The following is a 71,733-nucleotide window of genomic DNA, read 5'->3' on the forward strand; positions in this document are numbered from 1 at the left end:
GCTTCTGCCCAATACTCATGCCTAAGGTTTTGTGTATGAAGCATACTCCTTGCCATCTCCATAATGGTCCGATTTACTCTTTCAGCAACCCCATTTTATTGTAGAGTATAAGGAGTAGAGGTTTGTCTTGCAATACCTTGAATCTTTATAAATTCATCAAAATGCTTTGACATGTATTCACCTCCATTTTTCGTTCTCAACACTTTGATCTTGCACTCACATTATTTCTCTACAATCTGGTGAATGGTGGAAGGACCATTTCTTTACAATCATGATGAATTAATGCTATAATTGGTTTAGGGTACCAAAGCATATAGGTTTAATTGATCATGATTGTAAAGAAATAACCAATTATAGCATTAATTGATCATGATTGTAAAGAAAGAACCAATTAATGTTATAATTGGTTTTTTAAAATTTTTTTAATTTTACTAAATTTTTTATAATAGTCTTTGCAAAATTTTGAGAATAATGACTAGAGGCTTGAATTACATCTTCTTCTTTGTGAATTTGACTAATAAAATGTTTCCAAAATTTTCCATTTCATTCTCTTCATCTATACTATTCTTTATTACTTTTTCTCCTTGAGCATTTAATGTTAGAGTATCTCCTATAGATTGTCTTTTTTCCTTTACTTTATCAATAATAACTTCATAAAATTTACGCTTTGCAATCTCTAGAATTTCATCAATTATAAATTCAATCTTTTTATCTAAAATCTGTTCTTTTAATATCTTCTTCAAATCTGTAATAACTTTAATATCTGATTGTAATTTATAAGTATAAATCTTTATTTTTTCTTTGATAATTTTTCTTTCATTTGTATAAATATTCTTTTTTTTCTTCTTCATGCATAAGATTCTTTTATTGTTATGATTTCTCTCCTTTTGTAGTCTTTTTTAATGGCCCTCTATTATTTTCATCTTTTTTTTTGTTTTTTTCTATTAATGCTATATATTAATTTCTTGTAATATGAACATGAACTGATAATCCATCTACTAGATCATCCCACTTAGTAATTTGGCAAATGTTATATCTAATATATTTTAAATTATCTCTAATAATTTATTTATTTTTGGTATAATTAATTGTACTTGACTACAAAGAACTAAATTCTCTTAGAAATTCAAAATTTATGCTTAAATATTTGCTAAAATTTTCTTCCATTTAATATGTTGATACTTCATTTCTTGAAATTGTATATACTTTAAAAGCATCTTCTACAAGCACTTTCATTCTTACTTTATCAAAATTTGTCTCCAATTTATTTTTACCTTTTTTTTTAAATATATCATATTATCTTTGAAAAAAATAGCTTCTTTACATAATGTCTTTATAAAATATTCACATGTCGTTCATGAATGATCTATGCTATCACACCACATGTACCTATGCACTATACCTTCTATTGGTCTAGATTTTGGTGTTATTAATACTCTCGATGTTTGATCCTTCTACTTAAGTTTTATAGATTTGCAAATCTCTCATTTTCTATATAATTTCATCAATGCTCATTTTTTCTTTCTTTAATGTAGTTATTGAAGGTTGAACCATAGACTTAGGATAGTTAATAGGTATTTTTATCTTAGATGTTTGAAATGGTATTTGAATATTTAACCTTTTTTTTTCTTTTTGTAATTAATTCTATTGCCTCTTTTACTTCTTTCTAATTTTTTTCAATTATTTTTTGCTTTTTTATCTTCAAAAAATTTTTTCAACTTTTTTTTCAATCTTACATCAATTACTTGAAAAAAAAGCTCTAATTTACCTATATTTAGTAATTTCCTATCTTTCTTTGATAAATAAAAATATTTCCTTTCAAATTCTTTTAATAATTTCTTTGCTTGAAGATCCTTCTTAGGTCTTTCAATCTACTCAAAAAATGACTTTTTTATAATCCAATTATTATCTTCCAAGAAAAATTCATCTTTCAATGATTGAAAAAATTTCTCCCATAATCCTCCAAAATATTTCATAATGGATTTTACATGATTTTTTTATTTTTAGAATAAAAGCTAATTTAAATGATTGAATCAACTCTTCTTTATAAACATGCTTTAATTCCATTTTTTTAATATAATACCTTAATTACCTTGTAATATCTTTTCCTTCAAATTGATCAATTTTATCAATAATTGCTTATAAAGCCTTGTTTGTCATACCTTTTTTGTAATCTTTAATATGTTGCTATTACATGAATAAAGCATAAGCGTCAAATATGTTTGCAAACCTGAGATCAAAATACATACTTTATCTTCAACTTACAACTCAACTTTCAACTCCACTTAAAGCACCAATTGAAGTACTACCCAAAGCCCGTCCTTGTATTCTCTTGCCTTCTTTCTTCATAATTCAAATAAATCAAAAACATTCCAAACACCTTCTCTTTTAGGCTTTTCACATTGGATTCACCAAATTATATCATATTTTGTGAAGTTTGCTTGAGAATGCATCAGACACCTCACTATAGAAGATAAAATAGAACTTATAACAAGAAGATCTTAACAATTTTAATAGAATCCTAAATAGACTAGAATAAAATTATAACAATTTTAATCAATTTTTAATTAAATTTTAATAAAATCTTAAAGAACGTCCAAAGAAACATAAAGAAATCATAAATTAATCTTAAAGAAATATATATAGTAAAAAAATCCTAAAAACATATCAAAAAAATCTTTAAAAAATAATAAAAATAAAAATTAATTAAATCCTAATTAAATCTTAATATAATCTTCAATCAATCATAACCAAATTTTAAATAAATCCTAATAAAATCCTAAATTAATCCTAATTAAATCCTAAATAAATCCTAATCAAATTCTAAACTAATCTTAATCAAATCTTAATGAAATCCTAAATCAACTCTAATCAAATCCTAACCAAATCATAACCAAATTCCAATGAAATCCTAAATAAATCTTTATCAAATTCTAATCAAATCCTAAATCTTAACCAAATCTTAGATCAAATCCTAATAAAATCCTAATCAAATCTTAATCAAATTTTAATCAGATTTTGAACCAAATTCTAATAAAATCCTAAATTTAACCTTAATTAAATCCTAAATCAAACCATAAATCCTAAACCAAACCTAATCAAATCCTAAATCCTAAGCAGAGTCTTAATAAATCCTATATTAGATTGAAACTTCAACAAATAATGTTCAAAGCATTGATATCAACTTAAAAAATATATACTTCTCAAAAACTTAGTTTAGAATAAGCCCAAAAAAATGAAAATAATTGTACTTATCAATTAAAAGAAATGTAATATAATCCATTCAAGTATTGAATGGCATCCTTCTTCAACCTTAATGTTAAGCTTCTAAAGCCAATATCTCCTTTTTAAATCATTAAATTACCCTCAAAATTCACAAAAAATTTTGAAATCAAGTCTACTACCTATATAAATAATTTTCATTTCAATCCAATTGGTAGATTGCTAAAAATCTAAGAAACTTTCATTAACCTATAATTTCAATTTTTGAGACTTCAATTCACTTGAACTTTAATAACCTTTAACATAATTATTCAATTAAGCTTAAATTCATAATATTCATTTAATACAACTATACTCACAAATCTAAAAAATTTTACTTATAGATTTATTACAAAACTCACAAAATTATCTAAAATGTCAATCCTTTATTATTTGAAAAAATCATTGTCGCTCAAACAACCTTCACTTTGTAAAGCTCTTACAAAGTTATTACAAATTCAATCCCTCAAAATTAATGTTCAAAAAAGCTTAACTTGGTTTGCTCTTAAATTCCACTCTCTAATTTTCTAAAAGAATTCAAAAATAGCATAGATGCTTGATTTTGTACCTTGAAGTGTGATTTCAACATTGGTTGGCATCTAGTCCTCTCTGGATATCAATTCTTATTTTCTTGAGGTAATTTTTACTAAAATCAATTCTTAACTCCTTTCTACATATGTCTATATTTTTTATTTTTTTAATCTATCTTATTTTGTATTATTTATGGCCATACAAAGTAAAAAGAATCCATTTTCATAAAAAGCAATTCCTAATATTATAAGATTTTACTATGTGCCTATCTTTTATTTATATTTTTACTATGTCTTTTTAATTAGGCTCTTCTATAGTAAAATATTTTTTTCTTATATCTAATGGCCGTATTACTACATGACATTGTCATCACTTGACTTGTAGTTCTTCAATTAAATCTTTATTCTTCACATCTTTCAAAGAGCTGATTGTCACATATAATGGCTTAAGCAATAAATTATTTTAATAAAATTATTCTTAGAATCATCAACAATAAATCTTTGATATTGTCTTTTAAACCATATCAAAATTGATTTCTAAGTGTTAAGGACAAGAACTCAATGAAAGTAAATAAATAAGTGAAATTCTCTCAAAGAAATATGACAAAATAAAAATAGAGGAGTATGTTTATTTTAAAAAAAAATTAAAATGACTATTGCCAAAAGACAAAAAAAACTAGAGATTCTTAAAACTAGACACTCTTGAAACTAGAATAAAAACAAGAAAAGAATTGATAAGAGTGAAGAAGGCTTCACTCTTGCCTCTATATATATTATCTACCTAAGATCTATGTGGTGATGTTCTATAGGACCTCCAAAAATATGTTGACTTTGCATGATACATATTTTAACTTATAAGATAAGTTTTCTATATAAGCACAACATAATTAACTTGTTTTGCAAACTACCAATGCATGTGGCATGTGGTTAGTTTGTTGACTAAGTTTCTAACGTACCAATCAACTAAAAATATATGTAAAGTCAAAATAGCATCTAAAAAGATTTTAGAAAGCTTTTCTAAAAGATATTATAAAATTAATCTATTTTTATCTACTTTTATCTATTTATATTATCTAAATAAAAATTATAGTAGATATATATATTCATAACATTACCTTCTCTTCTAGGGACGAGTTCCACAAGGAACAATAATTACATATTGAAGAAGTCTAAGCTATGGTGAATTATATTTGTCATATACTTTGATTTTTATTCCCTTTGAAGGTAGTTGATAGGTCGTTTGAGCCATTGATAATGTCCCATTCCAAGGCAAGAAAACCACCCCATTATTTGATCATTGTTGAAATGTTTGTAAATTCTTTCAAAAAAAATATTTGTAACACCATCAAAAATTGTTCTTACCTCCAATAAAATCACCAAATATTGAGAGTCTCTTCCTAGCTTGTGATATCAAATGTGTTGTATCTTACCATCTATTCAAAGAAGAACATGTCATTCTTGAAGGTCTTCATCTCTATTATGTTATCTTAAAAGTTGTGATAATTGTAATGTTTTATGTGATAAATCAGCAAATAATGATTTTTGAGTTAAATTCCTTGGCTATTGGTTCTCCATTTCATTAATACTATAATTATACAAAATCTATAAACAAGAATAGAAGGTAGAATGCAATCTTTTCTAAATTTTGTTTCTTTTATAACTAAGGTTTTCTATCCTTCATTTTAGTTTTGGTAGATATTGTCAATAAAAAGCTTTGACCTTCTTTGCTACATTTATAAGATTTGTTTGCTAGTTTCCATATGTATGTGCTAATATTGTATCTACGCCAATAAATAAGATATTTCAACCTATGTTGATGCCACATTGAGTCTAAGACTTTTTTTACTTCGAATTTGTGATTATTACATACTTCTATAAGAGGTGGTGGTATTTGTCTTCTTCTCAAAAAAATTATTATCATATATAGTTCTAAAAGAGATATGTGAAATACGAGATAGATTTTCATAGTCTTTAGTAGATGTAATCAATTAGTAATTAGATTGACTTGTTCACAAATAGAAAATGGTCCAAATCTGTGATAATCCAATTGATCACAAGGAGAAATAGTTTTAATATTACGACAAAATAACCATGTTTTATCACCAACATGAAAATAAGATTGTTTCTTGCAATAAACATCTATATTGTTCTTTTGTTGTTCTTGAGTCTCTTTTAGTCGCACCTTCATTATTGTATGTAGCTCAGATAAATGATTTGCTAAATCTTCTACTATAAGATTATCAACTTTTGAAAAGTCAAAAGCATCAAGTCATAGATGATAATCATAATTAACAAAAAAAATTATTTGTTGCATAGAAAAATATACCATATTATTATAAGCAAATTTTGCCAATGACAAAAGAGTTGTCCAATCATCTTGTTGATAGTTGATGGTACACCTCAAATACTACTCCAAAACTTGATTTACACACTCTATTTGTCCTTCAGTTTGAAGTTGAAAAGCTAAAGTTATTTTTATGTCCTCTTTTAGAATCTTAGAAAGTATTTTTTAGAATCTTGATATAAACCAAGTTCTCATGTTTGATATAATATGCCTAAATAATATATGATAGTAATAAATATTGTTAAGAAAAAGCTTGGTTATTTCTTCACTTGTGATAGATTTTGTACATAGTACAAAATATGCCATCTTGGTGAAATAATCTACTATCACAAATATAGAGTTATAAAAACATAAGACTGGAAGATCTATAATAAAATCTATAGAAATAGAAGACCATGGTTGTTTTGAAATGGATAATGGTTTGAGAAGTCCATAGGATTGATGACAAGGAATTTTTGACCTTGAACAAATGTCACATCACTAGACAAAGTCTTTCACTACCTTCAATAATTGTGCTTCAATTCCTCTAGATGTACATCTTATATTTTGATTAAGACGTGAAGATACCTATGCTATGACCTTAACATACTACATAGAAATTTTGAACATCAAATCTTAAAAAAATCCTAGCTCTCAACATATGAATTAAATATACCTATGATAAAAACACAACCACTATTGCAAATTAATAACTTCATTGCTCTTATTTTACAATACAAGGATTAACAACCTAAAAAGCAATAGATAAAATATTCACACATTAATTCATTGAAGGATTAATAACATGAACTACACTATAATAAGCACAACTTGTAGCTAAACAAAGCAATGCAACAAAGATAACTCAATTACTTATACAAGATATAAAAAAATAAAAACAAGATAACAGAAAAATAAAATGGCAAATAACTTTCCAACAAAAAGTCTTTTAATATATAATTAAGCTACTTAATGGCATCAACTAGGACAAATTAAAAATGCACCATCAAAAATTAAATCATTAATGTAAATTTAGGAGAGGTATTAGCAAACTTTAACATGCATTGCTCAAAGAGGATGAATTCACTTCTTGCCACCTTCACATGATGCAACCATTTTCTTGTTTCACTTTGTACAATGTCATTACTTCATTGAGCTACCATCTTACCTTCACATCAAATTTCACATTGAATTATTATAGCTTGTTTACATTTGCTTCAATACCATTTCATTTCTTTGCATCATCATGACTTCTATATATCATTATCTATATTACCATGTCACCTCCTCGATATACTTAAGGTTAGGATAAATTATGATTATTGCGTAAAAATAGCTATAGTAATTCAAAATGTACATATGATCTTTTTTATATGAAACAAGATCAATTAAGTGATATTTTTGCAACAACTTTTAGCTATTCATATTATCTAAATAATTATTGGAATAAATATGTATGTCCATTATTCATTATCCTTTTATTCAATATTTTTCAAAATAACATTTTTTTTTTTGATAAGTTACAATCAATTTTTTTTTATTTGACTCCTAATTAAACTAAAATTTTATGTAAAAAAATTTTGGTGTTAAATTTCATAGTATCATCAATCTATTCAAAACATTATACATCTATGTGTGGTGTATCTATTTAAACTATATAGTTTCAAAAAAATAATTTAATATTTCAATAAATGACATAATATTGAGGCAAAACCAATCACACCGTATGATCCATTTCAATAAAAACAAAACATGTGAAACCAACTTAAACCACAAAAAACAAAAAACAAAAAATTAAACAAACCAAGCAAACAATTTTCCAACTTCAATAACAAATAGACACTACACAATGTATTGTGTTCAATAAATGGCACCTATATCTTATAGAATTCCTTGGTTCAAATTTGGAATCTAGTAACATGACCAAACAACAACCCACAAGCTTGACTTCTATTCACCCACAATATTACCCACTTTTGCACAAGTAGCAAAGGAAAAGGAAAGAAAAATAAATAAAAAAATAAAAAGAAAGTAGGCGCAAACTGCAGTGACGGAGCATGTGACACTCACTCGCTCATCATGCTACTGAGAAATTGAGCAAATGGGGGGATGGAGAGATTTGGAAGAGTGGAAAGAGAAGTGGGGACATGGCTCGGCAGTAAATGAGCGACAGTGTCCCCGCAATGAAGCCAATGTCACCATGGCCACGTCCCTGGCCAACTGCAACCACGAAGCAGATCGCACACACCACAGATTGTGCTAACGAGGAAAAGGAGGAGGAGGAAGAAGAAAAGGAAAGCTAACCAGAGTAAGAAATAAAGACAAAAGAATATTGAAATAAAAACCAGAGGCTTGTCCACTTGGCTTCCTCTCCAAAACTCACACCTTTAGCTGCTCTGCGTGATTGTGCCACATAGAAGCTCACGCCGATTCCAGAGCCCTTGTCTCTCTGATGGCACATGTCTCCGTGACACCCATAATTCTCTGTGCTTGGGTCCATTAGTGCACCCCAGTTCGAATCTGTGGAGGAGTTGTTGCGCTGGCGCTACGGTGGACGAACACACACTCCTCGGGCACGCTTCAGATATATGTTGTTGTCCTGGAAAAAGATGTCTGAAAGAGGGCTTCGATCGCTGTTTCCTGGATTCTCACACCGCATTTCGACCCTCTGCAGTTGGATTCGCCACTACCCAATTCGTTGAAAAGGTGCCCCAGTCATAAGTGCGCAGGAGTTTATACGTGTTCGGAGTCTGTGGAATTAACGTTGCTGTATTTGACCTTTCGCTTCTCGGTGCGAATGCTGTTAACCACAAATTCATTCCAGCAATCCTACGATTGACACTTGTCCTTGGCCTTGTCTCCCTGGAATCCATATAAATAGTGCACGGACCCGTAATGCTGTCCAAACAACACAAAGCCTTCACTGTTCGAAGAAATTCAGCAGATTATACATTTGAGATTGACAGTGTTGTAGAAGAATATAGTACTCATTCAATTCAAGTTTGGTTTGCAACCCAAATTAAAGCGCTTGAACGGGGGTGGAACAGGCAGCCATGGCGCCACCAAGCAACCAGGCCAAGTCTGACGGTGTGCATGAGGGCGTGAGTAAGCAGCAGCCGACGTACACCACCCTTGCCGGCCACCCAGTCTCCGACGACAACAACAGGTAATGCTTTCTGTTGATGCCAAACATGGAATTTTAAGTTGTTGTCACATTGGAATGCAGTATTCAGGCATCACTAGGTTGCTAGTTAGGTCTTTGAATGTGTGAAGATCAGAAGTTAAACTAGAATGCGGATCTATCAGGCAGAGTTCTGACATTCCTTGCGACATTTGGCAGTTTGACAATCGGCGAAAGCGGAAACACGCTCTTCGAAGACCTCCACCTGTTCGAGAAGAATGCTCATTTCAACAGGGAGCGCATCCCCGAGCGCGTGGTGCATGCCAAAGGCGCGGGTGCACACGGTTACTTTGAAGTCACTCAGTATGTTTTACCTCTCTTCCTGTCATTCAGTGCTTCTAACTCTCCACATTGGTAATGCCTGGGAGATCATGGCTTAAATAAAGCGTTGGTTTTCTCCACGCATCACAACACAACATACATCGTTTTTTTTTTTTTTTTTTTTTTTTGTTTTTGTTTTGACATTGGTTTTGTGTTCGCGCGCAGCGATGTCACTGACATCTGCAAAGCTGCATTCTTGAGCGAAGTAGGAAAAAGAACTCCAGTCCTCGGACGCTGGTCCACTGTAACAGGTGAGTCTGGATTCCCCGACACAGCGCGAGACCCCCGTGGGTTTTCAATCAAGTTCTACACGGAGGAAGGTAACTGGGACATGGTTGGGAACAATACACCTGTCTTCTTCGTTCGGGATGCAATCAAGTTTCCCGACCTGATCCACTCTCAGAAGCGGAACCCAGCGACGCATATGAAGGATCCAAATGCATTCTGGGATTTCCTCAGCCTGGTTCCAGAGTCACTGCACCAGGTGTTGATCACATTCTCCCCACGCGGTGTTCCTGACGGCCATCGCCACATGCACGGCTATGGCTCCCACACCTACAAGTGGGTCAACAAGGAAGGCAAAGCGCACTGGGTGAAGTTCCATTTCCTAAGCGACCAAGGCATCAAGAACCTGACGCACGAGCGCGCAGTTGAGCTTGCAGGTATCAATCCTGACTACTCCACCGAGGATTTGTTCCAAAACATCCAAAACGGCAATGGCCCTTCCTGGACATTCAAGGTGCAAGTCATGCCTCTCGAGGACGCTCCCCAGTACCGATTTGATCCTTTCGATTTGACGAAAGTGTGGTCACACAAGGATTACCCACTGCGCGAGGTCGGGAAGCTGAAATTTGACAGGAACCCCACAAATTACTTCGCCGAAGTGGAACAAGCGTCGTTCTCGCCCGGACATTTCGTACCCGGGATTGAAGCATCGCCAGACCGTGTGCTTCAAGCTCGTCTCTTCGCTTACGATGACGCCAGCCGATATCGTCTAGGCTCAAATTACTTGCAGGTCCTCGTGTGCCTTATTCTCCAAACATTATCCATCCCCCATTCCTGTCGTCCAATTCCTCATCAATCTGGTACAGTATCATTTCTACCAAAAATGTCGTCTAACTTTCATTCCACCATTCTCTGCAACAGATTCCTGTCAACCGGTGCCCCTTCGCTAAAGTCCAAACCTACGCTCGCGATGGATTCATGAACGTCAGTGACAACGGCGGCAGCAACCCAAACTATTACCCCAACTCCTTCGAGGATTTGCCTCGCCCCGACCCTTCTCAACCTGACGTGCACCCTTACAAGTGATTCAACTCACCCTCACACACACATACGCATATATCAACAATGTCTTAGACAACGGCTTCCACAATATTTCAAACGATGGGCGCATTCTTCATCTTCCTGGTTTTGTTACTAATGAGCCTTTACACCCTGTTCGATGAAACGCAGGCACGACGGCGGAGTGGTGAGTAGAACACCGCCCAGGAAGTGGACGGAGCAAGACGACTATGAGCAGCCAAGAGCTCTATGGCAAGCTATGTCGGCCCAGGATCGGGGGCAGACAGCGAAGAACATCGCGGGCCACATCATGGGCGCCAAGGAGATGATCATCCAGCGACAAATGGGTGTGTTCCGCAAGTGCGATGAGTCCCTGGCAAGCAAGGTCGAAGAGATGTTGGCTGTGAAGCGGATAGGCCAAGACCCTTACACCATGGTTGCTTAGATCATAACAACAACAATAGCACTCACTGCAAATCCCTTCGCGTCGTAGCGTGCATCCGGTGCATTTTGGCGGCTGTCGGCGCGCGACCATCACCGAAAACGCGGCGTAGATTACGAGGATTTGTGTTTTGTATTTTGTGTGTGTGTGTGTGTGTGTGTGTGTTTTTTTTATTTTTTGTTATTTTTTTTTATTTTTTTGTTGAAAATGATAATGTTGGTAGCGCCTTATGTCTGTTGTAGATCGAGCCAATTTGTGCATTCATTCTTTTCAACCCTGATGTCAATGTGTTTTTATCTGGGAATGTAGGAAACCCTAATGCCCAGCCCCCCCACCTCCCACTCAGTTTTGGAAGTTGGGAATCTTGTGGTGTAATTGTATAAATGAATATAAGGTTGTAATTGGTTTATGAAATTGTTGTGTCATGGAAATGTTTGTGGGGTTGTTTACATCTTTCCAATCCCTTGTATTTGTAGTTGTCTATGTGTATCTATGTACATGTGTGAAAATGTATATATATATATATATATATATATGTATATATAGTTTTAAGTTTGTTACAGTGTGGTATACATGTGATTCAAATTCATAATTGCAGCATGTTTGTAATATATTTACTTGTATTCTATCTAAAGGTTGTGCTTTTTTAGTTTCATTTAATCCCCACATCAATTTTTTGTATATTCTTCAATTCTACCCCAAGCATGAAGTAACAAAATAAGTTAATATCAACTGCAAAATTGTCAATCATAATTCTTTGATCAAAATATACATTTAATAAAGGATTCTTCTAACCATATTTTAAGTATTAACTCTATAAAAAATAAAAATAAAAAGTGTGTGCAGCTATCTTTGATAATACGGTAGTTCTTACAATCTGATATAACATTTGATGACCTCTTAAAATTGATGACGTGTTATTTTCATTTTTCTAATCAAAATTGCTTACACACATATTAATTTGATCACCAACTGTAACTTTGAAGTTACATTAGTTCATATATAGATAGTAAATTTGTGCATTCTTTTGACAAGTCACTTTGAGATTTCCACATCATGTCATTTTTTCATACAAATCTGAAATGTTTCCTTCTATACTTTTATGAGAAAATTAGTATAAAATCTTTTAGACAAATTGTGTGTGTACCTCCAAATCCCTGAAATATCATTTATTTAAGAATTTATATACATTTTTTTTTCAATTTTAAAAATACATCTTATTCCATAATCTTTACAAACTTGAATTGTTTAATAATTCCACAAAAAAGAATGAATGCTTAAAAGCAATGACAATGATATTATCAAAATTCTAAAACTCTGAAACTGTATTTAAACATGTAATATGGAAACATTTGTGATTATGAGATTTATTATTTGCAATTAACAAATAATTTACACTTACGGCATTTTTTTAAGTTTAATACAGAGTTACTTGTTAATTTGAAACTATTTTACTTAAAACTAAGTTCTCTCAACATAGTAATCAATTCTTTTTTTAAGATTTGAATTGTTGGATGAGTTTGTGTGATGTTTAAGCAATTTGTAGTTGTTGAAAGAAATAGCACAATTGATGGCCATTTTAAAGTATGTGTACAATCAAGAGAAATGCTCAAAATTAAATTTCGTAAACAAATATTCCAAAACTTACAAACAACTATTGAATACATTCATATTTACATAATATATACATCCATACATTTATATATATGTTTACTTTGATGAATTCTTATATGTATATTTATCTTGGTTATGGGATGTGTCACATCTACTATAAGAATTTGATTAGAATAAAAATACTGATGTTACACTATGTGTATCATTTAAAGTATATTAGATATATTTGATATTGACTTCTATATTCAAAAATATAGTTATTGATATCACAACTTTGTTAAATTGTAGATTCTTTGTAGCCTTAAATTTCAATCCAAAAAAATGTAGTGGTAGTAGTAGTCCTCTTTTCCTTTTCTTTTCTTTTCATTTCTTTTTCAAATGTGTATGATTATTTTTGAGATTTTAAAACATTAAAAAAAACATAGATCTAGAGGTGTATTTGTTTATAGTGGAAACCGCTGATGGTGTATTGTAACATTCATCTGATTTAAAATATCAAAATAATATGCTCTTGAATACCTTAATCTTATACAAGATTGCTTGATTGTTGTTTGACTTCAAGTAACTTGATTTTTACGCTTGATCTAGATATAATTGTTTCTTTTTCATCACACGAACAATTATTTTCTATTGTTCTTGTAAGGCTGTGACTTTCTAGAAAATAAAAACAGTGTAGGTATAACAGAAAAAAATAAAAAATAAAATAGTTTCTAAGATTTAATTGAATCACTAGTCGAAGTTCCAAAAGTATCATTATGTTTCAATCCGTATGGGTTAGTGCTCTAAGCAAAGAAAACCGAAAAAAGGAAAAACATTTTAATTCACAAAACCCTTCAAGTACAGTTCTAAAATTGTATCACTTTATTTCCTAAGTATTATTAATTTCACAATTTTCATGTGAAGAAAAAAAAAATATATAGATACATAATTTTATATCTATATAATTATATATCTATATATCTATATATTTATATATATATATATATATATATATATCTGTAATATCAACTATCTAAAACAGCTATACTATAAGAAGCATATGTGTATGAGTATATATATCTCACATGATGCTAATTTCTGTTTAATATTTGGCAATCTAAAATGCAGTGAATTATTAAAAATATTGTACATCACACACCTTGGTAAACAACATTCTCTCAATCACAAGACTAGCTCTCAACAATAATATTATCATCCAAATGAAAAAAAGAAAAAAGAAAAAAATTAAAAAAATAAAAATAAAGCTGATGTGTAGGACCATTATCAGCTATTTAGGATATCAGTTTAGATTAGGATAGCAATTCTCAATTATCCTTAATGCTATTAACCCACAGTAATAATAAGCCCACATTGATAAAAATCGCAATGGGAACGAAAGCAACGGGTCTACCCGGCGGAACGAAGGGCGAAGTGGGTAGAGAACTCGGGCTCGAAACCCTAACCCTAAACCCTAAATCGTGAGCTTGCCATCCAGCAGGCTCTCTTTCCGTTTCGAAGCGCGACTCCACCTCGCCGGAGCTCTTGCGAGCACACACCGCAACCATGGGTACCACGCCCTTCCCTTCCTTTGCTCTGCTCTGTGTCCTTGCTACTCGCATCGCAATTTGTTACCCGTGTTGAAGAAACTCTAAGTGCGAGTGTGTGAGTGACTTGCATGATTGTTACGCATGTGCAGGTATCTCTCGGGATTCGACTCACAAGAGACGGGCGACTGGAGGAAAGAAGAAATCATGGCGCAAGAAGCGCAAGTATGCCCTCGCTGCCGTTTCCGTCACGATGCTATGCGTACTCAGATCAGTTAGTTTTGGGGTGTTTTTAGAGGTCTTAGGGTTTGGTGTTGTCGCATCCGGCTTGGATTATGGGTTTTTAATTTTTGGGATGATATGCGAGGTTTTCTGACTACGTGGGCCGGCTTTGTAGGTACGAGTTGGGAAGGCAAGGTGCCATGACCAAGTTGTCTAGCAACAAGACTGTCAGGCGCATCCGTGTGCGTGGCGGTAACTCTAAGTTCCGGGCGTTGCGTTTGGACACAGGAAATTTCTCTTGGGGTTCCGAGGCTGTCACCCGGAAGACCAGAGTCCTGGATGTGGTCTACAATGCCTCCAACAATGAGCTGGTCCGTACCCAGACTTTGGTGAAGAATGCCATCATCCAAGTTGATGCTGCTCCTTTCCGCACCTGGTACAGCCAGCACTACGGTGTTGAAATTGGCAAGAAGAAGAAGGCGGCAGCCAAGAAGGATACTGAGGTGAGCTGCAGTGATTTTCAAGTGTGTTAATGATATACTCTCTTTAAATGAGTACTCTATTTTTTTACTTCAGGATTAGGTCTTAGGATGTGGGATTTTTCTGTTGTTACTTTGTAATGGTCTTCATGCAACACATTTTATTAACCGGTCTTCAAGCTAATTTCACATGCTTTTTTTGTTTCGCAGGACGCCGAAACCACAGAGGAAGAGAAGAAGAGCGCCCACGTGCAGAGGAAGCTGGCTAAGAGATTGGAGGGCCAGAAGCTGGACTCCCACTTGGAAGATCAGTTTGCCAGCGGCAGGCTGCTCGCCTGCATTGCCTCCCGCCCTGGCCAGTGCGGCCGTGCTGACGGGTACGCTCGCTTACCTTCTGAAGTAGATATCGAATTAATGTAGATCTTAATCTAGTGACAATCGTCCTATCGCACGAACACGACACGGATACAAATTTACACTCTGCAATTAATAACTTATTCTCAAATTTGACGCCCACAGTAGGCACTCGTCCTCTTTTTGCGCACATGTAGTGCGCCATATTCAAAATTAATATCTCCGTCACGCAACTTAAAGAAGTTTCGCTGAATTTGGATGTTCAAAGGTGTATTATCCAGGTATTCGCAGTATGACCGCACCTAGAGCGATACGGTTAACTTGCTTCTTTGATAGCAGTCGGCTGTATCATGGCCAAACGCTTCTTCGGTGACTCCTTGATGATATTACGACCCTTGTTCCCAGAGATGTAATTGATCAGACGAAATACGCATTTTAAATTTCTGGTATTAAGCCAATGAGAGTATGTTCAATCATTTTAATTACTAACGAGCTTTTCGTTTAGAAACAGTATGTCATTGTGATCAACGGAAGCTGTAGAGCCAGCGAAGTATTTTGGATGTTTTGATATGTGTGTTCTGGGATGAGTATGGAAAGGGTCATACTGGCAAATATCTCCGTTATCATGGCAGACAGGCATTACAAGTCATGGTGAAATTGAGACCTATTGCTCTACGTGGTAATCGTTACCAGCTTTCTCCGGACATTAATGTTTTTTTCTCTAATTCTTGCAGGTACATCTTGGAAGGTAAGGAGCTTGAGTTTTACCAGAAGAAGATCCAGAAGAAAAAGGGCAAGGGTGCCGCCGCCTAGGCTTTTGGTAGTCATTTGATAGGACTATTCTGGTGTGCCTTGTCGAGGCTATGCGAAACCTATTGATTCAGGTTTTTTCATAATGGAAAATTTCTCGCAATCAGAATCTGCATTGTGACATTACCTGAGGATCTTCAACACATTACGCCTTGTATGATTCTTAATCTCCCCAAAAGTTTCCCTACAACTCAATGTGTCGTTTCCTGACAATTGAAGTCATTCTCGCTGCGGCTGGATGTCACTTGCAGCTCGCACTTTGGATCCTAGAGTTCATTAATATTCCTTCCGGAACTTTAATTCGAACTTGGTTATTTGTCATGGATAATCAGGACGTAGTATTCGAAACGTCCCCTCGCTGCATTCCGTGGTTTCACTTTCTGCACGTCAAGATCTAATCCTGCCCCAGAATGCACTTCCGAGCACTTCGAACCATTAGCACAATCTGAAAACGATTTGAAGCATGTGCGATTTTGATGAACTGCATAAGGTCAGCGCTGGCTTCAACATACATTACATTGGTGGAATCCGAATGACGCGCATCATGCAAACGGGAAATTTCTTCAAAACTGCTGCACTAAGCGATAAATTTGAACCTCGCCCAAAACAGCGAGACCAGATTTCAACCACCTAGATTGTGAAATCGACACACACAATACACACCAATGAGCTGCTGGGATTCCTCTTCCATTGATAGTCTCCAACTACGCCAGTGTGTCTCTGCTGGTGCGAATTTTGATATACCTCCTGGCCACGTCAAAAGGTCCCTAAACTCCCCGGTATACAACCCACCAAATGCAGCCCTCCACGTCGTCCAAGGAAGGCGGATAGTGATAGCCTCATCCCTCAGGGGGCTGTTTGCTTTCCTCTGGGTCTCAATTTCTTAGAGCAGCTCATACGTGCTTTATGGGATACATTGTTCAAGCAATCCTCACTCCAGGGCCCTTACAGCTTATCTACGTTCATCACATTCATAGGTACTTCCAGGTTACAAAATCACACTGTCGTTCTCGTCGTTTGGGTTTGATGTTGTTGGGTTGTGTCGTCTTTCTTTGTCATTGGCATTCGTAGCGATTTAATTCCCGAGTCGCAACGATCGCTGTCGTTGATTGCTTCTCGACACAGCAAGCTTTGGAAGTTCGAGGTGCTCAGAACGGTTGCGTTTTTTTCCCTTGTCCAGTTGCGGAGGTTACATTTGTTCGGTCAGTTATAGTGGGCATTCTGTTTAACATTTTCGCATACATTCAATGCGCTTAGTTAGTGGGGAGCCCTGGTTTTCGTTGTGTTTTTGGGGTTTTAGAAGAAGTTCGCACCATGCTCCAGGTGATATGAAATTTCCCTTGCAAGCACAATGCATTTATTAAACTGGGTAACTGAGAATCAGTGTGAATCGAGTAATCCTGTCTGGTCTAATTGGATTGAGATCATTTTCATTTCTTCGCAAATCAGTGTCATTTATGAAAACTATTTGGAAAGAGCTTCATACTAATTTTATACTGGTGATGCATATAGTGGTCTCTTAATTGTTCAGACTTAGTGAAAAGGATTGCAGTTTTTATCAAAGATATTGCTAAGTCAGCGTTGCATTTCGACACACTATCAGAATTTCCATCGTTTGTTTTAAATACTATTTCTGTAATTTTACCATTAGATTTGAAACACGATCAAATGAGTTGCTTAGTTTGGAAGTAGAGGCTGCGGTGATGTCGAAGTTCGTCTAGTTAGGTCGTTTTTTCGGTAGAGCATGTATCTAGGTGCCCTTAAGGTCTGTGTGTACAATATCCAGTACTAAGGTTAGATATTGGGTATTTTATACAGGAACAGAAGCTTTTTAAACATAAGAGATGGCGATGAAAGTTTACCAGTCACAATGCCTTCGAGCATCAAATTACGTTACTTGTGCTAAGCAAAGATCTTCTTCACTGGAGATTGGGAGCAGGCCGGCTACAGTTAATTTTGTCCCTGTCGTACCAAGAAAGGTTTGTCTTCGTTTCTACCTCTCGTAGACACGCTGAGTTGTGGATGATCTCAACATATTGCGAACTGGTTGAATAAAAAAAATGCTTAATCCACTTTTGCAAGGAACAATTCAGCACAACTCTTAGCAATTCAAATGTTCACACTAGTTTTCACTCATTTTGTCAGTTTAAATTGCCCGCCATGGTATTAATCACATGATGCCCCTTGGTAGAGTTTCTGAAACATATGTACGAAGATTTCATTAGCTTAGCGTTGTGAAGTATGAGAGGGAAAAGAATTTCCCTGCTTCGCTTGTGAGTGACTATTACTGAGCCTGAAAGGTGGCAGGTGCAAGGTCTTAGTCAAAGAAGTACCGTTCGCCTGGTAATCTGCGCGGCCGAAGGGAGTGGCAGCTGCTGTGGTGGTAATGGTAACGGCAAACAAAGTTGCAGTAGCCATGAGTCGAAGTTGCCACCTCCTGGTATTGCGAATGTGGGTGCGGAGTTTGAAAACATGGTTTCTCGCGCAACAATGGAGGAGTTTGAGAAAGAATACGATACTGGGGAGGTGAGAACGCCATCAATTTGACCTCACCTGGTTTCTCAAATGTTTCTCACTAAAAGAAATGCCCATGGACTAGTATCTATCTGGTTGCTACTACCGAATTTTCCTTGTACACAAAGACTATATTTACGGATCAGTTTATGATGATTCTGATATAGCTTCTATGGGAATATTACAGATGCAAGGTACCATCACAAGAGATGTCGTTGCCGAGGTTATGAATGAAATGCCAGAGCTTCAAGTAAGTACAACGACCTTGTCAAACACATACCTGACTGCACAATTTTTTCAGGGTTTCTCTTTCTATGAACGTCTTGCACATGAATGAAAATGAATGCAAATGTATGCCTGGCTATAGGGGTTTTGATATGTTTAGCATGTGTGCCATTCCTATCTTCAGATAAACATAGTTTGACATCAATGATGGGTACAGCTTCCGAGCATCCTTGCACTCGGTTTGTATCCGTCAGTCATAGCTTTAGACCTGACCAGGTACTGGTGCACATGTAGAGCTCAACTAACGATGAAAAGTTCGTGGATGTGGACGCCGTATTGAACGAAGCGATGAGCCAAGCGAATGGAGACTTCGTCTTTGAAATCGAGACAGAGGGAACGATGGTTTAAGCTTAGTTCAGTAATGAGCCGGTGCACTCATCGGCCCTCCTCCAACACGCTCAAAGATACTTCTGGTCTCTCAATCTCGCATAAGACTCAGGTATGTAACATAACGAAGAAGCAAGACTAGGGGCAAATGAGGATCTGGCTGGTGTTCCCGTCAATTTTCATTTCCTCTTAAATTACTTGGGCATTAGGCATAACAACTGGTTGTGATACGAGTATCATGTCACATCAGAAGGCAGGGTATACCTGCACCTTGGAATGCTTACCTTTTTTGATATACTCACATGAACATAAAGTTCAAGGAGCTCTCACAATTTCAATTGTAAATGCTTGCTTCTGTATTGTCATTATTTGTGAGATCGAGTTGGCACCGTCCCCTGTTTCTTTTCTCATATTTGGATGGTTAAATTGGTGAGCAGTTGTGTATGACAGAACATGCTTCACTGCTTTCGGAAGAGTTATGAGCCACTCTTTCCATCCTTTGGCATTTTTATTTTATTTTATCGACATTGAATGTTTCATCTTTCTTTGTACCTAGAGCGTTGTGTATCTGCCTAAATTCTGCCAATCTGAAAGTTTGACTAATTGCCCTAATAATGTCAGCGGTTGAATCGGTCTTCAGTTACAGATCAGTCCAATCTCGATCTCGACAAAAAGCATCTAAAAAGTCCGATCGCATTTGGAGATATTTTTGCCCAGTTTATGCATAGATTACTGCTTTGAGTAGGCAGTAAACATCTGATTTGTTGTTTAACATATGGGCATCAACTTCCCTCCAACATTGAGCAACAGAGACAATTTCAAGATTCTACAGTCCTCACTCTTAAAAGATGTATGTTTTTATATTTCATTGTGTGTATTTTATCTGTTTATCTGTCCAAGCCATGTGGGTGGTCAAAGCTGCCACCTTTCCATGGATATTCCTGTGTACAGTTTTATAGAACGACAGAGTTCCTTTCGCATGAAAGAAAAATAGATCATGAAACGAATGGAAGGAGGGCAAGAAAGTAGACCTGGAAGAGTAATGGAAGATTATAATGAAACTAGTAGAAGAGCAAGAAAACACTAGAAACATGAAATTGTTTCTGGAAAAAAAAAATGTTATTTTAAATTCGATTTATTTACTAAATTAATTTGTGTATGGATAACAATTTCTGTTTTCATCTGAAAACTACTCCAAAAAAACCACTACAGTTAAATTAAGTTGTTTTGCAAAATTATTGCAAACCATATTGGTTTGAGCAAAATTCTCTCATCCATTCTTTACTTATTTACTTTTGGCCATTGTTCATATATATATATATATATATATATATATATACATAAAACTACTAGAACTCAAAAATATTTACTTGTAATTTTTTTTATGGTAAGTTACATGTCCTTGATAACATGTATATACAAAATGAAATTAAAAGTTATGTTAAAAGTTATGTAAGAGATGTTTTTACCATCATTTTTTTTTTCCAAGAAATAAAATTTCTCATATTAGATAAATTAATTTATCAACAGTGCTAAATATTCTTTTACATATAGCCATCAAGAATCAACCTCAAAACTAGGCACTAGAATAAATGAATGATTAAATTTAATATTCATCCAAGTAAAGAATTAAATACACTTACATATTAGAATGAAGTTAAGTTTAAAATCCAAAAGTGAAGAAAAGGGCCCAACAAAAACTGCAAGGTTTCACATAAATCTTGCACAATTCAACTAATCAATGCATTTTACTAATCCAAATTTTATCCATGAGAATGACAATCCATTCAAGCACATTCAACTGCAGGTTCCATCTGGGCTAATTAGTGAAACCAGTTAAACAAAGTGCACTTCAATTAAAATCTGATGTTCATTGACAAGAAATTCACTTCAATTAAAACCTGATGTTCATTGACTAGAAATTCATGTGATGCCACTATATTATTCATCTCCTCATCAAATGTTTTTTTTCTCTTTTCTAAGCCGAAGTCTTAGCTATTTCAGTCCAAAATACAAGCCTACTCTTGGTATACAAGGCAAAGAGTCGACTTTTCGGACTTCGATGAAGAAGTGAATGTCTTGTTCGACAAACGTGGGCCGCACACAAACGGCTTTGACCAACATTGTGCACGACTGGTCCACTTTATCCTTCAGGATTGTCGAGTCTGAATTCCTGAACGCTCTCTTGTTGAGTAATCGGAGCAGTGGATTCCGAAATCGAGCCCCCAGCGCACAACATGGACGTTTAAGTATTGAGCAACTAGCTGGATCTTGTGTCTCATCAGTAAACTTCTACAGACACTAGATGATGAATAACAACTAAATTCTCATGACGGGGGAATGATAATTCGCGACCACTCCAGGTTCAGGAGACACATCTCATGTCTTCGTGGAAGGGTGACACATTCATTTCGACTTGTGATTCTCACGCTAGTGCTCATCTTCAGCGAGCACCACGATTTCCATCTCTGCTTCTTCTACTGTTCTCGTGCAAGTCGATTTTGAATTCCACGTACTCTACACGTTCTCGTGTGCGCAAAGAGATTCACCCTCATTTCAAAACAATGCCGTGTAGATCTCGGTCAACGTTTTCGGCAAAATCCTCCAATCTAGTTTGTTACGGTACGCTTGGTGACTGGCCTCTGCCCGAGGTTCCCACTTCTGCCAACCATTTCCTGCGAACTACCTCTGCCGAACCATTCATATTCTACTAGTGTACAAAATGAGTGCAGGAGTTTCCATCCACCATTTAGTTTTGGGACCCAGTCACACATGAAACAAAGGGTAGTGTGTGACATGGTGCATGTCATACCTTACGGTTTGCCAGTGTGCAAGGAGTAAATTTACTCACAAACGTGGTTGACTTACAGGTACGTGGCGTATGTGCGGGGAATGCGATGAGGTACTGGGAAATACTCTGGACACATTCTCGACGCTGCTGTTCCATCTACGGGTGGGCCTCAGCATCTCAAATCATAGGATGACATCAAGCACCAATCTCACCCACCCACATCCAACTCAGTCACGCCGACTGTTACTGATTCTGTTTGACATTATAGCTTTCTGGGAGCACGGCAGAACGAATCGAATCAGCGGTATGCTGCCATCACTGTGATCTGCAGCAGGGGAATGCGTCAGAGCGGGGTCGCGATTGCGTCACAATGGAAGAAGTAGGAATGCATTCCATCTCCGAGTAAGTTCCTAGCTGGTTCGAACCAAGCTGGCATATATAGTCGGGCAGACCTGCTCTTCAATATGCAAGAACCACCCCTCAAAGCAAGTCAAGTGCATCCAGCAACGCTTCTCTTTCAGGTATGATGCATCCTCTTCCCCTTTCCTTTTTCCTTTGGGCACTTTTTGCTTCACTGTGGAGCTGAACCGTTGTCGAGTGCATGCGCGGGGATAAATTTTCATGAAGCATTGAGTGACGTGCCTCACATTGTAGCACTTGGAAATCAGATTTCGGAACATCCACATCCAAGTTCATAGAAGAGACACGAGGACTTTCAGGCGATGGCTCGGAAACAACACATGACGCTCTTGGCGTCCGTATGTTTGCTCTTGTCCCTACTGCACCCGATCGCAGCTCAGCGTTGCGGTAGGCAGGCCAGAGGCGCTCTCTGCGCCGGCGGCAAATGCTGCAGTCAATATGGTTATTGTGGAATATCACGGACTCACTGCGGGAGTGGCTGCCAAAGCCAGTGTCTTGGATCTACACCCTCCCCAACCACGCCCTCCCCAACGTCTGAGAGAACTGGGAACGCATCCTACTACACCCCGCCTTATGTTCGTAAGTTCTCTGCATTGCCAGGATATCGCATTCCTTCCCCGATTCCTCCAGCATCAGCAAGAGTCGGAGTTTCATTTGTTGTCCCTCATTTCACATGCTGAAACGCATCTAACATCACAGTCCGACATGGGTTCCGACGATTTTACATGTGTGGCATGTAAGCTGTGGTCTAAGTTTAATCGATGTTATGTGATCGACGCACTTGTGCAAAGTTCCAACGATTGATTTGTGGTGCGCTGCCTCTGTAGCCTCGGCGTGCTTCGGCTTCAATCAAGCTCAATTCCCTGCCAACCAGTACTTTGCAGCAGCCGGCGACAGCAGCAGCGCTAACCTCTGGAACGGTGGGAAAAACTGCGGCAAGAAGTTCAGAATCAGGTGCGTGGGCAAGGGATGCTGGGGCGGCCCCATCACAGTTAGAATTGTGGATCGTTGTCCCAATGGTTGCAGTAACGGACGGGCTTTCGACCTCTCGGCAAAAGCTTTTTGAAGACAGAAAACCGCGACCTTTGATGTTCTTGAACATGGATTTGTAGGGTTTCTGTTCATGCAATTTTGTTTATTATTATTATTATTATTATTATTTAATTTGATTATTGACAAGAATGGGGTAAAGCCGTTGCATTAATAAAATAAAATAAAAAGGCAGTTACAGACTTCTTAAACCTTGATACTTCTCTTGGGCTAACATCAGAAGAAAAAGGGTTAGTAATCGTTCACTTCATGTCTGTAGTATGATTGCATTTAGTGTGTGAACATCTAAATTTTTCTGTGGAATACTAGAATGCAGTCTAATCTTGTTTCTTTCTATCTAAGTTGTTATTGGCTATCAAAGAGTTATCTCATTTATTGCTGAAAATTGGTACCTCCTATGGATGTTTTATTTTATTTTTGTTTGTGTTTTCCTACATCAGCTATCTGTATGCCATTAGTCCTGTTTGTAGTTGTTGTTGTGTTTAAGTGTCATCACAAGTTTTCTCTTTGAAATCATTGCAATTCTTTCAATCTATATGTTCTGTAAGCTAATATTTCTTAGAAGTGACAAAAACAATTCTAAGTCTTTTAGTTTTTGCCAATGGTAGTAAATTGATTGTAAAAATATTTTTTCATTAAGAAAATATTCTCTCTAGTCTCCAATCCCATGGACTAGGGACTATTTTGTATGAAAATGATGTGGTCCAATTTTGTATCCTTTTAGTTTGGAAACATTTCTAAAATTATGTATAATAAATTGAAGTGATTGTTGTGTATACAAGAGATAATAATTAGATAAATTAGTGATGACTTTTTTTCTTTGTTTATGCATTGCTACTTCCCTTGTATAATATTAGCCATATTAACATACCTTCTTTAAGAATATTAAATTTGAATCACATGCTCTTTTAATCAAATTAAAATTTTGGTTTGAAATCCCACTCCATTTTGATTGAATTAGATTCCAACGTATTTTAGTGTCTTTTAGATCTTTCTTTCTAATTTTTTCAAGTAAGTCATTATTTCTTAGCCAAATTTTTATTCATAGTTAAAAGAATTAAAGATTAAATTTATTACATATCTTTAAAGAAAGTAGCTTTGTCATTATTATGAAAAGATTTATCTTAAGCTTAATTAGGCTAAAAACTTAGATAGATTTTACAAATCTTATTTGGTATATTAGTTTTTTTTATTAATATTTTTCTAGATTATATTCTTTTCAAGTCTTTTTTGTTTCAATAAAGAATTTAAGTTTTAATTCTTATACATTTTTTAATTTTTTTTTTATTTCTTTGGTATTTTAAATAAATGGTTTTTTTAAATGACTAAGATTGGATTATAAATTGAAACTCAAAATAAAGTATTAGATCTTCTAATAAAATATATAATCCAATATAATCTTTGTTTTGAGGATGTAGAATTCTATATTCTTAAAATAAAATGTTTAAAGATTAGAATTCTACATCCAAAAAGATTATTATATTTTAAGAATTTTATAAATTTTCTATAAAAATAATAAATATAAATTTGTAGTTTTGTGAATATAATTATGTTAGATGTATATTTTAAGTTTGAGCTTAATTGGACAATTAAATCGAAGGATATTAAAATCCAAGTAGATTTGAGTCTTGGATATTGGAATTTTAGAATCAATGAGAGTTTCTATTATTTTGAGTAATATGCTAGTTGGATTGAAGTTATTTTTTATAAGCTAATATTTGAATTTATATTAAATATTTTATAAATTTTTAGAATAAGTAAATCAAGAAAAAAACTATTAATAGTTGAAGATTAATATTAAGGTTGGAGAAGGAAGACAACTTATTGTCAAGAATATGAATCATAAAAAAATCCTAAAGAAATAATACAATCTTGTGATACTAAAAAAAAAGAAAGTAGACAAATCAAAGATAGAGATAATATAGAAGTTAAAATAGCTATTGCTAAATATAAAGAGACTAAAAATTCATTAGTTAAGACAAAAATACAAGAAAGGCATTGATAAAAGTGAGGAAGACCTCAATATTGCTTCCATATATACTATCTCACTAAGGAACTACATGAAAATATTTTATAGGTTATCCAATATGTATCTAACTTGCAAAATAAGTTTCCTACATATGCACCACATGGTCAAGTTGTACCACAAGTGGCCAACATAAACGCCATGTATCCAATTTATAAAATAAGTAGTCAAGATATGCAATACATGGCCAACTTGTTGGCAAAGTTGTCAACTGACCAATTATCTACAAACACTTGTAAAGTCAAATCCACATCTATAGCTTCTAAGAAGCTTCCTCAAAAGATATTAGCAAATTTGTTTAATTTTACTTCTACTTTATTTTTTTATCTTCCTAATTATTAATGTTCTTTGTGATTCCAATACTCAATTAGAAAGGTGTTTTTTCCACCAATAGGTAATTTTAATTCTTTTAAAATTTTGTGTACTTATTTTTAACTAAGAGATTTAAAATTTTTAAATACTTTGAATTAAGATTAAAGTTTTATTTAATAATTATTGAGATTTTAAATTTCTTATAGGATTTTATTAGAATTCAATAAATATTTACTTAAGATTGTTTTTAAAGGTTGTTAGAATTTTTTAAAGATTTTTTAAATTTTTCTTTTAAATTTCTTTATAATGTATTTAAGATTTTAAAAAAATATTTAAAATTAGTAAGTTTTTTTTGAGGATTTAAATAGTATTTTTAGAGATTATTTAAGATTTATCTGAAATTGATTAGAATATAATAAGATATGAATAGGAATTTTTAAAATTGAAAGGGTGTATTGAAGATAATTGGAAGTTTTTTTTTTTTTAAGTTCTTCAAAATTTCCCAAAAAATGGTTCTAAACATCTTATTCATTATTTGGGATTATAAATCTAACTTTAAAATAAGATCGAATCCTTCCATAACTAAATGCCTAGTAAATTTTTAAGCTAATTATTACATACAATAACAAAGTCACTTAGATTGATACATTTATTTAAATTCTTCTTTGTTTCTTCTAAGTAAAGTTGTTTTTTATTATGTAAGAATTGCATACCTTGAAAATTATTGTGTATAGATAAGAATTATTGTATATTATTTTATAGAAAAGAAAATAGAACATAGTAAAGTTGGAGATCTTTGTAAAGACCTTGACCAATAAGTTAAGTACATTAGAAATAAAAAACTTTAATACTATTGACAATGTGAAGACAAAAATCCAAGAAAATAAAGAAATTTCTTCCAATTAGTAGAAGTTGATTTTTTCTTATGAGCAATTCGAAGACAAAAAAAATCTTATAGATTAAACCATTCAAAAAGAGTTGACCTTACACCTTATTGCAAAGATCTTCACAAGAAAGACAATTATTTTAGAAGTGTATAGCTTCAACATTATAGTCAATATAAAGATAAAGTTTTAGGATAGGGAGGACATTTTATGCAAACATCAGAGATTTATTTTTGCAAATAAGCACCTCAAGGATGGTTGCAAATTAGCTAATTACAATATAAAAAAGAAATCCGCTCTCTATCTAGTGTTGTGACTGAAGAGATATGTACAAGTTTTTATAAAAACCTTGATTGGATAGATGATCATGTTGGAGGTGGAGAGCTCTAATACCAAAGATAAGGTAAAGATGAAGATTTAAGATAAGGAGGGCATTATGCTTATTTTTGTTGACAAGTTGTTGAAAGATAGCTGTACTTTGGCCAACAACAACATTCAAAAAGAATCAACTCTCCACTTAGTATTATGTTTATGGATGGCATATATATATATATATATATATATATATATAAATCTTAATTTTTTATTTCAATGGTGTAGTATTTTTTTATTTTTTTACATCTAATATTTTATTTTAAAGGTGAATAATAATTTGTTGATTTTGTTGTCTATGTTGACATGTGGCATAAATATTTTAGCAAATGAAAGAAATTATACGATCTTCTCCTTGTTGTAAAGAAATCAGATTGTTAATATGTGTTTTTAATGTTTTATATTTAATAAAAATATTGCTTACATCATAGATCTTAAGATTTGTAATGTAGATTTTTATTTGAAATTTTTTGTAAGACTTTGCAAACTTAAGTTATTCCTTAGATGTTTAGCAAGTTTGATTTACTACCTTTGCTACAACTCATACTTGTCATTGATTAAAGTTGGAATGTTTTTGTATGGTTAATCCTATTTATTTTATCATTATTATATCTGATTGCTTGATGTATATTATAATTACATTGACTAACAAAATAATCTTTTTTAGAAAGTGGTGGCATCAAAGTAAATTCTAGAATTCATATTAAGAAAAAAATTATATTGTGCATTTGCATACATAAATACCTAAATGGTTTAGTTAATTTTTTTTGTAATATAATAAAATACTAATAATAGAATATTTACTTTAGCCAATTATAATAGCTTTATTATTATTTCCAGACTAGAGGAATAATTAGAGTCAAATCAATCTTAATGAGTCTTCAACAAGTACTTCATGCTCTAATATTAAGCTTGTTTTTTAAGTATACTAAAGAATAAAGATGCTTTATAAAAGACAAGATTAATTTGTGATTAAAATAAAAAATACTTTCAAGTGTTTTCTTTAAAGAATACATTTTCCAAATTGTAATATTTCTTGAAAGTCTATTGGAGCATTTAAATGGTTAAAATCTCGTAATTTAATTAAAAATAAAAAATAAAAAAGAACTATGATCATGCTTATATCAATGCAAAATAAGACACTCTTAGCAATACTTTGTTCTAAAGTAGATTTATTTTTTTATTTTTTTTATGAGGAGTAATTAATGTTTCAAAACTTTTTGATGATGGCATATTATTTTTAAGAGTTTGAAATTTCTAATTTCTTACATATGACAAGAAGATTCTTTGTCAAGACCTTTATCTATGCTTTGACAATTGCATATATTTTCTTGATGTAAGATGTAATATTATCTAGATGAGAAAATTCCTCATGAAATTATTCACTTGTTTTTTAGATATTCTTATATAGTTGGTGCCACTAATACTTTAATAATGCCCCATATGGCTTTACATTTGTCTTTTATGTGGCTATAGAATAACTTTTGTCACATCTTTATGAACTTGTTAAACTTGTAATTTTCTATAATGATATGTATCACATTTGTAAGGTCATTCTTTTGAATATGCCAAATGCAAAGAAACTTTTTGGTATTTAGGAACACACTTTGGATGGCAATTATTAAGGCTCGTTTCTAATTTGTAAAAAAAATTAGCTAGTCCTAAAAAAGGTAGTACCAAAATACTCCTTAACTTGCTCTAAGATCCATCTATACTATAATTCCTCTTCACTACTCATATAATAATAAAATAATAAAAAATTGGTTAGTGGAAAAAAATCCTATTGTATGCAACAAGAGCATGTGATACTTATCTAGCATAAAAATAATTGGAAGTAAGTAAGAAGATGAGATAATGTACACAACATGATTTTTTGGAATCTTACTTGTTTGTCTTGTACATGCAATGAAGAAGATTGACAAAATTTGATAAATTTTCTTTGGAAATCTCGTTAGGAATTTTGATATAAAGAATAGTTGCATAAGCTTGCCATTTTTATTGATCTTCAAATCATATTTTATTTCTTTTTTGATGAGAATGTTTAACAAAGCTCAATTAATTGCTTTTTGGCAAGAGTTTCTACATTTCATTTTAAAATTTAATCCTTTAATTGTAGATGTTTCAACATACTACTAAGCAATTAATGAAGTGGATGATTTTTGCAACAACTTTAGAAGTAATAATAGCTTTTAATAACATGGTTTTCATTTTCTTTTGGTATGCATTCATTCTATTGGCTACAAAATAAGCTACAATATTTTCAACTAGGTTGTGGAAGCATCAAGTATTTACAATTTTAAAAATTACTAGTGCAATACCTAATTAGTATGTATTTATTAATAAATATTTTAAATTCATCATAAAATATCTATTTTATTTTATTTTATTTTTTATTTTTATAATCCATATTTATTTTAACCAATAACCAACAAGAATGTGTTTTTTCATTTTATTTTCATAAAAGTAATCTTCACTTAAAAAAATTACTTTGAGTTTTTATTCATAAAATCAGGACTTGTATTTGGGTTCTATTTAAAATGATGAAAAATGAGATAACCCCCCAAAATGCTCATATTCACAACACACAAAAGCTATTATATGTCAAACTTCACAAACATAAAAGCATGTCTCCTGATGTAATAATTTATTTAGTTCTCACCACATTGACACTAGTGAACCCAACAACACATAATTCATCTTCAGTGGTAATAAACACATTAAGCTTTTACTGTTTTCTCTTAACCTAGGTTTTGATATTTTGCATGTATGACTCATGTTCAAGTCTAGGCTGTGATTCATTGTTTATCTCACCCAGCAAATCGAAATGTAAACCAATCTCTTCGATTTCAAATAGATTTGAAGCACGTATTTTTGTCCAGAGCATCAACTTCGAACCCCATTTCGGAGGTATGACAGCAGTAACGAAACAAGGTGGATTCAAACACAAAATACTAGATAAACAACACTTAAAAAGCAAAGTCAGAGCAATATATTTATGTCATGTCCATTGCAGCGTAGCACGGCGCTTCACTGCATTGGAACAGAAGCGAAATCTGGTTCCTGGCTGCCGAACCACTCGTGAGTTCGGTGATTGTGCAGGGGTGATTCTGTTGGCACTCATCGCTAATCAGATTTGTTCTTACTGCCATCCTTTGATGGTAAGAGAGCCAATTCAATTGGCTTGAAACGAAAAAGGGACTAATTCATATGCCCGCAGCACTTCGTGTTGACATAGATTCTAATAAACAACTAGAAGGGAAGATAAAGCGGCCTTGACTGTACAAGAGGAAAAGCTCAGGTTATTTCTACAACGGCGCTGGGTCTCTCATGCAGAAGGTTTTAACTGGGTCGGAGGATCTACATGGACGAAGAAGCTGGCTCCCACGATGAAGTAACACAACACCAGCATTACACCTTTGAAGTAATTTGCAGATCCTTCCTGAAATCACACCACAGCAGTATGTCACCTTTCAGTTAGAAGCATCGTTCAAAACCAGGCTCATTTCTCACACTTCGGCACTGTTTGTAGAGTTAATAAGATGAGCGAAGTCCTGTTGAATGCTAGGGAAAAAAAGGATTTGATGGAATAGCAGGAGAGTGAAGTATACCAGACACATGAATGTCACCACGAGCACAGAGATGAAGAGCACTGCCGTCTCAAATAACTCGAAGTTTAGATCCAAGGTCACTCCCATGGGCCAGCCCAGGATCACACAGACAGGGATCTGCATCAAGTGCAAGAATATTGATTTCGAACGGTCTTTCAAATGGGTTCTCAAAGTGGATTTTCGAAGTTACACATATTCTACAAGTTTCGAACAAGGATATATTGTCTTACCACAAGCATGGAGATTTGGGTGGAGGAACCGATTGCCACAGCCAAGGAGAGGGCCTGGTCATGCGACACAAGCCACCGGTTAGTAGCTTTCAGTAGAAGGAAATCAACCTCAGTCATAAGGTGTCTAAAACTAGGAGCGTGTTTGGCAGAGGATCCAGACAGGAAGACTTTGTGATTCCTCTACACGAGCATTTTCCCACCGCGATAAGCTACAAAGCATCTCTGGAAGAGTCATAAAAATGTGTCAACGATGAAAGATAATCAACGATGCGTCGGAGACGCACCAGATTATCTTTCATTGCGAATATGATAGCGCTTGTGTGCTCCGCCGCATTCCCCACAACTGGCAGGATGATGACGCTTATGAAAGCGACGGGTATGTGCCAATCCACCGAAGCACCCTGTCAGCACGACTTAGCCAGGATCACATGTTACTAGACTTGATTCACTTGAGAGACTGGTATAGAATATGTTGTTTTTTCAAAACCAATTGTGATACTGGGCTGCAGAGGGGGTGACTTCATCACGGACGTACCTCAATGGCATCAACAATGTACTTCGAGAGAATAGATATGAAGACAGTGAGAAAGGCCAGCCAAAAAACTGCACTCCATGCATCGACTTCAAACTCTTCTGATTCTCCGTCCTCACCGGCTTCAACATCCTGTCGTCACAATCAGACTTAAGAATTCAGTAGATTCGTTGGGCAAGGTTTTGTTTGTTTCCTACTTGAACAATTTTAGAGATGCCATCTTAACATTCACAGCAGAGAATCATACATCCCTCACGAGCTGACTCTTTCCAGCATGCACTGACTGGTGAGCAGCCGAATCTTGAGTATAATCAGAAGATTTGACTTTGTTGTTACCTCTTCTAAAAGAGACAGAGGATTTCTGATTTGGAACCAGATGTATCCAGCGTACGCCACGAGCATGACACAGCTGGTGATCCTCGAAAGCGTGAGCTCCGACTGCCCCAGGTGAACCTCCGTCCCGGTGGCATGAAGAGCCGCAGGAAAGAGAACGCACATGACGGCCATCAACAACAAGCTCGAATTCAAATGCGCAGCCGACTGTGACCGCCACGAAAAGAACAACCATCAGCAGAAGTCACTAGAATGACGGTATGATTTGCGTAGAAGGAAAGTCCAGAACGGACCAACATGAAATTCGAAGGAAAAGAGATTTTGAGCTATTTTAGCAAAGAACCGAAACATCTGTCCGATGATCACCTTATCGAATGTTTGTTCTTTCTTCGAGGTTGCGAACCCTCCAAACAAGAAAGAGCACCCCAAAACCAGCAGCATGTTGGACAAAATGGATCCCAAGAGCGACAGCTGCACAACCCGGACCATGTTGTTTTGTAGCGCAAACACGCAGATGATCATCTCAGTGGCATTGCCGAAGGTAGCATTCAACAGGCCACCTACAGTGGGACCCGTGAAGTACGCCAACTGTCTGACATAATCCCACAATAGAATCAGTCAAAATTCAGACACAATTCCACGATTGCAAAGACTGTTGGCCTTGCCAGTCGATACTTTATCGCAAGCCGTGAAACAAATGGGAATCAGGAAGAAACGCGACCAGGTGAATAAGCTCACTCTGTAACAAATCCCAGTCGTTCCGCCAAGGGGATGATTCCTATCAAACTGAGGCCGAAAACCCACGACTGCAAAAACCACAACATTCGAACATTTTGTTAGCTTTAAGGATAGCCACATTATTCGTCACGTTAATCTAGTGGAAATAGATGTAAGAGTACAGATTACAGCTACCAGTATCGAATTTTCTGTTTGTTTAAGGTGACTCACATTTCCAATTCTGAGGTAATTGCTGAGAATCGCTAAGGGAACAGCCACAATCAGAACATTCAGAACCGTCCCGAACAGCACATTCTTCGCACTTCCCACAAATCTACGCTTCGCGCCCAGAAAGCTCAGTTTACGTGCGGCAAGGGACACATAAGCCGTCGACTTTGCATTGCTGCAGTCTCCGTTTTTCATCTCCGAAGTCTTAGAGCGACCAGCCGCTGAATTCCCCATGAGCTGCAAATCCAAATGCCGATTCACACATAGATGAGAAGATTCGTCGCGGCTAACACAACCACATCTGACAAGCTTGCAACTGCTCCAAACATACAAATGAAAAGAAGACATACTTGTGGGAAGGAAATCGCAAGCTCGGAAGTTCAAGTGCAAGTCAGGGCTCAAGACCAGGCGCTTGAAACTCGACAGTTGCAGATGCAGTCTGCGCTACCAGATCTCGTAGAAACTCCTTGATGATTCGATCGCAAGTTGAAACTCAAATGAGCTCGGCACACGGAGAGCCTGTGCATGGACAGCAATAATATACTCGCAAACCACTCCCTTCGGACAAAAACGTCCACAACATTGGCAGAGGTTCACTTAACCTGCACTAGCTAATCCGTATTTTCAAGCTTTTCCCCGAACCTTCAAATTTCGTACACTACCACCGGCAACGACAAGAGATAAAGAGTCCATGAGTTTTATTTCATATTTTTTGGTTTTTCCCCAATTCTAATATCCAACCTTTGCAGCATCCGGCAATCCACGGGAAACTTATTTTTACTCGCGCAGTATCATTCGCTCCTGCCCTACCATGGCCTAATTACAGCATCATCAGGATAATTGAGTCTACAGGTGGGATAACGCATCGAACAAGCCCATCTTTTGCCATCACTCTTCTGCGGTGTCGAATTAGTGTCAACGTCCACGGACCCAGAGCTGATCTTAAAAGCTCCTAGCACCTTCCTCTCTGCAGGTCATGTCGAGCACCCTTCCAACGCAGCTGACACCCACTGCGCTCTAATTCAATGTCCACATGCTCCGCCGGATCTGATCAATCCATTCTCATGGTAGGGCTCTCTTGTCACGTCGCCACCAGAGGACCCAATGCCGCACGTACCTGTACCTCTACTCTTGTACTTCGAGTACTATTCCGTCCGCTGGCACGAAATTTACGTTCCTCTCACTTAGCGCACCTCCAGATGAGACACATTAGCACACACACACCCGAAAACGGAATTTCAACCCAACAGCGCGGGCTAATTATAGGCTTCTGTCGCCATGGACTTCCTTAAATTCTGCGTTCCGTGGCATGAGAGCATCGGCCAAGATGGCGGTGAGATGTTTTATTGAAGTGGGAGCGGGACAGGCGTCGCCATGCTAGTGAGGGGGTTGAAGATTCGACTGCCGGTATGAAACTACGGATAGATCCACCCTGCTTTCGCGAAACCCAGCCGCAGAATACGTGACAGTTCCCCCCAGCTCGCTTTTGCCTTGTTCTACATCCATCACAAGTGCGGGATTGCTTTGGTGCCCAAACTTGCTCGAAATCTCTCCCCTAGCGCGCCTCCCCTACTTGGAAAGTTTTCGGTACTCGTCTCCGAGTTAACCTCAGTGTCGCGCCCTCCTGCATGGGGGCTCGCTCGCTGGCTGCGCGCTATCCGAGCCCTGCCGAACACCGACAGAGCCCGCGAATTATCAGCCATTTTCTCGTTCAATTGCTTCGATTAACTAGAGCGCGTGCGCGTCGCGACGGCGCCTCGTCGCACACTGGGAACTGCCTCGCATGCGAGCTTGAGCCACATTTGAAAATTCAACCCTTTTTCCCATTCTCTAAAGCTGCATAACTGTGGCCCATTACACTTAATTGTCTAATATGCCTTACTTCTTAATTGGGTTTGTGATTGCACTGGAACTGAAAGTAGAAATGATATGGAATAACTATCGAAGTGTTTGAATCTGAGAGTCAGTGTGTCAGTTGATGGTTGGCTGCTGTGATTAGCGATTTTTTTTTTTTTTTTTTTTTTTTGTGTGTGTGAGTTGTTTGTATATCTTGTGTGAAATTGCAAAGTTTTATGAATTCAATAAAATTTTGGAGTACGATTTTATTTTAATTCTCACCGTTTTAACAAAAAGGAAACAATCGATTGTGGTAGTACGGATTTTTGTGCTATTGGTGTTTGAAGTCACACAACATCATGAGATAATTTGGTGGTTTGGATGTTGTCGAAATTATGCAACGGTGACTACAACACTGAAAGTATGTCTTGATGAATAAAAATTGTAGAGTGGATATTGAAACATACTTGAAACTCACTTGTGGTTGAAGTTTGAATTAGAATCGATATTTAAAGTTCAAAAGCTGTTCAATTTACATTGTTGTAACAGAAAATACAGAACTAAAATGTGAATTCCACAATGATGCACACAGACATACATACATACATACACACACACATTTCATTGTACTTTATAGAACCTAAGTGTACTTAATTGCACACTTCAAAGCACTTTGAGATATAAATCCCTGAAGCAATAAAATTCAATAGGCCCCTCAACCACCATAAACACCTTCAAAAGTTAGTAATATAGCAATATCAAATAATAATAATAATAATAATAATCTTCTTATTTTCTTCAAATATATATCTTACAACCTTGCTGAGAGAAAAAGTGAGAATTCCTCAATGGTACAATGATCATTTAAATGATTAAAGTAAAACAACAAAGCAAAAAGTAAAAGTGCATGACTATATATATATATATATATTTATAGTGGCTATGACACAAAGAACAAATTCAAGTGGGAGAGTTGTGAAATCCTTGTCAGGCCACGTCAGCATGGATGTCAAGTCCTGTCGTGACAGGTGTCCCACTGTCCAAGCCAAGATAGGGAAGCTTCCGCCCAGTTTCTGCATGTGGGTCATTCTCCGCACTGACAGGTGTCCTTCCACGTCACCACAATGCAGGACTTCATGCCAGCAGTGCTGCCCCAACCCTCCTACGTCCCCAAATTTCAAGGTCCCAAGTCCCCAAAATCCAGGTCCTCACAAACTACGTTCCCAAAACTCTTTCCATTGTGTACATTAACCACCAACAAAATTTGTTAATTAAAAGACATGTCATTAGAGTGGCAAAAAGATGGAATTCAGCATTTTTTGAGTTTAATGTTCTATTTTTTTTTTTTTTTTTTTTTTTTTTTTTTTTAGTTAGAGTTGATTATTCAACGTATAGTTTCTTTTTCTATGAAAATTTTCCAATATTAATTTATTTCATCTAGGAATACCTTCAATTAGAATTGGAACTAGTTTGTACTCACCTGCAGAGCCAATCTACCATTTTCATTTTCAATTTAATTTAAGATTCTCTTTCATTTTTGGAGTAATATAAAATTTCGGAACCCAGCTATTATTTATTTATTTATTTATTTATTTATTTATTATCCATTCAAATAATAATAATTTATTCAATAATGAATGTTAAAATGGTAGCAAACAATAAACTCAATGTTAATTATTTCATTGTTAACCATTACGTTTACACAGTTATATATACATGATGATTGTGTATTTCTTGTGTTTGAAAGTTTATTTAAGAGGTGGTTTATGCAAAGTTCAATTATACATGTTGAATTTCGACAAAAATAAAAGATGTGAAAGTAAAATTTTAATTATTTTGTTAAGATAATCTTTAACTTATATTCATTTATTTATTAATATAGAAAAAAATTAGTATCTATCTGCTACATGACATCCAAGAGTTGTTGTATTCAAAGCTAAAACAACATCATCAAAATACACATTCTAGTTCATTTGAAACATAACCTATTAAATTTCTACTGAGTTTTTTTAAAAAATAACATCTTTTGAATGAAGAAGTTGTTCTTGCAATAAAAACCTGTAATACATGCCATGGATAATAAAAGAATGTTTTGTACGAGCTTATATTATACAAAAATGATCATAATAATAAGAATAATAACAACAATAAAAATTTGGAGGGAGAAAATTGAATTAAATTTACGTCACATCTCACACAATAATAGTATATTGAAGGATTAAAACTATAAAATTACTAGTTGAACCTGTGCCATTCTCACAAAAATATGTTGTTTTATAATTCAACTCTCTAAGTTACAAATCTCTTCAAACCACCCATCTCAATATTATCTTCCTTGTCAGTATGTGATTCTTGTAAACCCACCTTTTCTTATATAGTCTCATTCAATTCAATCTATTAATATTGTAAAGAACATTTACTTAATCTCATCTTCTTCTTCAACACATGCCATAGCAGTGAGGTCAACCTCAGAAAACAATTGTAAGAGGCTTTTATCAACATTTTCTAGGTCATTTGACATCACCATTGCTATAGATCAAGTACAACCAAATTGAGCTACTTTTTATTACACACTTATTGAGGCACAATACAAAGCTTTGCATGGTGAATACTCCAATAATAAAAGCGTGAAGTTGGAGAGAATATGACTCAAGACAATGCAACTGCACATCTCTATTATAAAACACATAAAAGACTTGTAGTTTCTAAAAGAAAATAGGAAATTAAATTGTCTAGGTTACAAAGGAAAGAGATCAAAAAAACTGAAATATCTATTATGTCACACACCTGGCAAAGCACCACGGCACCAAACGTTCAACACAAAAACTCTTTTTTGATTAAAGAAATGTAGATTTGACGTGGTAAAAGGGATTCTTGAAAATAGCTCTAATTCTCATGCATGTCAAAAATGATGTAGAAAGTGGAATTCTTAACAAAACAAAGAATGCAGATAAAAGAAACCTTCAAGTTCTAAAAGAGGTTGTAATCATCTTCTACGTAAGCTCTAAGATGTCACCTTAGTCTCAAATTGGTTCTATTAAGACCTTGTGAAAACAATGAAGATTAAGAAATCCAGTCAATTTGTCTCTCTGGTTTATCCCGTTGATTTATACTCCTTACGTGTTCTGTAATAGAGATATTGCTGAATCTTTTTTTTATTTTTATTTTTATTTTTATCTGGTGTGTGTTTCTAGGTCTGTATTGTTTGTCACTATGTCTTTCCTCATTGCAGGTGACGCGATGGAGTGGAAAGATTCCGCGGCCCCGTCGAACCTCCGCCATCGCCATTATTTCAATCGCTCGCCCTGCCTCGCTCTCTCTCTCTCAATCGTTCTCTCAATTGCTGCCGTTCGTGGTACGATCTGAGAAGCGAGCGCATGTTCGCGGCGCATTCCACGAGCATTCCAGGGAGAGACCCAGAAGAAGATAGGCACAAGCAAGCTAAGCATGCAGTTTCCCATTTGATTCCACCCTCGCTTTCTCCCGGGCTGCGTGACAGGGACCCCCTCCCCGGGTCCTTGCGCATGGCGGCCCTTGGAAACGATTCCCTTTCGGGCTGTGCTGTTCGGATCGCGCACCCACAGCAACTGTTTCTGGCGCTGCCGTAGCGGAGGTGGAAAACTGGCCGCAAGGGTCCGCGAGAGGGTGCATCCCGCAGCCCCATTCCACCGCGAGGATGTCGACAGGTCGCGCTAAAGCACAGCAGTGCCGCGACCGTGGTCCTCTCGGTACCACGGAAGCTCCCAAACCTCGACAACTACAGCTTGTCTCGCAGCGCACGAGGTTGCGGAGCAGGTTCGCTCCGAGGTTCCGTGCTGGGTCACGCCACGCGGATGCCACATTCGCCTGCATTCTTCCAGGAGGGACCTGAGTCTCCGATGCTGCACGTCCCCTCCTCCTGTGAACTGGGTCACGGAATCCATGCACTTCCTTCCCTGGAAGCTCGTCCTGGGAGTCCTCATAGCCATGGGCTCCCAGTCCCCTCGGCTCAGAATTGTCTCCACATTCCTGCCATGGATAAAATCACGACTCACTGATGCGCGCTGAGTGAATCTCCTCACACTGCATCTCCTCGTCGAGCTCGCGACAAAACGCCATGCGACCGCCTTCGCGGTAGAATCTTCGTGTCACTATGATCCCCGGAACTTCCCAGTTCGGAGCGGCACATCGACCAGGGAAACTAGGTGAAAACATGAAGAAACGATGCGCTGGTTCGATTGATCATAATAACATAGCGTTTGATCCCGTGCTTCGGGATGGAGACAGGGATTTGTATGCTAAACGGAAGACCAGAGGTGTAATTTTGTTTAAATATAACTTGAATTTTGTATATACTAGCCGAAACCAGTGATGTTGGGCACGGAAATACTCTAAAATGCAGGTTATGCAAAGCTTTTTGCTGATTAACAAGTTTGTTTAATTTTAATTAGAAGGCTCCTTTATGTCTTTAACTTATACCTAAACTGTTTTATTATATTGATAGATACTTTTGATGTCTTTGTCAGTGGGCAACTAAACTGATTATCTTGAATTGAAGCTTGAAATGAGCGGAGATGATACATCGCTTTGCTTGCTTTCACTTATGTTGGAAATCATGAGTATGTGCTAGTAAAGTAACTGTATCCATTGTTTGTATTTATTTTCATATGGTTTTTATGATAATTTTGAAGTTTAGTGGTGTTACGTAAATTTCTTTATCACAATATGACAGTCACCACATTTAGAATTTTAAGTATTTTTATTTTTATTTTTTTAATATTCAATTTAAGTTAGTTGAATTTTTATGACAAACTACTCTATAAGAATTTTACCATTGATAAAATGATCATCAATACTTTGGTTATGAATCTGTCAGTGCTTAATACAATTTTATTTATTTTTAATTTTCTGTTCTTCAAGATTCATCATAATCAGCATGTTGTGAAGAGATGATTTTCTTAATTATTTGTTTATTTTTAAAATTTTAAAGTTTGTTTTGTTCCTTAAAAAAGGAACACTTTTAAACTTCTTTTTAATCAAAAGTTCTATTTTACGTGGCATATTAAAGAATTTATTACAAATAAAAGGTGGATTTGCTACTCTTGAATTTTCCTCTATCTAAAGTTCTTCTCACTACTAGGGTTTTATTTATTGCACATGGGTGAATGTGGTTTTGTAAGAATAAAAGTACCTTGTTGTTAAATTCTATATTAAAAGATGGTTGTATTATCCAATCACAAAGTTATTATAATAATTTGATTTTAAATTTGTTCTAAAACTATATTATGATAAAATACAGTTACACAGTTGGCTTTTTATGCACATGTGGTAATTCATCAATTCAGAAGAACATGCATTAAAAGAAGAGGAATTATTTGGATCCAACATGGAGGAGTCTTGAGTTCAGGCAGGGGGCCATGAAAAAGATGAGGTAGTTGGGTAGGACATTGGGCATTGAACACATATATTTTTATGAAAAAATGAAAAATGTTATCATTTTTATGATTACTATTATTTTCTTAAAGTATAGAAACTTGGTTATGTTAAATTAGCTTAGTATTCATTTACCAGATCAAAATCATACATATGCATAATTTACCATATACACTTTTATCAATATCTTGATAAAATAATGACTGTGATTATTTATGTATAAATAGTGTTTTTTTTTTTTTTTTTTTTTTTTTTTTTCTGTTTTTTCTTTTTGTGTGTGTGAAAACTTCTTAAAAGGGTCTGATCAGGAACACACCCCCAAATTGCTCTGGACATGCCAGTTTAACAAAAAAGTGTCCACCCTGATTTTGCAATGACTTCTCCTATAAAAACTTGAATGCTTATATAAATGTTTATATATCCATAGAGTAATTAATTTTTTTTAAAGGAAATACAATTAAATATGATATAAAAAATATTTAACTAATTTTGAGAGAGTATGATAGCATCTTTTTAAATATATAGGAATTTAAGATTTGTATTTCTTTTGAGTGAAAGTTTTATGAATTTTCAAATTCTGGAAATATATTATCAAAGATAAATTACTTGATATTTATTTTAATTTTGATTTTGTGTATTATTGTGGATTAAAGTAAAAACTTGGAAGAAAATATGACCAATATTAAAATTTTGTTGCAGACAATTTATTGATTTGTAAGGTAGCTTATTTAATATTGTAATATTTTAAGTTTCAAAGAAAAAAAGTGATATTTAAAAAAAAAACTTATGTTGTCATTATATTTGCAAAAATGGCCACAAAATAAACCAAAGAAGTTATAAAATCATCACAAGGTGGAAACTTTAGCATGTATTATCAGACCACAGAATCAATTAGTGGTGTTCTGAAATATAATATTACGAGATATTCTAATCAACTATAACCAAGCTAGCTAATGTAATTAAAAAATTCAATATCTTAAAGTATTTTTAATGCTACAGAATGTAAATGTTGATTAGATTTTTAATTACATTCCCTATACATTTTTTTTTATTACATATGTTGAAATTGTAACAAATAATAAAAAAAAAAACTCTTATTTCAGCATCAACCATGTTTTCAATACATTTAATTATAAAATAAATTAGCAGAATTAGTGGTGGGTGTCATAAGAGGAGTCATTGCATAATGGGGGGGGGCTCCCTAAAGTGCCTCTTTTAAAAATATTGAGAGTTCATATATATATATATATATATATATATAAATAGAAGTCCATTTTAAAACCATTGTTCAAATGATATATGAGGATTCTGTGCTGAAGAAAGAGAAGCTGTTACATGGAGCTCTTGGCATTCAGATATATTTTAAATTAAGATGATGTTACAAAACAAATCACATTTTAAGAATTCTATTTCTAAATATATGAAAATCATATATTGATTTCAAAAATTAAATATAATATCAAAATATTGCATGTGTGACGTGTATAACATTAGTACACAAAGGCATATGACATTATATTGTATGTACTAATGTCATACATGTCACACATGTGACGTTATTGTTCTAACAATTTAAGTAACCCACAATAAAAATAAAAATAAAAATAAATAAATAAATTACATATACTCATATCAATGTGGAGTCATAATGTGCACCATGACATCCCCAAGACTGTGACAAACTCAAAATGGACCTGAAAATGCTTTGCTTAGATGTCTTTTTAACTGCAACTTTGATAAGACACATGAATGTGGCTTGAAACCTCCACAGAATCAAATATTTCACATCATTCATCGAATTTGGATGAAAGCTCACACGCAGCACTCCATTCATCCATCATGCAACACCCAATGTCGAAGGCCCACGTTGCAAAAGGAAACAGTCGCTTACCTAAGGTAATTGCGTATGAGGTGAAAGGTAACTTTCTATTTCCGTCGACAATTCCACGTGGAATTCGCTCTTGCGCCGGTCTTGCTCCAAGGCCTGGATCACGGGCGGGGTGAGTGGACCCGTTCGTTCCCAGGTGATTGACCGCGATATCGTCGGTTGAATTCTTTGAGGTGTCGGCCGAAGTAGCATAAGTAGCAGCAGTTCATTGACAAGTCAATGAATGATTCCTTCGGTGGAAGGCGATGAATGCGGTTTGCGTGAGCACAATGGACTAGACAAAAGAAATAACGGCAAGTTACGAGATTGAAGCTTGCGTAGTGGCACTCGTGTGATTGTTTTTCTGGCATTTGAGACAGAAACGCAGACATATGAGCTTTTTATGCATTTACGCGCAAGCATTCATTTTTGTGGTGTTCGTGATTCGCTCAGTCCCCTGTTGGGTTCAACAACACTGCAAGCTCTGGTTTGTTTGGCAGAAATGTACTGCAACTTCGTCGTTCCTAGAGAACAGTTGATATCTCCAGAGTTTCTCATCAAAAAAGACTACACATCTCATTAATTTCTTGGTGTAGCCCAGATGAGATGTGAATACTTCCACAGAGCAGGATTTCACTATTGAATGCTGTGAGGGTCACATTCCTTCCAAGAAACAGAGCGCCTGTATTGTAAAAACAGATTTGAAGGGGTCCGACTTTGGCTCCCGCTTCATAAGTGGAGATAGACAAATGCCAGTGCACTAAAACAAGTTGAATTAAGCATCATATTTAAATCCAAAGCTGCCTGCAAGTTTCGTTGACTAATCAATCCGATTCCCACTTCAAGCCTCAAATCAGGTTAACTACTAACGGTTTCGTTCTCGTGTTAATTTAATATTCTGATACAATCTGCAAGGAAATCGAAGACACCATCTGATTAGCTCAATTTGTGTCCATTACATACATGTACCTAATTGAATGTCTACGGTGGTGGTGGAAACTTGTCTCAATAGATTTGAATACAGAATGAACACAATGTCCAAACTTCAACAGCAACTTCTCAGGTCTCATGGCCACAGCAAAGATTGGTGCATTCTTTGGTTGTCACTCGTGTTCCTAGACGGATTATAGATATCAATAAAGATCAGCTCTGAAATCACTTCACTATGCACAAGAAGCCTTGTAGATTACTAAGCTTTTGCACCGAAGGTTTCTAAAGATTGGAGACCATCTTCAAGTTTTCAACCTAGGTAAATAATCATTTAGTATATGTATGCATGTGAGTGTGGACATATAAATATATATATATATATATATATATGTAAGCCAGATTCTTCGTATTTGACTTTCAGTCATGCGGAAACGCAGTAGAGAGCATACTAGGAATCCTAGTAATATTCATGACATGCCGTGCGCATGCAGAGTTTTCATGCAGTACGGAAACCTCAAGATCCTGTGCTAACACGTAATGGGGTGCACCTGAACGAGGGATGGAACAGGTGTTTCAGCACATTGTATTGTTGGTCCAGCACCAGGGAGAGTTTGGAGAGAATAACTGGAATCCCTGGTCTTTTAAACAAGGAAATATATTGTGATGCGTAAAATTTTTTTTTCTTAAACCCCTGGGGTCGAGAATCGTATCTTGTTCTTCACCGCAAAATGCAGCTTTTCAACAGGGTCATACTAATTAACCTTAGATTTCAAACTTGTAAATCGATAATGCAGACTACAGGATTTTGTGGAATTTGTCATGTATTATTGAACACGTATTTGCACAATTAATTCAACTCCTTTCTTTTCAGCAGAATACAGACCTTGACTGGGCTCGTCATGAAACCCGTGGCAAGACAATCAAGCACTAAAATCGTGACTTGCCAAAATTATATCAAGCGGCAAGGAACACGATGCATAGAGACGTGACAACATAAGTATTAGGGGCAAACGTGTGGAAAACCAACAGCATACCCTGCCGTCTCGTAATGACACAAGGTCATCAATCGACCACGCTATTTTGACCATTGTACGCTCAGTAACGTTGAGATGCTAAAGTGATATAAATGTCTCGCATTTAGTCTCGCATTTAGATGAATCACAGTCAAGTTTCGTGCCTTTCTGCTGTTGCAGATTCTTTTAAGAATTCTCGTCGTGGCAAGTTACGGCACTTATAAACAAGACGACCTTCGCAAATGTTACCAAACTGACGTGTACTAAAACCATATCTTTCAGCAGTTCAGAACTCTCCATTGCGGAAGAGACATCGGTGGAACCTTACCCACTTCTTACCAATTTCCAATCAAGATCATGCGACAGCTGCTGAAAACTTGGTATTGATGTTCAGTGAAGGCAGAGTCACGTCCTGCCCACCCACGCAGTCCTATTAATGATGCACAGGGGGCTCAACTATCTCCAAAAGAATTCCACATCAGTCTTGCAGAAAAATGAACTAATTCAACGACTTTGGCTGTGACTTTTTGCCATTCGTTGCATCGGTGATCTCCAGGAGAGGCTAACGACGTAGTTACTGAGGTAATCACCGAGCAGCTTCCTAAACAAAGGTGCTCAGGGGAAAAAGCAGCTGATTTTGGGGCAGGAAAGCCCACAGTGGAGGCAAAAATTTGTGGGGCATTAGCAGAATGCACGCCGTGATGCTGCCTCATAATCAGGTTGCGTGCCGCAGCGCCTCCGCCGTTGCCAATTACAGGCAGTTGATTAAAAAAACAAAGCTCAAAAGAACGCGTCATGCGCTTCATCAGATTGTTTAATCCGAGACATTCTTCTCTCAGTCTGTCAGAGTGTGCAGATTTCCTTGACATTGGAATCTGTTATGAAAACAGGATGGACATCATTTGTTGCAAAGGAAATGTGCTAGAAGCCAACTGAAGGTCACCTCCAATGTCTTAGTTAAGAGCTGGATAAATCACAGCTTTTAGTACATAAAATATGAGACATTCAACACTCCTCATCCAGAAGTGGGACTTACATCTCTTCTAAAACAAGATTTAACATATCCTTGAAAGTTAGAAATTTAATCTTAAGGAGAGATTTTTTGAAGATGAATATTGCCATCTGTTTTATGAAATGCTTTGTTTGACCATGGTATGCTAGATTCTTAGTAATAACAATAGCGTTTTGATTATCCTCATAAATAAGAATCCTTTTTGGTTCAAGAATGTCATAATTCCTAAATACTTTACAAAACCAAAAAGTCTTCTTTATTGCAACAACCAAAGCTACATACTCTACCTTTATTGGCAAAAAAAAAAACTAAAGATTGCTTCTTGTTTGACCAAGTAATAATTGCCTTGCCTAATGTAAGTTGAATGGCGTGTTTCTACACAACTTACTCCATATACATCATTGAAGCCTATTAGTCACAAATTGAAACTTCTAAACTTCCAAACTTTTTAAAATCTTCACATAAATGTCCTTTTCTTTAAATTCACTATTTAAATAAGCTAAAACAACATCAAGTTGCAATATATTCTAATTAAGGATAGTAGCAATTGCAACAAATATGTAAATTATTGTAAGGAACTCAACTAGTGTAAAAGTTTCTTGGTAATCAAGATCCTTCACTTGAATAAAATCCTTTGTAGTTAATCATGCTTTAAAACGTTTAATAGAGCCATCGCTAGCAAGCTTTTAGAAAAAAATCCATTTTGAATCGACAACCTTCCTACTATTGGATAAAAATGAAAATGCCCATATACCATGATCTTTCAAAGAATTGAATTCTTCCTTCATGGCATGACTCCACTCTTTGCAAAAAGGTGAATTCATAGCTTGCTCAAAAATCTTTGATTTTGAATATTCATCAACATGAATCACATCCACTATTTTAAACAATAAGTCATAATCTCATTCAATAATTTTTTTTTTTTTTTTTTTTTTTTTTTTTCAAAGCATGCAATACATCCTATTATCACTTATAATATTTGTTGGATCAGTGCCACCTACATAATAACATCTTCGTGGTAGAACTTGAGTGGTTGATAGAATTCTATTATTTCTATTGATATAGGATTTTCTTCTTCTTCAATCATTTTTCTATCCAATCCATCATGTACATGTAATCTTAAGCTTTGAAGTTGGAATATTTTTAATTCACTTGGATGTTGAAAATCTAGCAAATCAAGATTACATATGCACAAATATAACAATATGTCATATGCTATATTGAAATGTTAAAAATTTCAATATGACATATACTATATATAAGAGTAATCATGTGCCAAATGTCTTTAACTTTAAAGAGAGAACCAAGCTTCAAGAATTTACTAACTTGATCAATGAAAAAAGTATTTACCTTTCTTCTAATTCTTTATTATGTCTTTGTTTCTCAAATCTTATAAACAACATGTACTTAGTTCTTAGTTTGAAGAAATACAAGGTTGCAATAGCTAGAATATTCATCAAAACAGATAGTTAATGATTTGACACCACTCAAATCTAACTATATGAAAATTACCAAGGTTAGATACTATTACACCTAAAATACCATTAACATGCTTGTGCTTGTGTCAAAAAGGTTGTCTATGAACCTTGCCAACAATGCATAATTCACATTTAGGTATTTTATCCTTCTTCTTCTTGATCTTTAATCCTTTAATACAATTCATCTACTATGCCTCTTATATTATATATATTGAAGTATATACTAATGCTTGATATCATTTAATAAATATATGACGTCAAATAGATGAACTAGAAATTGTGGCAACTTCTTTAATTTTACAAGGCATAAGTAAGCTTTACTAGCTAGCATACCTCGTGTGAGTAAGTCACATGAAGGTAGAATGTAATTGATTCTATTGACATCTAAGTTAAATTTATAACTTTTCTTGTATTATATGTTCATGAATTCAATGGACATCCTTCATAACCACAAGAATATATTTTCATGTAGGATCTAAAATTATAAGATGCATGTAATCTAAGCCTCGTGATTAATTAATGCCACTATCATAGTCTTGGAATTGGATAGTCACATTTTCATTGAAATTGAGAAGCTTATTTCTATCTTCTTCAATGTGTACATCCGCTACACTATCAATGCATATATAATATTGTAATTGAGACAATGATGCAATCATTGTTTTTGAATTAAATGATGCCTCTTGAATTGAAAAAACAACAACAAGTCTAGTATTTACTATACTATTGCTATTTATTTTAGGACTTTTTGCATCACCTTGCTAATGCCCCTTCTATCCACAAGCGCTATAAATACTTCTAGACTTATCAATTGTAGGCTTATGTTTTTATTATGAATGGTGCTTCTCTAAGACTTACTTTTGTCTTACATGCACTCCTAAAATAGAAAATAAAAAATTAGTTTTTTCTTTTTTTTGTATCTCTTCATCAAGAAAAATAGATTACATTACTTCTTATATAATCTCTTCTCTTTTTTTTGATGCAATTGACTAAATAAGTAGATTTTAAGATTTTAAAAATATGATAAGTATAAGAAATATCATGCTTTATTTACTCATTTTACCATTGACTTCAATATATTAATTTTTAAGATAAATAATCTCTCAAGAAAATCTCTATAGATTCTCCATCCATATATCAAAGATTATGTAATTTCTTAATTAAAAATACCTTAATAATAATTTTTAAGAACTTATAGATCTTAGCTAATATGTCCCATATTTCCTTTGCAATATTGCATTTGCATATTTGAATTAATTATAAAGCCTCAACATTTAGTGCAATTAATCTTTGTGCTTTTATTTTGCTTAATTTCTATTTTAATTTTTCATCAATACTCATAGGACATTCTAATGTCCCATCTACATGCATATATAGCTTGCAAATGTACATTAAGTGTTTCATAATAAATGCCTATGTATTACAGCTTTTTTCATCTAATTCATCAATATAATGATCTATTGAAGAAGATATCATTACCAAATACAATTAATGCAATAGCAACAAATAACTATAAAGAAATAATTAACAAATGGTCTACAAAATATAATTTTTAGAAAGTATTAATAATACCAAGGTATATTGGAGAAAAAACAAAAAAAACAAAAAAAATTAAAAAAAATTATTTTTTTATTGCAAATAACAAATAGAATTTAATTAAATAAAAATAAACATCAATAGAATTAAATTCTAGCTGTAATAAAGCTCTAGTAGCTCCAATTCTAATAATTCCAATAGCTCTAACAAAGTTTTAACAACTCTAGCAGCTCTAGTTCTAACAATTCCATTAGCTCTAACAAAGTTTTAGCAACTCTAGCAGCTCCTAGGCTTTAATAGCACTTCAACAGTAATAGAGTTCTTGTAATAGGTAGATCATCCATAAATTTTTTATCTAAGCTTTCATCTATAAAAACATCTAATTTTTTCATCCAAATTTTGTTCAATAAATTTTATTCTAAATATTATTCATCCAACTTTGATATCATATTACAAAAATAAGATATGTTATGAAAATGAGATGGATATTATTTATTGGAAACAAAATGTGTCAAAAGCCAAAGAAAGGGCTCTTTTGATGTCTTAGTTAAGAACTTGATAAGTCATAGCTTTAACTACATAAAATATGGAATATTTAACAAAATCTCCATTGATTCTTTGATATTCTATGGTTTCAAGGCTTGGTTTAAAGCACAATAGTGACACTAAAGGAACCACAAGCAAGGTAAAGATTCTTCCATTGTTTATTGGAAATGTTCATTGGAAGCTCTTAAAAACCAAGAATTTAGGAGAAAAAATAAAAAATAATCTTTACCTTGCTTGTGGTTGGTAGAACTATTAATAATGCTTTGGGAAAAGTCAAGTTTACGAGAATTCCAATCTATTCGAGAATTATATTTTTCTAGCCAGGATAAACCTAAAATAACTGGATTGGACGGGGATTTAATTATGTTAAAAGCTATGTAGCTAACATGACCGTTTATTGTTACTTTTATAGGGCAAGTTTCATGAGTGACATCTCTAGAAGACAAAGGACGGCCATCAATGACTTCTACATGTACGGGTTTAGTTTTTTGTACAAAAGGTATTTTATGACTTTTAACAAATTATTCATCTAAAAAACACGCTGAGGCTCCCGAATCTAATAAAGCAAAGGCTTTGTAATTCTTAGGTCCTAAATATAATTCTATTATAAAATAAGAAGAGGGTTCTGAGGAGAGGATAAGACCTTCATTAGGAATTGTATAAGGTTCCAGCTGCACGGTCCCTGTTGTAGTTGGACAAATCCGTTTTCCGACATGTTGTCTTCTGTGACCACCGTACCCCTCATTTTATAGTTACGTTGTTTCTTTGGACAATGTTGAGCAATGTGCTTAGGTTCTCCGCAGTATAAACATAATCCTTCTTGATGACAACAAATCTTTTCTTGCTCAGTTAGGGGTTTAAAACGTACCGTGTCAATTTGCATGTCTTCTACTTTCGAATGTACGTTTGGCGAAGATGCTGATGTTGCCATTGAGTAATAACGTTGAGATTCCCGTGTACGACTCTCGGATCGAAATTCAAAAAGTCGATTGTCACATTTTACCGCAAAATGGATTGCTTGACTCAAAGTTTGAGGATCAGATAAGTTGAGCATCAATTTCTTTACTTCGTATTGCAATCCATAAAGAAATTGACTGATGAGTGCAGCATCATCCCACTTGATGTCAATTGCAAGTTGTCGAAATTGTGAAGCATACATTGTTACTGAGCGGTTTTCTTGTCGCAGAATTTGGATCTTGTTTGTTGCGACACGAGTTGCATCGTGTTCACCATACATAGATCGAAATTCCACCAAAAAAGCTTCCAAATTGTCCAATATTGGATTTCGTTGTTCAAGAAAAGACGAAAACCACGATAATATAGAACCAAAAAGTAGAGTGCCAATAAACCTGACTTGTGATCCTGGAGTTGGATAGCTTTGCGGTTGAAGTTCAATTACCAATTGTACTTGATTGATGAATCCTCGAAACTTTGATCTTGTACCATCAAATTTCTCGGATAAAGCAATTCTTGGTTCTCTAGTGCTTACAGGGTGTTGTACAATTGGAGAAGGAATGTGATTTGGTGCAGATGTTGAAGCAGCTCCGATCATCTCTATATCTCCACTTTCTACTATTCTTGTTCTTTCCTGTGTTGGTGAATTGAGTTGATGCATCGCAAGCATTAACTCCCTCAATTGTTCTTGCATTTGTCCCATTGCACTCTTCATTTCAACAAGCTCTGCCATAATGATACTAAGAAGAAAAATTTGTCTGATATTGCTCAAGACAAAAAAAAAAAAAAGACTTGATAACAAAGAAGATACTAAGAACAATATCAGTTTAGAAGTGGGTAATCCGCAAACTTCTAATACGCTTATGTCTTGTCAAGAGAAAGGGGTAATCTACTCTTACTCAAGAAAAAACAAAGCTTTGATATTGTAAGTGTACTCTTATCAATCTGTCAAGGACAAGAACTTGATGAAAAAATAATTCAGACAAGTGAGCCTTCACTCAAAGAGAGGTAACAAAATATATATAAACAAGTATATATATTGAAAGAGGAACTCGAATGGCTATTGCCAAAAGACAAGAAAACTAGAGACCCTTGAAACTAGACTAGAAGCAAGAAAGGAGTTGACAAGAGTGAAGAAGCCTTCACTCTTGTCTCTATATATACTATCTAACTAGGGGCTACGTGGCGACGTTCTATAGGACCTCCAATGTGTGTTGACTTTGTAGGACACATGCCTTGACTTACAAGGTAAGTTTTTCTACGTGTGGGCCACATAGTTAGCTTGATCTTCAAGCTAACAACATGTGTGGCACATGGCCAACTTGTTGACCACGTTTCTAATCCAAAAAGTCAATTAAAGACACCTATGAAGTCAAAGCAGTATCTAGGAAGTTTCTAGGAAGCTTCCATATTAAATATTATAGAATTAACTTACTTTTATCTACTTTTACTTACTTCTATCTATTTCTATATGTAATTATTAGCTTACATGATTATGGCCGTCACACCTTGCTCAATGTCTGGATCATAATCTTGTTCTTCTTGCTGGCCCTTCACACATTAGTTGCTTATTTAGAGCACTTGTTCCACTCTCTGCCTTGTTTGTTCTAAATACTTTATCCAGCCCAACTCCACCCTCTGCTTGCTCCCAGCTCCGTGCTGTGCCCCGAACTACCGTCGAATAGACGTCAAATTGCCATTGAACTGCTACCAAACAGACGCCAAACTGCTGCCAAATTCCCGCTAAATCCGTCGCTGACACTGTCGCTTGCCGCCATCGCTGCCTTAACGCTGCCGCCACTGTCCACTGTTGTCCGCCAGTGCCGCCCGCTGTTGCTTGCCACTGTTGTTCGCCATTGTCTGCCGCCGCCCGTCGTTGCCACCCTGCCACCTTACTACTGTTTGCTGCCGCCATCTTATTGTTGTTCTGCTTGTTTAATCTACAACTCTCTCTCTTTAGAAAAAAAAAAAAAAAAAAAAAAAAAAAAAAATTATATATTTTTGTTTTTTCAAGTTCAAGTTTATCATTTTATTTGACTTTATATTTTAAGGTACGTTTTACTCAACTTTTCTACTTGATCTTGTATTTTCTTTATAGATTTATTTATAATGAGTGCTTCAATATCTTCAACTACTTCTACTATGGTTCCAACTATTACCATTGCATCCCAACATTTTCAAGTTCTTTTATTTCCACCATTGACTGTAGATAGAAACAATTATCTATTATGGGCAAAAATGGCAAAAGCAAATTTATTTGCAGAACAACTCTTGGATGCCATTATGTTTGAAGAATCTTATACAATAAGTATTTCTATACCTCCTGCTATTCGTTGGAAAGCACTTCTTCTCTTTCGTCGTGATCTTGTACCTGCATTACAACATCAATATTTGGAAATAGAAGACCCTGCAGAACTTTGGAAGAATCTTAAATCTAGGTTTGATCATCAAAAAACCATTTTTCTTCCATGTACACGTCATAATTGGATACATTTACGTGTCTTGGATTTTTCAAATTTAAATGCTTTCAATAGTGAAATGTATAGTATTGTCTCACAATTACGATTATGTGGATAAAGCATTTTTGAAGAAGAAATGATTGAGAAAACTCTCTCTACATTTCCTTCTACATCTGTTGTGCTTGCACAACAATACTGGAACATGGAATTTCAAAGTCATTATGATCTCATGTCCTATCTACTTCTTGCGGAGAAGCAAAATGAGGTACTCTTATGAAATTTGGAAGCTCGTCCTATTGGAACTACAGTTCTAGAATCTCATGCACTTAATATTTCAAAGTCTAAGAAGAAATTATATAAACATGGAAAACGTGCTCATAAGTATCAGGGTAGTCATAGTCAAGATAATTTCTATCCATATGGAAAGAATGAATGTTCTACTATTAATTATAGTAGAAAACAAAAATCAAAGATGCGTTCTTGTCATAAGTGTGGAATGATTGGACATTTAGTACATGTGTGCCGTACTTCAAAATATTTTATTAAAATGTTCCAAAAAAATAAGAAATTACGAGTTGAGGCTCGTGAAGTTCATACCATGGATGCGTCCATAGATTCAATTGGTGTTGATGACTTAGAGGCTTATATGAATGATAAAACCTCTAATGATGAATCAAATGTTGCGCTCATTGATTCTGCAACAACACATACTATCTTGCGAGATAGATGATTTTTTATTAAAAAATCTTTAACTTGGCAAACTAAAAGTATGATGACCATGGCTGGAGCAAATGCGTTTTGTTTCCAAGAGGGCAGAACAATGGTAAAATTACTTGTGGATTCTATCATAAAATGTAAACATGTGATGTTTGCAACCTCAGCACCTCGGAGTTTGATTAGCTACCAAAATGTGCGTATTAATGGTTATCACCTCTCGACTGTCACTTTAAATATAAAAGAAGTTTTGGTTCTTGCGAAGCACCATAAAGTTGTTGAAAAAGCTTTTGCTACAGAAAATGGTTTATACCAAATTGTGATTCGGCCTCCTATTATATTTAATTTTGCATCATCTATCTCCGAGAGTCGTGTTTCTCTTTGGCATGGATGATTGGAACATCTAGGATCCACATTATTTAGAAAGATCATTCCATGTATAACTGGGTACAATTTAAAGCCTGCAGATGTAGACTCTATGGAATTATGTCATGCATGCGTATAAGGTAAAATGATTACTCGGCCTTCAATTTAGAATCTTCTACAGGAATTACCACCAAAGCTTGAAAGATTGCATGGTGATATTAGTGGTCCTATTAATCCAATATCATGACCATTTCGTTATTTTTTGGTTCTTGTTGATGCATCAGGTAAACAATCACATGTTTCATTATTATCAACTCGAAACATGGTATTTACCAATCTTATATCTATGCTTATTCGCTTTCGGGCACATTTTCCTGATTATCCTATAAAAACATTGCGTATGAATAATGCAAAAGAATTTGCATCAAAGTCTTTTGAAGACTATTGTACTACAACATGAATCGAGTTGACATATTGTATTCTATATGAACATGCTCAAAATGGACTTGTGGAGTCATTTATAAAGCCTATACAACTCATTACGCAGCCACTCCTCCTTCATGTAATTCTACCTGCATCTATGTGGGGTCATGTAGTTTTACATGCTGCAGCATTAATATGCCTCTGCCCTTCTTCTCTTGAAATTGTCTCACCACATGAGCTCATTTTGGGTTGTGTTTCAAATGTATCTCATTTACAAGTATTTGGTTGCCGTGCTTGGATTCGAGTACCAAAACCTCAATGGCATACCATTGGAGCTCATTGACAAGAAGGCATATATGTTGGTTTTGATTCACCAAGCATTATTCGTATTGTTGATCTATCAATTGGCACATTATTACGTGCACGTTTGTAAAATTACCATTTTGAAGAAACTGTATTTCCATCTCTTCAAAGAAGAGTATCCAATCAACAAAGAAATAAAGTACTCATATTTGAAGCACTAGAAATATTTACAATGAATCCCGATCCTAGGACATCTTTGGCAGAAATTGAAGTTGCTAAGATTTTGCATTTAAAACGGATCATGGATGAAACACTTGATGGCTTCAATGATGCACCTAGAATTACAAGAGTTCCTATTAATGAGGCTCAGAATGCTCCTGCTCAGATTGCAGTGCTATTGATTACAATACCTCAAGTTATAACAACAATTAAAAGAACTCGTGGACCAGATAAACAACCACGTAAGAAGAAAGTTATAAAATTAACTAATCCTGATATTATTTCTCAAGAAATTACTACTCATCTTATAGGACTACCAATTCATGATGATATATCCATGCATAATGTACCTTCAATTCCTATGAAAAACAATCTTGGAATTGGAAGGAATAAGAACAAGTTGAGTAAAGAATTATCTATTCTGTATTGTGCTACAAATGATATTAGGGACAGACCATCTATTACAGTAGATGAATCATTTGCATATATGATTATAGAAGCCCTTTCTTGCTAGGAAGACGATCCTGAACCTCAAACCACCGAAGAGGTGATGAGTCGCTCAGATTGATAAAAATGGAAAACTGCTATTGAGGAAGAGTATGCTTCTTTGCATAAGAGGAAAGTCTTTGGTCCAATTGTAGACACTCTTACATCTTGCCCTATGGGATATAAAATGGTATTAATATGCAAGTGAGATGCTTAAGGCCAAATAACCTGCTATAAAGCTCGTCTTGTTGCTCAAGGATTTAATCAACGATTTGGCATTGATTATGAATCCACATATTCTTCAGTCATGGATTCAATTACATTTCGATAAATTATTGGGATGATAGTTCATGCCACCCTTGCAATGCATCTGATGGATGTAGTTACTACATATCTATATGGTTCTCTTGATGTAAATATTTATATGAAAGTTCCACTTGACTTAGAAACAGGAACTCAAAATCAACCCGTTCTAAGAAAATATCGTGGTATTAATTTATGTAAGGCCTTGTATGGTTTAAAGCAATCCAGATGAATGTGGCATCAACATCTTCAAGATTATTTAATTACAAATAATTTTATAAGTGATTGACTAATTCCTTGTTTGTTTATCAAATGAGATAAAATTAGTTTTATGATCATTGTTGTATATGTTGATGATCTTAACCTAGTGGGCACTACATTTACATGGGTTATAGCTACAAACCTACTTATACATGAATATGAGATGAAAATGCTAGAAAAAATAACTTTCTGTATTGATCTTTAGATTATGCATCTTACAGATGGTAGCATTTTTCTCTACCAACTAACGTACATTAAACGAATTTTGCAAAGATTTAACATGATTGATGCTTATTCATTGTCCATACCAATGGTTGGACATGGTTGTGATGGTCATAATCCATATCGTCCATATGAGGAGGAGGAAGAAATATTGGAAGACCAATATCCATACCTCACAGCAATTGGAGCACTTTTGTATTTAGCTACATCTATAAGACTAGATATTGCATTTGCAGTTAGTGTTCTTGCAAGACATAGTGCACGTCCAACACTACAACATTAGAATGGCATCAAACATTTATTACGTTATTTAAAAGGTACTGAAGACTTAGGATTATATTACACAAAATCTATAGATCCAAAATTGATTGGATATTATGATGCAGGATATAAATCTGATATTGCAACAGCTAAATCTCAAACAGGATATGTATTTTTAAGACATAGAGTTGTAATATCATGGAAATCAGTGAAACAAATAATAATTGCAACTTCATCCAACCATGCAGAAATTATTGCCCTACATGAAGCATCTCAAGAATGTATTTGGTTGCGATCAATTGATAAATTCATTCAAACAACCTGTGGATTTTCATATGATGATTCTCCAACTATCTTGCATGAAGATAATAGTACTTGCATTGCACAGATGCAAGTTGGTTTCATTAAAGGCGACAGGACAAAGCATATTGATCTAAAGTATTTTAGTTATACTCATGACTTGATTATTGATCAAGCACTTATAATTAAGAAAATTGAATCTACAAATAATCTTGCTGATCTCTTCACCAAAGCTCTTCCATTAAGCAACCATCGTCGACTTACTTATGACATTGATATGCGGTGATTTGCTTTTCTTGAATAAGAAAGTTAATGAGCTCTTTAAATAATTAAAGAAAATGATGTTGTACTCTTTTTCCTTCATCTATGATTTTGTCGTTAAATAAAATAAGGTTTTCTTAGATAAGGTTTTAATGAGGCAACAATTCTTGATCTTGCAAGATCACAGAAAAGTATAGATCATAATTATATACAAATTTTATATTATGTAAATATTATGATAAGCGAGGAAGAGTGTTGAGATCATTAAATATAGCTGGCACTCTCCATAATATTTACTGTAGACTACAGTAATTACCATAGCTATAGTATTTAGAGTCTAGTGGAGAAGTACTGTTCATCTTCTCATCTTTTCTCTTCTTGTATACAAGACACAACCAGATCAATAGATTTGTGTATGTGAAGCTCTCTCTCTTTAGAAACCCTCTTGTGTGTATGACTTACTACTACTCTTATGTGTGTGTATGACTTACTATTGCTCTTGTGTCTTTCTAAATATTCTCAACTAATATAAAGATATTAGTGCTTTAACTATAAAAATATTATAAAATCTTTAATTTTATTTTTTAAAAATAAAATATTATTTTAAATAATTTAATAACTTATTATATTTTTTATTCTTAGATATTTTATTAAAAAATAAATTAAAATACAATTGATTTGATAATTTATATCTTAAAAATGACTTATATTTATTAGTATTTGTTTTAGAAGATCTTTAGTAATTCTAATTTAATTTATTTTTCATAGATTTTTTTATTGAATTTAAAAGAAATTTTAAGACCTTAAATATGAATTATTCAATAAACAAATTATTCAATAAGTTGTACTTTTGTATACTAATATAGTAGTAGTCTTCTATATGACCAATCATATTATACTTCTTCTATATAAAAATTAGTATAGATTTAAAAATAATTTATATATTATTTTCTTTTATAAATTATAATTATAAATATTTGGATTATAATTGACATAATAATAAATATAGATTTTAATATATAGTTTCAATAAAATCTATTAAAGTAATAAATTTTTATTAAATTTTTATATATAATAATTAAATGAATAGAAATAGTTTACTTATAAAAATCTAAATAATAATTCTAATTTATTTTTATTTATTTTTAGAATATTTTTATTGGATAATATTTTTAAAACTTCAAATTATACTCATAATTTTAAAAGACCATAAAATTTTGTCTTTTGTAACTTTTAATTATGACTCAAGATAATATTTATTCAATCAAATTTTAAACTATATATTAACAATTTCTTTCATTTTTAGTAATACATATAATTTTTTTCTTTAAAAAAACTTAATAAATTATAAAAATATCTAAAAATATATTTGTATAATTTTTATTAATATTTTAATTATAATTACTTTTAATATCTTAAGATTTTTTCATTAAAATCTCTAAATAAAAATTATTATTAAAATTTTAAATATTTTTTACTACAAGCTAAATAATTATATTTGATACAATCAAATGTAATAAATCTATATATCTATTATATAAAATAACTTAGACATATTACAAAGAGATAAAGATGTATTCTAATTGGTTGTTGAAAAAAGAATTTTAAAAGCTTAGAAAATGCATAGTGGTTGGAATTTGAATATCTCCAAGAACCAAATTATTGAGATCCAAAAGGGCTTCTTTATTTGCTAGATTAATTGAGGCCATGGTGGTACAAGCTAGGATGCTTGCCTGTCTTTGCACTCACCATTATTCTTTATTTTGAGTCAAAATCCATCATATCATCCTTCATACAAGCTCTAAAGTCATCTTTGCATTGTGTTATAAGGGTCGAAAAGTTCAGATCCTTGCACTTGTGAGTCGAAGAGATAATTTGAGCCTCGATAATTCCCAAGCCTATGAAAGTGCCATGGTGAGGTGGAGAAGGAGTGGTTGGGTGGGTCACCTCCCTCATACCAAAAGACCATATAGTGCAAGGGCATTGTGCGATGTGAAGGATGATATGCAGAGTTTCAATTGAGTCCTGGATGATTCGGAGGAGGTTTGAGGACTCAATTGAACCAGCTAGTAAGAGAGAACTATGTCACACATCAGGATCACAAGAATCAGACTGTGTGGATGGCTTTTTGGGATTAGGATCCGTTGTGACGTGAGTATTAACAGGATGGCCTAGTAGTTGTGTTTTGAGGACAAAAAGAGTCACGATTAGGACGTCCATTACATGTGGTATTAGAGCCTAAGCAAATCGGGATTGAGAAGTGGACTTTGGAGGAAAATTTTTGAAAATAATTTTGACTAATGAAGGAAAGTATTAGCCAAGTTGGTGAAGAAAATTACCAAGGCTACTTTTCAGTAATTGGACAAAGATGAGGTCCTCGAGATCAAGGCACAAATAGATCAAGAAGTATATAAGCCTAAAAGGAGATTAGTAATGAAGAAACCCTTGCTTGAAGAAGAACTCCCTCTTATCTATGAGATAGAAAGTAAAGAAGAGGTCCAATAAGAGCAAAAAAAACTTAATGAGAATTTACAAGAAATTCAAGAACCTCATAGTGATGAGAAAGAAAATAATAGAGAGGAAAGGAATCCTATATCACAAAGACCAACCTCTTCAAAACAATGTCTTCAAAAACCTCTAAAGATTCAATGGAAGGATCAAGAGTGAAGAAACAAAGTGTTGTTTCCCTTGATGAAGTTGAGAAAATAATTATGAGGTTGATAGAGGACAAAAACAAGGAGTTTGAAAAGAAAATAGAAGTGAATGAACTTCTTATAGACTCTTTGATGAAGAAAAAATATAAAAAAAGAAGCCTTGCTTGAAAGCCAAAAAAGTAAGTTAAGTTCCCATAGGGCCAAAACGGATCAACGAAAGAAGTGGAAAGGCATGAAGCACATAACGACCATATGGAGATTTATTAAGAAAATTGAACATTGGCATTTGGCTAATGATATTGAGAGTATTGTAGACTAGATAAGAATCTTGTCTGCATTACTTGAAGGAAGTGCTTTGGATTGATTTGATGGAGAAATCAAGAGCAATCCTAATTATGCTAAAGAAACTATTTGGGTTGAGATTTGTAATGGACTTATAGGGAGGTTTGAGAGTAAGTGGCAAAACTTCATTGAGGGATTGCAACTCCTCAAACTGAGGCAAGCAGGAGGAAAGGCCTCACTTCTTAAGTATGTTGGTGAATTCTAAAATCAACTAGCGTATACTCAACTGGACCATGAAAAATGCTTGTTGTTTTTCTTTTATAATAGATTGAATGTTGCAAAAAGGAAGAAGTATTGGGAAAGGAAAACCATATCGACCAATATCAATGATGTCTTTGCTTTAGCTTCTCAACTTGAATTGGGAGAACAAAGAATAGGTCATAGTGAACAAAGCACTATGATTAAAACTTGGGAAGGGAAGATTAGCTCCCAAAGGAGAACTAGGCCCTTCCATGGAAACAAGAAACCTCTTTTTCTATAGAGGAGATTTGAAGAAGGTACTTCTCAAGATGTAAAATTTAAGACTAAAGAAAGTCAAAGAAATAGTATCAAGAAAGCAAAGATAAATTCACTCTATGTGACTTGTTTTAAGTGTCAACAAAAAGGACACTATGCAAATGATTGCAAAAATAAAAAAGTGCCTAAAAAGATAAGTGAACTTTCTAAGACTTCTTTGTTAAATGAGACTCATGAAATGGAATATCTTCAAGTTATGAATTTTAGTAAAAAGGTTCTACTTAGAGAAGGGAATTTTTTAAAAAAATTAACTTTAATTAGTATGCATAAGAAACTCATCTATTTAAATACTAAAGATGAAAAACTTGAAACTTCCATGTTGATTGACACAGGGACAACCAATTCGTTTATGAGTTCAACTTGTGCCTAAAGGCTCAAGTTGATTCAAGAAAGAACTAGGAGGGTGAATTTTTTTTTTGCATAAGGTGAAGAAGTAACCAACTTAGTTATTAAAGATGTGGAAATTTAAGTGTAGAAACAAAAGGTTTTTAGAAGATTTTACTATCTACAACCTTAGTGGAATAGATATAGTTATAGGAAATACTTTTCTAGATTTCTAAGGAATTTAACTTCGATGGAAGTCCAAAACAAAAGTAGTCATGATTGGAGAGAATGAAAAAGCAATAGACTTACCATTCACAAACCTCTCCATATTATACCAATCTAGAATTTTTATAGTGTCTCAAAGTGAGTTAGAAGGAAAATAATTTTTCTTCCATTTAAGAAATAGTGATTTTAATTTTATTTGTGATGTAAAAAGTACTTCTTCTTATAATAAAAATGAGTTGACAAAAACAACTTCTCATTGTGTAAAGCTAGTTACAGATCTTATGTATAAATATGGAGATGTTTTGACAAAAGAACTTCCAAAACAACTCCCAACAAAGAGGATGGTAGACCATAAGATAGATTTGATATGAAGATTACAACCTCTAAGTAAAGCACCTTATAGACTGAGTCAAAGAGAGTTAAGTGAACTCAAAGAACAACTTAATGAGTTGCTTAAAAAAAGTATATAAGACAAAGCAAATCTCCATTTGGAGCTCCAATTATTTTCGTGAGCAAGAAGGATGGGAAAATGAGAATGTGCATTGATTATAGAGCCTTGAATAAGATCACTATCAAAAATAACTACCCACTTCCAAGAATTGATGACTTATTGAATAAATTAAGTAGTAGCAAATGTTTTAGTAAGATTGATCTTAAGAGTGGATACTATCAAATAAAAATTGCTCAAGAAGATATTGAGAAAACTGCTTGTAGAACCAGATACAATTCCTATGAGTTTGTAATAATACCTTTTGGGTTGTGTAATACGAGTGCTACCTTTACTAATTTAATGAACTCAATCTTTCATAAGAAAAGTGATGAGTTTGTAGTGGTTTATATTGATGATATTTTGGTTTTTTCTAAAAATATTAAAGAACATAAAGTGCAATTAAGAATAGTCTTATAGAAACTAAGAGATAATCAATTGTATGCTAACTAAGAAAAGAGTGTATTCTTTTTGGAAGAGTTGGAGTTTTTGGGACATATCATCAATGGAGATGGAATAAAACCAGACCCAAAGAAAGTTGAAGCAATAAGAGATTGGGAAGTATCAAAAACTCAAAAGGAAGTGAGGTCCTTTTTAGGATTAGCATATTATTAGAGGAAGTTCATCAAGAACTTTTCAAAAATTGCTAGCCCTCTTATAAATCTCTTGAAAAAGGATAATAAGATTATCTAATGGAATGATGATTGTAATATATCTTTTCAAGCAATAAAGGATGCTTTAGTATCAAGTCATGTATTGTTTAAGACTAGCATATTATTACAAGAAGTTCATCAAGAACTTTTCAAAAATTACTAGCCCTCTTACTACTCTCTTGAAAAAGGATAACAATGTTATCCAATGGAATGATGATTGTAATATATCTTTTCAAGAAATAAAGGATGCTTTAATATCAAGTCATGTCTTATTTTATCCTAAATTTACTATAGAATTTGAAATCCATACTAATTCAAGTGATTTCATGTCATGTTCTATCTTAAGTTTGATATAAAATTTGAAATCCATACTAATGAAAGTGATTTTGTAATAGGTGGAGTCTTGATGCAAGAAAAAAGATCGATGGCTTTTGAAAGTAAGAAATTAAGTGGAAGCCAATTAAGATGGCCAACACATGAAAAAGAGTTATTTGTAGTGGTACATTGCTTAAAAGGTTGGAGATACTACTTGAAGAGTAGGAAAACTAAAGTATACACTGACAACATTTCTTTGAAGTATTTTACTTCCAAAGCCTAAGCCTCATCTAAAGAGTTGAGGTGGTATGATGTAATAGTCTCAATGGATATTGAACTAATTCACAAACCGAGTAAAGATAACTTGGTGTTTAATATACTAAATAGAAGAAAGGAATTCATGGGAGAAAAGTTCTATGACATAATGACATTAAAGATCGTAATGTATAGTGATGACTCTTTCTTCATGAAAGGCATCAAGAAAGATTATAAACAAGATAAGAATGCACTTGAAATTAAGGAAGCATTTGCTCAAATCAAAACTACAAGGGAACAGATGAGACTTATGGAAGTTTCTTCTATAAAAGATGGACTTATTTGGTTTAAACAAAACAGACTCTATATACTACAAGGTAAATAGAGAAGAAAATTAATATATGAAATACATGATTCTCCATATGGAGGACATAGAGGTAGAAAAGTCACATTGAAAGAAGTGACAAGATATTACTATTGGCCCTCCATAAAAGAAGATATGGACCTATATGTGAAAAGCTGTTTAGTGTGTCAAAGGAATAAACACTCTACTCAAACAAAAATTAGGCTCTTAAAACCATTATCCATTCCATCTCTCTCTTATAGAGATATTTCAATAAATTTCATAACTAGCTTACCAAAATGTGGTGAAGCTAACTCCATAATGGTAGTTGTTGATAGATTCAACAAAATTGCTAGGTTTATATCAATGACAATATTTTCAAAGGATTTAAAGGAGGAAATAGAAATTGTCCCAAAGTTAATAGCAAATGTGTTCTTTGATAATTGGATCTCTTTGTATGAAGTGCCAACCTCAATTGTAAGTGATAGAGATATAAAATTTACAACTCAATTTTGACAGCATGTTATGAGGAAATTAGATTCTATGATAATACTACTTCTTGGCATCCACAAGGAGATGGCCAAATTGAGAGACTCAATAGAATTCTCTCAATGTATCTAAGGTACTATGTGGCAAGTAATCACATAGATTGAGTCAAATGGTTGCTCATAGCTAAGTTTAGTTATAATACAACTCAGAATGTGTCCTTAGGAAATACACCATTTCAAATAGCTCATGGTTTCAATACACTTCGATCTTTTGATTTGGTAGGAGTCAAACAGAGTGATGAAACAGCTTCGGATTTTTATTCAATTAAAAGAACAAAGTGGGTGGCAAAAAACAAAGCCATATTACAAGCCGCTAGTGCTAGACTGAAGTTGGCCCAAAAAAAATTTAAGAAACAAGTAGATAAGCATAGAAGACATGTGCAATTTGTAAAGGGAAAAAAAGTGTGGTTGAATACAAGCAACCTCACTTATCAAGCATACCTTACTCCCAAATGGACCCAAAAATGGGTAAGTCTCTTTGAAATTAAAAGAGTGCTACACAAGAATGTCTATGTATTAGACATACCAAAGAGTTGGAAGTGGCATCTGGTTTTCCATGTAAGTGTCCTTAAGAAATTTGAGGAGGATGAAAAAGGCTTCTATAAAGAGAAGGCAAGAATTCCACCTCAAGAGGAGGTATGGAATCAAACCATGGATCAAGTAGAAACAATACTTGATAAAAAAAAATAGACGGATGTTAGGAGAATTCAATACTTGTGTACTTTCAAAGGGTATCCTCCACATGAATTCCAATGGATAAATGAAAGGAACTCGCAACATGTGCGGGGATTAGTCATAGCTTTCAATAAAAAAAAATTGGTGATTATAGAAGATCTAGGACTAGAAGAAAGCAAATCAAGAACTACTAAAGGATAAGTTGGTTAATTGATAAATTGAGAGAGGGAGTAATAGAAGGAGTGATGAAGAAGATGATGGCATCTTCACTCCAAAGTGAGATGGCCAATTTAAGAGACTTAATGGAATTTTCTCAATGTATCTAGGTACTATGTGGCAAGTGACTACAAGGATTGAATCAAATGGTTGCCCATAGCTGAGTTTAGTTATAATACAACTGTGAATGTGTCCTTAAGAAATATACCATTCTAAGTTGCTCATGGTTTCAATGCACTTTGGCCTATTAACTTAATAGGAGTGAGATAAAGTGATGAAACAACTTTGGACTTTTATTCACTTGAAGGAGTAAAGTGGGTGGCAAAAAGAGAGGCCATATTACAAACCGCTAAAGCTAGATTGGAATTGGTCCAAAGAAGATATAAAAATCAAACAGATAAGCATAGAAGAAATGTGTAATTTGTAAAGGGAAACAAAGTGTGGTTGAACACAAGCAACCTTACTTGTCCAGCACACCTTACTTCCAAATGGATCCAAAAATGAGAGATCCTTATGAAATTGAAAGAGTGTTACAAAAGAATGTCTATGTGTTAGACATACCAAAGAAATGGAAGTGGCATCTGGTTTTCCATGTAAGTGTCCTTAAGAAATTTGTGGATGATGAAAAAGACTTCCACAAAGAGAAGGCAAGAATTCCACCTCAAGAGGAGGTATGGGATCAAACCATGGATCAAGTAGAAGCAATACTTGATAAAAAAATGGATGGATGTTACGAGAATTCAATACTTGTGTACTTTCAAAGGATATCCTCTACATGAATTTCAATGGATAAATGAAAGGAACTTGCAACATGTGTGGGGATTAGTCATAGCTTTCAATAAAAAAAATTAGTGACTATAGAAGACCTAGGACTACAAGAAAGCAAATCAAGAACCACTAAAGGATAAGTTGGTCAATTGATAAATTGAGAGAGAGAGTAATAGAAGGAGTGACGAAGAAGATCAGGACATCTTCACTCCAAAGTGGAGGAGGGTCACAAGCTTATGCAACTTGTAAGAAAAGAAAAAAAGAGTATCCATGAGTTAAAGTATAAGAGGAGACATTAAAACTTAAAAAAGAAGGTGGTAGAAGTTTTCAAAAGATAGAACATTTTGAAAGGATTCCAACTCGAGGGGACTTCGTAGAGGAAAAATCTTAAGAAGCTTGTATGAAGTAGATACAAGGCTCTAAGCAACCAGGCCTAAATGATTGGACTTTCCTAAATGGGTTTCTCATTGAGTGATAGCAAGTCACTTCTATAGGATAAGGAAAGGTACTAAGGTAAGGTGGATCTTAATTAAGGAGTTCCATGGCCGAGACTAAGTCCAAGAAGGAAGTAACATTTTTACCATTCACATTAGGAAATGAAAACTTTCAAAATTCATGGAATTAAAAAAACTTAAGGAAGTTGAAGGTAGAAAGGAAAATTGCACAAGAAACGCAAAAAAAGAGTAGCATCTCATCTCAATGGAAAAAGAATCCTTCTCTATCCCAAAAACTTCTGAAGGACTAGAAGGAATAAATAGAGGCTAAGTAAAAAAGAAGCCTTCAAACTACTTAGGAGTAAAAATGATGTCTTATAAAACATCCATTATAAAAATTCTTTAAAATAGAAATAAGACTCATATTCTATATATCAATGAGGACATTGATTCTCCAAAGTAGAGGAAGATGTAAGGATCGAAAAATTCAGATCCTTGCACTTGTGAGTCGAAGAGATAATTTTTAGCCTCAGCAATCTCCAAGTCCATGGAAGTCCCACATCGAGGTGGTCAAGGAGTGGTTGGGTAGGCCACCTCCCTCATACCAAGGAACCACACAGTGTGAGGGCATCGTGCGGTGTAAAAGATGATATGTAGAGTTCGAGTTGAATCCCAAATGATTCAGAGGAGGTCTGAGGACTGAGCCAAACTAGCTAATAAGAGAGAATTGTGTCACGAACTAGGGTCACGGGGGTCGGACTATGTGAACGGCTTCTTAAGGACAAGATCCGTTCTTGACATGAATACTAATGGGATAGCCTGGTGGTTGTATTTCAGGGATAAACAAAGTGACGATTAGGAGGTCCATTACATGTGTTTGGAGACATGTTACAATTATAGGGATTGAAGAGTCAAAGAAAATTTATACAAAGAATAGGATTTAAAGTAATTAATGTGGATTAGATAACAAGTATTGTCAATTGGAAGTCGGGTGGTTTAGTGGATGTAGACATGGAGTTGTAAATCTTAAATACATGCATTTTATTTATTCTTTCATATCTATTAATTATTTTTTTGTTAATCCATATAAGTGCCACTGTTACTTGTTTGTGGTTTGTGCCTTGAAACTAGACAAGACATGCTATAATGAGTCAAAGTTGTAACTAGAACTTTGCCATGTTGGAGTGTGAGTATTATTTAGATTCTTTAATACTTACATGCTACTAGTTTAATTTGCTTTCACATCAATTAAATGTGACTAATCAAAGAAAATGTAGAGTTTATTTCGAGTGCTTTTAGAGCAAGTTATTTATTGTTATTTGAAATTTTTTCCTTCTATGCTAAGAAAGTTTTGAATTTTAGATAATATTGGTTGACAATACATATATATATATATATATATATATATATATATATATACGTCTTCAATAGCACATATATTAAAGACATTCTAAATGCTTCTTTCTCTTAAGTATTCAATTCTTTGTCTTTTTTTAAGACTATGCAATTGTAAAAAGATGATTAGTTGATAATATTCTAGTTTGATTAAAATGCAATCATGGTAATCAACATAAAAATAAGACAATAATGAAGCAAATGCACTATTATAAACTTCTTTGAAGTTTCAATCTAGCTTTGGCACCTTTTTGTCTAAAATTCTATTCACAATCATCCATCTTTTTCAAATATGACAATACACTCTATTATATGATATTTATCTTTTGGTATATAACAAACGGTTCAATAAGCAAGATTGCAATAATTTTAATTGCTATTTAATAGTAGGAGCCTAGAATTATGGCAACATCTTCAAATATTTACAATCAACCTATAGCTATGCAAAGTGAGTTGTTGCAAGGACATTTACTTATTGTAGCTTTAATAGAAAAATTAAAAGAGAAAGATTTTTAATATAATTATTATTTTAATGAAAGTAGTGCCATCAGTCAATTATTTTTTATTCATCTTCTTTTAGTAGAATTTAAAAAAAAGTATCCTTATATTATTTTGTTAAATTACATATATAAGACAAATAAATTTTGAATTCCACTCCTTTATGTTGTAAATGTGACTTCTTTGAATTCTACTTTTTTATCATATTTTATATTTTTGAAGGATGTGAAGGAGTTAAATTATGTTTGAGTATTAAAAAGGATTAAATCACTCTTAGATAATGGAATGACACTACTTATATTGATAACTAATAGTGAACTAACAATTATATTTACAATATAATTTTTTTTTCTTATATCAACTAACCTTCTTTGTATTTGGCATATTAATAAGAACATTCTTATTAATTGCAAGTCAAAATTTTTTGCAGATGAGTAGACAAACTTCATACAAAGAAGGCTTATAGATGTCCTTAGCATGCTCATAACTACTTCCACTACATGTGCATTCATATATTAATATTGGCAAAAAAGATGTTGAAATCTTGTAACTAGATAAAATTCAGTCAACAAAGATGCTAAAATCCTTGAAAATTAATTTTATTGAGATACAACTAGCTAGTTTTGATTGAGTGGGATTTAAAGGGTACTCACATGCTTTGTAGAGATTAAGTAAAGTTGAATAAGACTAATTGTATATAAGGACAATCATCTTGATTTCATATTGTTTTTTATGGTGCTTTGACAAATGAAAACAGTAATAAATACAATGCAACTCTTGTTAAGCACAACAATCTTAGTTGCTGCCAAATTAAAGTCGTAAGGCCTAAGACTTTCAACAAAAAGGGCTTAGAGATGTCCTTAGCTTACTATTCCACGTCGTGGTTTGTAGACTTCTAGTGTCAATTTTACCATCAAAATATTGATTTTGGTCACTTCACCACCTCTTCTTCATCATTCTTATCTCATGAATTTCTTTCTTCAAATAGAAAATATTATCAATCACTAGCCAAAACATCCTTATTTTGCAAGATTCATCACTAAAATGTTGTATTTACAATATCATGATAATATAGTGCACATACCTTGAGGCTTCTTCATAATCCTACATACACAACTCTCAATTCTTAACAAAACCAAGCTACATAGCTCCACCCTAGCAAATGCATGCCTTAAGCCAAGAAGAAATAAGCTGTGATTATCTAGGAAATAGTAAGTTTACTACAAAGATTAAGCTTTAATTGAGAATAGACAATACCACTTAGACAGACAAAAGACAAATACAGTATTGATAGGAGTATCAAAGCTCATAATTTTCTAAATATAACAAGAATAAGACATCAAAGGCAATTCCAATCAAACGCACACAATGCATGAGTAATTTTAATCAAAATATTAACCAAACAAAGAAAAATGTCAATGACCACAACAACTACAAACAAACATAAGAAAAGATATTATTACAAAATTTCAACAAAAATGACCCATTCTTCCTTACTTGTCTTCTAATATTAATGACAAGTCCAATAGAGCGAAGCCAATAAACACCTAAAAATTTGAAAAACCCAAATATCAAGAGATAAAATAATTTAAAGTTAAAATATTATATTCTTTACAATATTCTAATGCAAAGACTGTAAATTAAGGCTAATCTACACCAAGATTCACCTTAGATCAATGAACCTAAAGTAGACATCCCAATTATTCAAAACAAATTAGAAGGTTTGTTGACAAAAATTGTTACATTAGAATGTTCAGATAACAAAGTTACGCCTAAATCTGGGGATAGTAAGAAGAATCTTCATCAAGCGAAGGCAAAAGATTCCCAGTTTTTTCTTGCACACGGCGAGACGCGGCGGTGACCAAATTTCAAACATGGCCCTGTGAAATCCACCGCTGGATTGAAACCTCGCGCTGTGGTTGACAACATTTAGCATCCATTTCGTTTATCAATGCAAAATGTGCTGCTTTTTTCCGTGAGCTTTTTATGCGTGCGAAATGTGTGGCAGTCACACTGATTGCGGCACCGTCAGCTGTGCTCGCTGAATGTGTCTGCGGCAGCTGAGTTGTTGTGGAGCTGGCTCGTCGGTTGCAGTTGTCAATTTTGTAAGGTGGCGAGTCAAACCTTACGCAGGACTGGAGGCTAAGAGCACGAATTTCTTTTGATGGCGTATGCAGGGTGAAGGGCACACACAGACAACGTCGGTGGGCGAACTCAGTAGTGTGTTGAGGAAATTCTTTTGGCTCCGACGGGTGCAACGCAACTGGGGATGTGGCCTGCACAAACCCCTTCGCATTATGCTCACACAGTAGTGGCAAATTGTGACCTAAGAAGCCCACCGTGAGGAGTTGGGTTGGCGACGCACGCCGGTGCTTCTTGCTTTGTTGGATTCAGCTACCAAGAGCGACGCTGAGTGGGTCCTTGAACAGTTGAGAAATGTGAGTCAAGTTGCGACAGAGAATGGCAGACATATAGCTGTTGCGTCTAGTACGAGTCAGATAAGTCCAGAAGAACCTGACAATAAATAGGAAATTATTGGGCAGGGGTTGATGCTTACTCTCAGTGAGGGCATTCAGGAGGCTGGTCTATAGAGTTTAGCACATGAGGTCTCGGGAATAGAACATGGGTCTAGAAGCTTCAACTATTTGTGCAAGCTTTTCCTCTTCTTCTTTCTTTCTTTCTTTTTTTTGCTTATCTTTGGGTGTGTCATGTTAGGTAGCAGCAGGTTAGGTAGCAGAGGTTTCAGCAAAGTTGAGCAAGGTTTCCATTAGCTTCGATGCATCTCGAAATAGGTACTACCGTTTGTTCTCCTGGATGTAGATAAGGGTTACTCCGTTAACAAACGAAATGTTCAGAAGTTTCGGAGGTCACGAGGTTTCTAATTGCTGATCACGGGTTCCCAAGCATTGGTGGTGACGAGCTCCGTTGCGTTGGGTCGTTACGCGGGCGTGGTGATCGATGTGGTTGAAAAAGTGGATGCAAGCGGTCTTCTCTAAAGAAAAGTCCATGCTTGAAGTAAGGGTCGCGGAATGGTGTTGTTATAGTTATGCGGGGTTTCAAATCTGCCCAGAGCAAGGTATAGCTTGACCATTTCTCCCTAACATGTATGAAAAGTATTGTAAGACGGTACTGGTCTACAGTGAATGCACCCTGATTTAGAGTTGTCAGCGGATTTCATGTTCGTGTGTTAACAGTGGGACTTCATTTCAGGAACCACTGTTAATCATTTTGATTTTCTTTTTTTAGAACTGTTTTTGTGGATTAAGAGCGTAGTTGCATGTTTGATTGGATTCTTATCACCTTTTTTGGAGGTGGCCTCACATGTGACTGGCTTGTCATGGGAGGAGGTTTTTGCATGAAGAGCTTGCAGATGGAATATCCATGTCATCTGACCCACAGCATTTAGGCAGTTTCTTAATTGTCCGTCTTCCCCCCTTGGTTCATTTGTAATTGATTCATGTCTGTGTTGTATTTAATCATCCCTTGCAAAATCGATGCAGGCAAGTGAGACCTGGTCATGCAAGGTGCTCACACTTCCTTCTTACTTGCTCGAAGATATATTCAACAGATTAGAGATCGCGAGCGCCATTGCAATAGCTTCTTGCGCTTGCAGAAGCTTCAGGGAAGCTGGTAGACGGGTTCAGTCGATACGGTTAATCTGTTTGAGCAAATATCACGAGATCGCAAGAGCGGGAGTTACTTCAAACCCTCCGAGTACTTTAACGCTGAAAGATGGTAAAGGCGAATCTAGTGCATCAGGCGCTGAAGCTAGCAAAGGAGTCACTCAGTTCGTCAGCAGTGATGATGAGTCTGGTGATGAGAGAATCTTCGTAGTATTCAGGGAAGTGGTGGTCGGATTCCTTCAGAAGAAACCTAATCTTGTGCAGTTAAGGATTGAGATCGAGGCAGAACTGCAGTCACATCCTGTTCCTGAGACTGAAAGGACGAGAACAGATTTTTGGCTGAGCGACCCACAGCATTTGAAAAGATGGGTGCCTTCTGTCAGAAGCACCTTGAAACACTTGTGTATTGTGGATTATGGACAGCAGGCCATTGTGCGCAGGACAACCATCCTTGCTGTACTATCTCAGAATTGTGAGTTTGTTTACTGATTCTTAACACATGTGGAGATGGCACCATGCCTCTGTGAGTTTGTAATTACTATCTCAAATCCATTTTATAGTCGTCTGTGATGGCTTTGCCAAGGGCACATGTTCTACGCGATGATGCTGTTATTTAACACAAGGACTTAGAGTTCATGATAATGAATACAGTGCCTTCACCGAACATCATTATTAGTGGTAGTTTGATCGTACCTTAGTTTGTTGTTTGCAGGTAAATTACTGATGACTTTGGATTTGCGGAACATGTTTATCGACTCTACTGGTTTAGAAGACATGCCTTCGGTTGTGAGCTTCACATTGCGATGTGTGAAGGTCACTGGTGATACGTTACAACACATCAATGCTCACATGAGAAACTTAAAGACGCTGGCTCTTCTAGGAGTATTTGGAGTAACACATGGCAACCTTGACTTTCCGCACATGAAGGTTCTATGCCTAGGTCTTTCAACTGTGGCTAGGGAAGTAAGCATGCATCTCCCTAGCCTTGTAAAATTACAGCTGAAGATGCTTTGTCCTGAGAGGCTCACCGTCACTGCTTCTGATTTGAAATTCATGGCTTTCAATCTTGATATAAGAGAAATTTCAAAGGTGGAGTTCAAGGATCTTCGCAAGTTGCAGGAATTACTCTATGGGGCCTCGAGTTTTGAGACACTCTTGAAGATTGTTGCAGCCAATCCCAATCTGGAAAAACTATTCTTGGACATACCCTGCATGGCTCTGGGTGAAGATGGGAAGTGGTTGGGTGTTTTGAAGGGCATTCCTATTACCCTTCCAAGCTTCAAGCAACTTCTAATGTGCGAAAGACTTGAGGTTCTAAACGTTGGGC

At 34.6% G+C, this 71,733-nt stretch overlaps 6 protein-coding genes and 1 pseudogene across 14 annotated transcripts in view; 6 read left to right on the forward strand and 1 right to left on the reverse strand.

Moving 5' to 3' along the window:
- Positions 1 to 9,029: 9,029 nt before the first annotated feature.
- Positions 9,030 to 11,756, forward strand: LOC112290297 (uncharacterized). The gene is made up of 5 exons (XM_024536433.3): positions 9,030 to 9,280; positions 9,455 to 9,598; positions 9,782 to 10,631; positions 10,763 to 10,923; positions 11,072 to 11,756. The coding sequence occupies exons 1-5, from the start codon at positions 9,168 to 9,170 to the stop codon at positions 11,343 to 11,345; spliced, it is 1,542 nt and encodes a 513-aa protein (XP_024392201.1). The 5' UTR covers positions 9,030 to 9,167; the 3' UTR covers positions 11,346 to 11,756.
- A 2,692-nt stretch (positions 11,757 to 14,448) lies between these two features.
- Positions 14,449 to 16,470, forward strand: LOC112290600 (small ribosomal subunit protein eS8y). The gene is made up of 5 exons (XM_024537049.3): positions 14,449 to 14,502; positions 14,632 to 14,704; positions 14,877 to 15,204; positions 15,391 to 15,557; positions 16,269 to 16,470. The coding sequence occupies exons 1-5, from the start codon at positions 14,499 to 14,501 to the stop codon at positions 16,345 to 16,347; spliced, it is 651 nt and encodes a 216-aa protein (XP_024392817.1). The 5' UTR covers positions 14,449 to 14,498; the 3' UTR covers positions 16,348 to 16,470.
- A 749-nt stretch (positions 16,471 to 17,219) lies between these two features.
- On the forward strand, positions 17,220 to 19,802 carry LOC112290601 (uncharacterized). Of its 8 annotated transcripts, none has more exons than XM_024537051.3 (5): positions 17,220 to 17,667; positions 18,163 to 18,323; positions 18,652 to 18,870; positions 19,046 to 19,108; positions 19,378 to 19,802. In XM_024537051.3, exons 2-5 carry the CDS (start codon positions 18,189 to 18,191, stop codon positions 19,489 to 19,491), a joined length of 531 nt encoding a protein of 176 aa, XP_024392819.1. In that variant the 5' UTR covers positions 17,220 to 17,667; positions 18,163 to 18,188; the 3' UTR covers positions 19,492 to 19,802. The 8 variants fall into 8 exon arrangements, with proteins under 8 accessions (XP_024392819.1, XP_024392818.1, XP_024392821.1 ...); XM_024537050.3 differs by having other exon boundaries at positions 17,220 to 17,500; XM_024537053.3 differs by having other exon boundaries at positions 17,220 to 17,321.
- A 2,699-nt stretch (positions 19,803 to 22,501) lies between these two features.
- LOC112290798 (wound-induced protein WIN2) lies at positions 22,502 to 26,299 on the forward strand. 2 transcript variants are annotated; one of them, XM_090255418.1, is made up of 3 exons: positions 22,502 to 22,782; positions 22,930 to 23,260; positions 23,509 to 26,298. In XM_090255418.1, exons 2-3 carry the CDS (start codon positions 22,984 to 22,986, stop codon positions 23,745 to 23,747), a joined length of 516 nt encoding a protein of 171 aa, XP_090111544.1. In that variant the 5' UTR covers positions 22,502 to 22,782; positions 22,930 to 22,983; the 3' UTR covers positions 23,748 to 26,298. The 2 variants fall into 2 exon arrangements, with proteins under 2 accessions (XP_090111544.1, XP_024393257.1); XM_024537489.3 differs by lacking the exon at positions 22,502 to 22,782 and having other exon boundaries at positions 22,855 to 23,260; positions 23,509 to 26,299.
- Positions 23,863 to 30,430, forward strand: LOC149987973 (polyubiquitin 11-like; annotated as a pseudogene).
- On the reverse strand, positions 30,292 to 33,485 carry LOC112290328 (vacuolar cation/proton exchanger 2). Its single transcript, XM_024536483.2, has 10 exons — positions 33,324 to 33,485; positions 32,977 to 33,210; positions 32,767 to 32,834; positions 32,395 to 32,620; positions 32,032 to 32,235; positions 31,699 to 31,827; positions 31,448 to 31,564; positions 31,164 to 31,217; positions 30,934 to 31,050; positions 30,292 to 30,764 (listed from the first exon to the last, which is right to left on the reverse strand). Exons 2-10 carry the CDS (start codon positions 33,205 to 33,207, stop codon positions 30,651 to 30,653), a joined length of 1,260 nt encoding a protein of 419 aa, XP_024392251.1. The 5' UTR covers positions 33,208 to 33,210; positions 33,324 to 33,485; the 3' UTR covers positions 30,292 to 30,650.
- A 35,226-nt stretch (positions 33,486 to 68,711) lies between these two features.
- Positions 68,712 to 71,733, forward strand: part of LOC112290875 (uncharacterized) — a 3,460-nt gene continuing 438 nt past the window's right edge. Inside the window, exons 1-3 of the mRNA XM_024537683.3 lie at positions 68,712 to 69,859; positions 70,284 to 70,878; positions 71,119 to 71,733. The exon at positions 71,119 to 71,733 is cut by the window's right edge and continues 438 nt beyond it. Of these exons, the coding sequence (XP_024393451.1) occupies positions 69,830 to 69,859; positions 70,284 to 70,878; positions 71,119 to 71,733 (1,240 nt within the window). The 5' untranslated portion in view covers positions 68,712 to 69,829. The remainder of the gene's footprint in view (positions 69,860 to 70,283; positions 70,879 to 71,118) is intronic.

This window comes from Physcomitrium patens, chromosome 13 (genome assembly GCF_059467195.1).
Source record: "Physcomitrium patens ecotype Gransden chromosome 13, ASM5946719v1, whole genome shotgun sequence".
Taxonomy (NCBI): Eukaryota; Viridiplantae; Streptophyta; class Bryopsida; order Funariales; family Funariaceae; genus Physcomitrium; species Physcomitrium patens.

What these genes read in the sequence shown, in the direction of transcription:
- LOC112290328 (XM_024536483.2), bottom strand. Translation starts at nt 33,207, where the DNA reads ATGGGGAATTCAGCGGCTGGTCGCTCTAAGACTTCGGAGATGAAAAAC. An exon ending in CCCAAATCTCCATGCTTGTG is followed by an intron (nt 31,051 to 31,163) that starts GTAAGACAATAT and finishes CACTTGATGCAG; the next exon opens with ATCCCTGTCTGTGTGATCCT. An exon ending in TGGTGACATTCATGTGTCTG is followed by an intron (nt 30,765 to 30,933) that starts GTATACTTCACT and finishes GTGTGATTTCAG; the next exon opens with GAAGGATCTGCAAATTACTT.
- LOC112290297 (XM_024536433.3), top strand. Translation starts at nt 9,168, where the DNA reads ATGGCGCCACCAAGCAACCAGGCCAAGTCTGACGGTGTGCATGAGGGC. An exon ending in GGTTACTTTGAAGTCACTCA is followed by an intron (nt 9,599 to 9,781) that starts GTATGTTTTACC and finishes GTTCGCGCGCAG; the next exon opens with CGATGTCACTGACATCTGCA. An exon ending in CCTGACGTGCACCCTTACAA is followed by an intron (nt 10,924 to 11,071) that starts GTGATTCAACTC and finishes GATGAAACGCAG; the next exon opens with GCACGACGGCGGAGTGGTGA.
- LOC112290601 (XM_024537051.3), top strand. Translation starts at nt 18,189, where the DNA reads ATGGCGATGAAAGTTTACCAGTCACAATGCCTTCGAGCATCAAATTAC. An exon ending in TCCCTGTCGTACCAAGAAAG is followed by an intron (nt 18,324 to 18,651) that starts GTTTGTCTTCGT and finishes GAAAGGTGGCAG; the next exon opens with GTGCAAGGTCTTAGTCAAAG. An exon ending in AAGAATACGATACTGGGGAG is followed by an intron (nt 18,871 to 19,045) that starts GTGAGAACGCCA and finishes GGAATATTACAG; the next exon opens with ATGCAAGGTACCATCACAAG.
- LOC112290600 (XM_024537049.3), top strand. An exon ending in CAGCCAAGAAGGATACTGAG is followed by an intron (nt 15,205 to 15,390) that starts GTGAGCTGCAGT and finishes TTTGTTTCGCAG; the next exon opens with GACGCCGAAACCACAGAGGA. An exon ending in CAGTGCGGCCGTGCTGACGG is followed by an intron (nt 15,558 to 16,268) that starts GTACGCTCGCTT and finishes TAATTCTTGCAG; the next exon opens with GTACATCTTGGAAGGTAAGG.
- LOC112290798 (XM_090255418.1), top strand. Translation starts at nt 22,984, where the DNA reads ATGGCTCGGAAACAACACATGACGCTCTTGGCGTCCGTATGTTTGCTC. An exon ending in CTACACCCCGCCTTATGTTC is followed by an intron (nt 23,261 to 23,508) that starts GTAAGTTCTCTG and finishes CTGCCTCTGTAG; the next exon opens with CCTCGGCGTGCTTCGGCTTC.